Source organism: Anoplopoma fimbria, chromosome 11, assembly GCF_027596085.1.
Source record: "Anoplopoma fimbria isolate UVic2021 breed Golden Eagle Sablefish chromosome 11, Afim_UVic_2022, whole genome shotgun sequence".
Taxonomy (NCBI): domain Eukaryota; kingdom Metazoa; phylum Chordata; class Actinopteri; order Perciformes; family Anoplopomatidae; genus Anoplopoma; species Anoplopoma fimbria.
The window spans coordinates 5,027,651-5,098,938 of record NC_072459.1 but is presented as its reverse complement, the minus strand read 5'-3'; the positions used below and the strand labels follow the sequence as shown (position 1 = coordinate 5,098,938).

The 71,288-nt window shown below is 40.6% G+C and overlaps 5 protein-coding genes across 5 annotated transcripts; 3 read left to right on the top strand and 2 right to left on the bottom strand.

Moving 5' to 3' along the window:
- The first annotated feature begins 1,294 nt into the window (after positions 1-1,294).
- On the top strand, positions 1,295-8,508 carry lfng (LFNG O-fucosylpeptide 3-beta-N-acetylglucosaminyltransferase). The gene is made up of 8 exons (XM_054607332.1): positions 1,295-1,867; positions 5,581-5,629; positions 5,814-5,916; positions 6,008-6,161; positions 6,269-6,354; positions 6,478-6,643; positions 6,743-6,828; positions 6,923-8,508. The coding sequence occupies exons 1-8, from the start codon at positions 1,439-1,441 to the stop codon at positions 6,987-6,989; spliced, it is 1,140 nt and encodes a 379-aa protein (XP_054463307.1). The 5' UTR covers positions 1,295-1,438; the 3' UTR covers positions 6,990-8,508.
- A 9,333-nt stretch (positions 8,509-17,841) lies between these two features.
- On the bottom strand, positions 17,842-40,660 carry ttyh3a (tweety family member 3a). The gene is made up of 15 exons (XM_054607132.1): positions 40,364-40,660; positions 39,708-39,891; positions 34,975-35,144; positions 32,889-33,000; positions 32,500-32,720; positions 31,696-31,791; positions 30,672-30,744; positions 29,832-29,907; positions 26,610-26,665; positions 25,543-25,635; positions 24,647-24,739; positions 23,737-23,873; positions 22,215-22,388; positions 21,695-21,770; positions 17,842-18,911 (listed from the first exon to the last, which is right to left on the bottom strand). The coding sequence occupies exons 2-15, from the start codon at positions 39,831-39,833 to the stop codon at positions 18,804-18,806; spliced, it is 1,611 nt and encodes a 536-aa protein (XP_054463107.1). The 5' UTR covers positions 39,834-39,891; positions 40,364-40,660; the 3' UTR covers positions 17,842-18,803.
- Positions 40,661-41,889: 1,229 nt separating this feature from the next.
- Positions 41,890-52,083, top strand: snx8a (sorting nexin 8a). The gene is made up of 12 exons (XM_054607081.1): positions 41,890-41,941; positions 43,449-43,578; positions 44,414-44,604; positions 44,836-44,956; positions 46,125-46,261; positions 46,406-46,486; positions 46,579-46,739; positions 46,950-47,079; positions 47,174-47,242; positions 47,782-47,931; positions 49,986-50,135; positions 50,603-52,083. Exons 1-12 carry the CDS (start codon positions 41,936-41,938, stop codon positions 50,681-50,683), a joined length of 1,407 nt encoding a protein of 468 aa, XP_054463056.1. The 5' UTR covers positions 41,890-41,935; the 3' UTR covers positions 50,684-52,083.
- Positions 52,084-52,110: 27 nt separating this feature from the next.
- On the bottom strand, positions 52,111-55,896 carry nudt1 (nudix (nucleoside diphosphate linked moiety X)-type motif 1). Its single transcript, XM_054607080.1, has 4 exons — positions 55,797-55,896; positions 55,235-55,394; positions 53,802-53,947; positions 52,111-52,445 (listed from the first exon to the last, which is right to left on the bottom strand). The coding sequence occupies exons 2-4, from the start codon at positions 55,384-55,386 to the stop codon at positions 52,273-52,275; spliced, it is 471 nt and encodes a 156-aa protein (XP_054463055.1). The 5' UTR covers positions 55,387-55,394; positions 55,797-55,896; the 3' UTR covers positions 52,111-52,272.
- Positions 55,897-56,829: 933 nt separating this feature from the next.
- mrm2 (mitochondrial rRNA methyltransferase 2) lies at positions 56,830-60,494 on the top strand. Its single transcript, XM_054607932.1, has 2 exons — positions 56,830-57,177; positions 58,923-60,494. The coding sequence occupies exons 1-2, from the start codon at positions 56,889-56,891 to the stop codon at positions 59,351-59,353; spliced, it is 720 nt and encodes a 239-aa protein (XP_054463907.1). The 5' UTR covers positions 56,830-56,888; the 3' UTR covers positions 59,354-60,494.
- The last annotated feature ends 10,794 nt before the right edge of the window (positions 60,495-71,288 follow it).

Below are 71,288 nucleotides of genomic sequence, written 5' to 3'. Positions count from 1 at the left end.
GAGGTGGGGTGATTTAAAAAAAGGGACAAGAAAGAGTTTTTCTGTTGGTTTCGGTGAAAGAAGAAAAAAGTCTGAAATAAACTGAACGGAGAGGGAGGTTGGAGCTGACACAACTGACCGTTTTAACAACTGACATTGTCTCCACGGGTCCAAAGGACCAAAAAGAGTTTTCTGAGGTGCGACGGATGCCCTGCAAGCCCTGCAAGAAAGAGGCTGTTGATGGAAGAAGAATGAAGGCCTCAGAGACAACCCCCTCTGCCTGGTTTCTTATACTTGCCTTTAGACGCCTTTCTGTGCACACTTTTAAAAGGGACACAAAAGAGCCTGTCAGCAGCAACAAAGCACAGAGGTAACTTATGTCCTGCATGTCCCAGGACTTAAAAGAATGAAACACCTGCAGAGGAAAATAGATTTATTTCTCTTGCTAAAGATTTGCTTAATATTTCCGGTGCAGGCAAAGACAGAGGAGTTAAGCACGATGACTTGAAATAGACATGAAAGGAGTTTATTCCAATATCTGGATTGAAACTGGAATCATCTGTGTTTTCATCAGCATTTTTGCTTTTGTGCCAAAGTTAAAGACCTCCTTTTAACCAGACATGTGTTTGATACTAAACGGTCTAAATCTGGCGCTCAGTGAAGTTATTGAGGCTCCACCAGCTGCATGTTGGTCTAAATGGACTCTCATGTCTTTTGGTCGGCCTCCCAGCACCAGACGCCACTCGGTTGTGAGAGCCAGAATTTGAATAACAAGTGTTTTCAGGAATGGCCAACTGTTTAGAGTCCTCACAAGGTCAGTGAGGAACAATAGAGCCCCTTCTCTCTGGTGAACACCCGGCTCACATCCCGGCTCGATTCAAATAGCTCCACCTTGAGAAAAAAAAATACAGAATCTGTCCAAAGTCTGATTGCAAATTTAGATCTGGTGGATAAACTGCTGTGTGAAGTTTTCCCCCTCCAGGTGCATTTTGAAACACACCTTTCCTCTTGACCACCTGCAGCTGTGTTTCCTCTGAGTCAATCTTTTACTCCTATTATCTCTGGAAAAGATAATAGACACACACACACACACACACACACACACACACACACACACACACACACACACACACACACACACACACACACACACACACACACACACACACACACACACACACACACACACAACCACGCCCCATTGCTGCGTCACTTGCAAGCATGCTGCATTCAAGGACCTCCCATGGGGCGTGTCCAGCATGGAAGCTTATATATTTCCCCTTGTGACCAACTCTTGACTTGCGTTTCAGCTATGCGCACTGACGGGTCCATCATCATCATCATCATCATCATCCTTCTGTGTTTTATTGAGGAATAAAAGCACCACATGGACTTTGCATTGGGGATTTGTTGCTCCGCTTTATAGTTTTTTTTAATTTTCTAAAAAAAAAGTTGAATCATGTTGATAAATAATAACAAGAAGACAGCCATCTCTGTGGGCATCACAGCGTGCCTCTGCCTGCTGCTGCTGCTGCTGGTGGTGCAGCATCACCGCGTCCAGGTGGATGGAGACGCAGCTGGAGGAGGAGGAGGAGGAGGAGGAGGAGGAGGAGAGCCGGGGACGCGCTCTCTGCTCCAGGATGCCGCGCAGGAGGAGCAGAGGGACCCGCAAACCAAGAAGGGATTCTCTGCGTACTTCACCAAACTGACCCGGGGACGCAGGGAGGTGGAGAAGCCTGCGAGCTCCTCCGGGTCCGCCGCCGACGCGCCTCCAGCCGAGGACATCGGAGCCAATGACATCTTCATCGCAGTGAAGACCACCAAGAAGTTCCATCAGTCCAGACTCAACCTGCTGCTGGACACGTGGATCTCAAGAAACATGCAACAGGTAAATTGAAAGTTGCAGAACTATATTCCTGTCAGCATATGCATAACTGAAAGTATTAGATTTATTTTTTTATTTTTTTTAGATATCATGATGCTTTTTGTTTGTTGGCTGGTGTCATTGTTGCCTTGGCTGCAGAGCTGAACAGTAAGAGATGCAGGTGATGGCTGTTTGATGGCCGCTTACAGGGCTGCATTGTTCCCAGTGAAGCAGCCACACAGCCTCTCTTCACCATGCTGGATCTCCTCAGCTCTGTCACTTTTTATTCTCCTCTGAATGATGTCCCTGAGAACGGAGGGAGCAGTTCCAGGACTCCCTCTCTCAGCCCCCCTCTCTCTCTCTCTCTCTCTCCCTATTATCCACCCCCCCCACCCTCTCTTTGGGTGTCCCTGTGAATGCCCCCGGTGCAATGGATGCCTCACAGCACCGACTCCATCGCTGTCCCCCTTCCAGCACTAACAAAGCGTCTTTCTGAAGGGGAAAGAAAAGCTTTTCCCCAGCCCCTTGTCTCCCCTCTCTCCATGGGAACGTGGGAGCCGAGTCTGGGTCAAGCTCACTGGAGGGATGGGGAAAAAAACGGGGGCTTCGTTAAGGGGATGCCAGGGACAAAGGGGTGCATCTATAGGGACGTTTATGCGGCAAACTGAGTGTGAAAATGTGGCCCTGAGAACCAAGCTCCTTCAGAGTGGGCACAAAGACAAGCATGGCCATAATGTGGAGGAAACAGTGGCTATCAAAGTGATTTTATCCTGCACCCAGATGTGCTTTTTCAAAAGTCTTTTTAATTTGCCTCGGGCGCTGTCACACACGCCTTCTCTTCCCCCAGTAAAGTTTGGGAAGAGCTTTCTTCTTTGTGTTGGATGTCAGTGAAATTGTAAAGATAACAGGCTGTCACAAGCACCTGCACAGCTCAAGTTAATGCCCCAAAACCATGCACCACAACATCTGCTCAGATGTGAGTTGACTGTGCTAATTGGTTGTAATCACTGCACTGGGTGATGTTAGTTAACCCACACAACAGAGTTAACAGCAGGGCTTGCGGGCAGGCAGCTGGTGGGTCGCTGCATGGACAAAAAAAAAGAAGAAGGACAGAGCGGTCCCACAATGCAAGAGGGAGTTCCTAGAGGAAGGGTGCCAGGTGGTCAGATGAGACGGAACAAAGGACGGCCCTAATGCCAGCCATATGATGCTCCGAGTTCCCACAATGTACATATGGCCGTCCTCAGGGCTCAGGGCTGATTCTCACGCTCAGCTGATGGACATCTGTGGAGTTTGGATCACTTTTGTAGCAGCAAACACACACAAGGGACAAAAGTTATATTCATGCAAAAGAGCAATTTTAAAACACTTCTTGTTCTGTTACTTTTCCGCTCAAAGTGAGATCTCTTCTTCTCTCGTACGCAGATGGAGTCGCTATCTGCTGCTGTTTACGTGAGAACAGAGAGGGAGGATTATCTCCAGATAGATGTGTTGACACAATAGGGCCTGTGGCCGTCTTAATCTTTGAGCCCATTCAGAGCATAAATAGCATTTTTTTTTGGTGTGTCTTTATGTAAAATGTTACCCTTTGAGGCTATTAAATGCCAGACCCAATTTATCTGTGAATTGGTGCTTTTGAAACAGAAAGCCTCTTTTTCCATCAAAAGTCATTATATAACTTTTGTTTTTTGTACAAAACCCCTTCATGTTTTTTATTAATCACACTTGAGCAATATATTTTTTTTTACTCAGAACAGGGTCATAAAAGAAAAGAAGAAAATGGATCCCAATATTTCCTGAAAATTGGCACGTACAGTAGTCGCTGCTTTAGATGAATTTAGCAGCTGGCAGCGGCGTCTTCATGGTGTGCCATGCATTCCTCTCCTGAGAGTATGATAATTAGCCAGCACTCCTAACAATGGGCGCTTTTTAAAAATGGCTTTGCTGTGAAGTACAAGTGATCAGAAAGTGGGTGGGTGTCACTGAAGAGGACAGATGGTGTTAAAAAATATGTGACTAATAAGTACATGACATTTACTCCATCCTGTACAGTGGTGCTACAGATCATTTGTCCTGATAAAATGGGCTACAAGGGTGGAAGTGGGTGCAGGAGGGGGGGGGCCCTGGTGCCCTTCCTTCCCGTGGAGCTGGAGACAGCCAGCCAGGCACCACGTTCAGTTCAAACAGGACCGTGCCAGACCTTCCTGTGGTCAGGAGTGCAGCTCTCATCTCCTCACCGCCGTGCCCCCCCCCCCTCGCCTCTTATCTCTGCTTCGCACACAGCCATCTGTGTTTTTTTTCGGTATGAATTAGTATTCTGTGAAAGTAACTGTTCTTTTTAAAGTTTCAGCTCAGAAACAAAGACAGAGGGGAGAAAGGTTTTCTCTCTAGTTAACTCCAGCAGCTGTATGCAAATGCAGGCAAACATATTGAGAATTTACCCAGTGGAGACTTTACCCAGCATGAAAACTCACAGCATTGTTCTATTCAAGAGGCTCTGGCCGTGTACGTGGCCCGGAGGAGGGGGGCAGGATGGGGGGGGGGGGCTGAATGGCCACACACGGTTTTCAATTTACTAATCAGCAGTGAGATTCCTCCCCCTCCCCCCCCCCCTCTCTCTCTGTCAGTGCCCTGGCAGCTCTGGCAGCTGCCTCAGTGATTAGGCTGTCTATTCAACGGGCTTTAAAGCAAACAGCGCCAGCCTCTGATCCCGTCTCCAGTGAAACCACCGCTCTTCCTAAAACAAATACCGGCTCATGACTTCAGCGTCGAGCAACATCTGCTTCCACAAACTGTTCAGGAAGCTTTTGTGCAAAAAAAAAAAAAAAAAAAAAAAAAAAAAAGAAAGAAAACCGCAGCAGAAAGATGAACCTTTTCATCCAAGTAAAGTTTCTGGATGCAGCTCAAACAGTTGCTTAGCAGCAGCAGGGCGGCGGACTTGCAGGAATGCGAGTCATAGTTGCTACAAAGCGCTCCGTCAGTGAGGGTTTAAGGGCCCACGACCCGGCCTGTAGAGACACGTGGCCCAGATAAGGTAGCGTCATGTTGGGCAGGTGCTGCCTCACCTGAGGTGAAGAGTAAACAGACCTCTGGCGGTTACGGAGCTCTGGGCCCCTTTCATCACCGCCATTCACCGTCTCGCACCTGCTCAGTGCGGGGCATCATAAAGAGGAGTCTAATCCTCCTTTGTTGTTACCCCCCTTTTTATGAGTAACTGCTACATTTAACAAGCGCCGGCAGTCTCGTGGTTTGATTCACGGGTCTGTCAGTCATGCAGCAGCGAGCACACAGAGGATTGTGTTGGGAGTTTATCTGCTGTTTGCTTGTTTTTAGATGCATTCAACACTTTGAAGCCCGGCAGCAGGTCCGGCAGAGCGGGGGGACTCTGATACATGAATGGGGTGTGTGTGTGTGCGGGCGGACAGTCTGCCTCCTGCTTTGTTCTATGTCTGGGATGCTTCGGGTCGGCAGCACAGTTGCCATGGAGAGAGTGAAACGCAGTACAAAAGGCCTTTATTAGAGCAGGGGGCTGTTTAACTCAATGTGTTTTCCACTGCATAAAAGGCATGTTGATTGATGCTAATCACACCGGGCTGGATGGATGTGAGGGAGAAGGACTTTGGACACACTGTTGAATTTGATTGCGTGACCGGCGCTTCGCATGATCATACAAAGCGGTTTTGATTATGTTTGATTTAAAGGCCACTCGTCTGAATTCTCCCCTTGTTTGTTTACAGACGTACATCTTCACAGACGGAGAGGATGAGGAGCTGAAAAAGAAAATTGGTAAGGATCTTGTTTCGGAACAGAGATGCTCTTTGTTTATTAGAAAGGTCATTCTGAATTAATGAGAAATCTTATTTTAAAGCTCGTATTTTTCTGTGAACGATGTTATTAATAAACATAAAGCCTCCATTCATGGTGTCATCTTTAATTAATAATCCTCTTATTTCTGCCATTGCTGCCACAGGGAGTCACGCAATCAACACAAACTGCTCTGCAGCTCACAGCAGACAAGCTCTTTCGTGCAAGATGGCGGTGGAATATGACAAGTTCATAGAGTCGGGGAAAAAGTAAGCACTTGATATTTATTTTTAATGTTCTTTTTTTATTTATTTTTATTAGTGTGACCACTAAAGATCTAACAATTCTTCTGTTTCTCAGGTGGTTCTGTCACGTAGATGACGACAACTACGTGAATGTTCGGACTCTGGTGAAGCACCTGTCCCAGTACTCCCACACCCAGGACATGTACATCGGTAAACCCAGTCTGGACCGGCCCATCGAGGCCACAGAGAGGCTGGGGGACAATAAGATGGTACATGGACGATTCTTGTATTTGTTGAATTGTATTTTCAAGATCATAAAGGCTATTTTGTCAGATGATTCTGTATATTGAAAAAAAACTTTTCTGTGTCCTTACAGAAACCAGTCAACTTCTGGTTTGCTACCGGAGGAGCAGGCTTCTGTGTGAGCCGAGGTCTGGCGCTGAAGATGAGCCCGTGGGCCAGGTAAGATACGGATACTCTGACACACACATCCTGTTTTACCTACGGGTCACTCAGTCTGGAGGGTGAAAATAGCAAGAAATGTAACATCAGCACTGACCAAGTGTGTGTTTTCTGTCCCTCCAGCGGCGGCCACTTCATGAACACAGCGGAGAAGATCCGTCTGCCCGACGACTGCACCGTCGGCTACATCATCGAGTCGGTTCTGGGGGTTCCTCTGACCCGCAGCAACCTGTTTCACTCCCACCTGGAGAACCTCCAACAAGTGTCCAGATCTGAGATACACAAGCAGGTACGAGGCTTAATAAACAGTTCTTCTACCTATATTCAGTATTCTTGATGTTTCTTTTTTTCTATGTTGCTCATGTTTCCCCTGTAATTATTCTTCCAGATCACCCTAAGTTATGGAATGTTTGAAAACAAGAGTAATATCATCAATTACAAAGGGGCTTTTCCTGTGGAGGAGGATCCATCAAGGTGAGAGATTGTTCTGTATTTAATGACCCAGGTTTAAACAGCTTCAATACTTTTCAACAGATCTAACTCCGACTTTCTTTTGGTTTTCTTCCAGGTTCAGGTCTGTGCACTGTCTCCTGTACCCAGACACCCCCTGGTGTCCCCCTCAGGTTGCCTTTTAGGGCGACCGCTCCTTTCTCATCCTCGTCCCCGTCGTGCCTCGGTATCTGAAAGGCTCGTGGGGACCAGTGTTTGGTATTAGACCGCACGGCTGCTGTATTGTTGCTGCAGTTTATGTGCGGTCTTTAATAGTTTTACTGGGCTGCTGTGCGGCCCGCCTCGGGACTATTCCTTCCTGTCCGGAGCCAGGACCTCGCCCCATTATGTTGTGGTCGAAGGACCCCAGCTCTCGGCAGGAAGTTGCTTTCAGCGTTAAGCTTTGCAGGCAATCAGTTGAGCTTTTGTGATGTATATGTTGCTTGTAAATGTATCTGCAATTCTCATAGAATGTATTGACATATATTCAAGCCTTTTTGCCAGCTTTTCATTAACATTTATTTGTTTTTCGCTTTTTAAAAATGCAAAGCCATACAGGTCTTTGTTTGTAGGCTTTCGTTGGCTTTTATGACGTATAATTGGCTATTTTGTTTAGATCTTTTTACTCCGATGACTCCGGACAAATGCTCTAATATGAAGATTTTGATGTGCTTTTAAGTTAACAGTGTTATTTCTCCCATGAACTGAGCTGGCAGGAGGCAGATTCCCAAATGCATCTTTTGGTGACCTAATCTGAGGTATATCAGGACAAAGCACTTTTCCCTTTGCAAAATTTTTTGGTCAACTGACTTAATTTACGTCCTTTTTAATGACATGCCTCAGATTTGTGTCCAGGAATAACAAAAAAAAAGAAGAATAATCCTTCAAAATCTCTTATCTACTCGTGTTTTTAATTACACTCCTTGCATTTGTTACAATCGAGGAAGAATAATGAGTGGAAGAGATTTTGGGTTACAATCAGCTTTTGAATTGTTTTGAAATGTTTTTTTTTTTTTTTTATTGTTATTGAAAAATTGCACAGCTGAGTTTCAAATGAACTGATGTTTGCTCCTGAAAAGACGCTCACCTCAAAAGGTCCAACAGTGAAGAATTAGTGAAAAGCAAATAAGAATCACATTGAAAAAAACAGCATTTAAAGAATAACCACATGTGTGATCTGAGCCACAGTCTATAATAGTTTGCACAAAAGACTGCTGAGCTTCTCTGTTGTCATCAACATTAATATTCTGTATTTACACATAATATTGGCTGGTTACCGCTGAGGCCTGTGAGGTGAGAACTTTACAAGAGCAACATGAGTATTTTCACATGGAGGGGTTTGCTCCCTCTGTGTCGTATTTAACCCATATTGGGTCGCACTGTACATTTTGATTGCAGTATTGTGTACTGTTCCCTGTTAAATGAGTAGTATAATGTTTAGAATATAATATCCCCTTTGTGGTTTACATACGCTTGTAATGACCCGGACATGATTTGTGTACTGCTTTGAACTGCGTTAAGTGACTTGGGTGTTTATTCTCCAGTATCTGGAGGGTTCGAGCGGTTCATTCCCAATACTGGCTTCTCAGGGATTATGAGCTGATCCTGGTATTAGCTACCATGGGACCCACGGTGGGACCTACAACTTTGAATAAAAGTGCATAACCACTGAGAAACATTACATATTTGGTCATGTTTTTATTTGTTCAAGATGAGACATTTAAATGTTCAAATAATGGATCTTATTGATTTATGAATGCAGTGGTGGAAAGTAACAGTAGCCTGCATTAAGTCAAGCACTGTTCTTACGTATTTGTACTTAAGTATTTCTATTTAATATTACTTTATATGTATACTCTACTACTTCAACGGGAAATATATTTATTTGACACCTGCAGACACTAGTTAGCTTAAAGATAATTTCACTTAAACAGCATATGATAACCTTGTAAAAAAAAAAATACTTTATTAAAGATTCAACAACCATCTTAAGTGATTTCACCTTTAAACCTTTTAGATAGTTTCATTTAAATTACAGTTTAAAATAAGTATAATTATGACTCCTGGTTGGGAACCACTGATATATAACGGTATATAAATCACTATTTACTTTATTTCATTCTTCTCCATAACTTGAGTATTATGATTTTATACTATTTTATGCTTTTACTCTGAGGGAAGTATTTTACTATTTACTCCACTACATCAATTGGAGTCCCTCGTTACTAATTTATTCACTGATTAAGAGTTGAAAAATCTGTATTGAACATATAAAATATGTTTTTTATTATTATACAGTAGAGTAAACTAGGCAATGATCAATAAAAATGGGTCAAATTTGCTTCACGGCAGCCCACTATAACAATACAACGCTGCTAACAAGTCAATGCATCAATCCTAGAACATAATATATGATAACGTAACACTGTAAGAAGTACTCTGACTTTTACTTGTGATGGAGTATTTTTCCACTTTATATACCATCTCTGAATGAACTTTAGGGTTGAAATTCTGGTCTAAATAACTGCCTCACAGGATGTTACACTCTGTCAAGAATACAATTCTGACTAAAAGACAGAATACTTGCAGTTTTACTAAATATCAGCATTAAAGTGCCGTTTAAAACATTTTTTTTTTTAAATGCACATGCTGGATGAACTCTGGCAGACACAGAGCAGTGGATCCATAACCAAAGCCTTGCATGGGAGACAAATTACTCAGAGCAAACATCCCCACCACAACCCATAATCACAGCTTTGCCTTCCAGAGACGTAAAGGAAAAAAACTGCAGTCTTTCATGTGTCTAAATCTCATGTTCAAACAGACATCAGTCATCTGCGCCCTCTCTCTTCTCTCTGTCGACTTGTAAAATGTTTCCAATAAATCTGTGCAGAAGTTTCCAATCATACGTTATATGAAATAGAACAATCAAAGCACTTTGAGCTATAATAACACAACTTATTCAGTGGCAAACACTTGATCAGCTTCACAGAGTAGGAAGAAAGAAAGATCCCTCCTCTGGCACTGCACCCATGGGAAAAAAGGGCATGTGGATTAAGTATAAAACTCTTGTATTATTAAACTGGCAAGCTGTGAATGTGCAAACAGTAATCAGATCTGCAGCACATTGATCTTTTCCTACAAAAGATAAAGGTGTTTACATACATAACAAATCATTAAAGTGTTGCTCTAATACCCCTCTAATCTTTTTAAGCTCAAACTCTCAAAACTGTCACTTGTATGTAACATTTAACTCACAACTGAAGAGCTGAGCACACTTCCACAAATAGTTTTTTGTTCACAGCTAAATCCTCAAAAGGGCAAGTCTGTTTGTGCACTTGAAACGAGAAACAAAGATGTTATGAGATTTAAATTAGCCCCAAAACATTTCCTCCCGCTCATTCATAATCCCTCCGCGTCAGTTATTTTACCAATCTGTCACATTTGCGAGTGAATGAAATATTACATGTGATTACTTTACATTTTTTGCTTTTCCACTCTTTATCTTTCCTAAACGTTTGCTATTGCAATTATGACTCTTCCCATACCAGAAGCCGCAGAATAATACATACAGTTGGACTGAGCTCTGAAGTGTACGCTATTAGCATTTCAATGTACACTCCTAACTGAGGCCAAGGTTTCAATGTCACACAGAAAGACAGAGAGGAGGAAACACTTGAGACACAAAATGTGGCTTTATGGTGATAGCATCAGTGTAACAGGTAGTGGTAGAGGGAATCAGTTGCTAGTATTGATACTTAAATAACAGTACACAATTGTGTTTAAACCGTACAAACTGAAATATGTGTAGGTCTGGGTCCTGTTTCCCATAAACCAGCCGTATTACCCTATGAAAAAACAGTGAATTGTCATTTTGCATTCATATTTTTATGCCAATTTAACAAGCAAGATACATTGTGTTATTTAGTGAGCTTTAATGGTGCTATTAGGCAGTTTTCTTACCTTTGGACCACACGCACCTGTCACTCAAAGAGGCCACGCCCCTAATTATGCCTAACTTTAAGCCTTATTTCCATTTAAACGGGTGAGTGATACGTACAGTTGAATGGGGGGATATTGTCTATAGAGACCGAAACGTTTTTTAACACCAGGCTGTTAACATGTTTATTTCACCTGTAGAGTTGGGCATTTTAACATGGGGGTCTACGGGGATTGATGCGCTTTTGGAGCCAGACCCAAGTGGCCATTTGAGGAACTGCAGTTTTTTGGCACTTCCGCGCTGTCTTTACTTTTCAGCAAGGGAGGCTGTAGCTTTGTAAGAAATAAGTATAAAGGTTAAAAGTATAACTCAGTTGTAACGTCTCCAACGAGCTGAATTGATTGATATCAGTATTTCCCGTTGTTTTGCATACGAGACAGGTGAGAGATAACAAGAACACAACTGCAGACACGGCTGACCGCCTAACTGCCAGCACGCCGTGGTGAAATATGACTGAAGGCTGTTGCTGATTATTTTCCAACGATAAAGGATCCAGTATCCAAAATGTCAATCGTGTTCTGTTTACAAAACATAAAAAGTCCTGCATGACTTGTGTCTGTTTCACTTTGAGTCATACTTGAGGAGAAATCTGTCCGCCTACAGCGTTTCACCTCAGGGAGAAACCACGTCTTTCACCCACGTAACAACCCAACAGCCTGAAAGCCGTTAAGACTTTTAGTGTGTGACTTGTTCTGACTGGTTCGCACTTCTGCATGAGCTAAAGTTTAACTTTTCAATTTAAAGCCGACAACAGGAAGTTAAATAACGCTGTCTCTTAAACTCAATGTTTTTTTGCATGGGCCTACCCTGGAATCTGATTGGCCGCCCCTAATGCCAGCTCTACCAGAGTCTGGTGATATTTGTTTGCTTGTTAATATCATTAATAGATTACTGAACAGGCTTACCAGACACTGGCCCCGTGGCCCTTGGACCAGAGTCTCCATATATGAGCTGCTTGTTAACGTTTGTTGCTGGAAAGTCAATCAAACAACCACAAAGTCATGCAAAACAAGAGGCAAAATGAATAAAAGTAAAGCAAAATAACTCAAAATTAACTCAAAATGACTATAAGGGATGCAAGGGCCCTAAAGAGACATTAAATGATTGAATGAAGGAACCCAAAACGACCACAAAGATACACAGACAACTAAAAATAAATATTAAAGGATTACAAAGAAATGCAAAATGACAAAAAAAGAAATGTAATACCACCACAAAATAACTAAAAACAGACATAAAAAGACTAAAAAAACATCTAGAAAGACAAAAAAAACTACTCTTTTTGCATCTCTTTCTGTCTGGTCTACAAAGCACCTTTTTCACAGCACTAAAAGGAAAAGCACAGATGTTACTAATAACATACTAAATTTACACCTGTGCTTTTCCTACCATGACAAACCAAATGTGTGCTATTAAAAAGGCCTTTTTCATATATTTTTTAATATTCTAAACGTATTAAAACACAGACACATCTTTGTGACACTCGATATCAAGTCTTCACAGGTCCTAACAGTGAGGCGGCCTGACAGGAAACACTTAAGTCTGTTAACGGTTCGTCCCCTGCTGATTAAAACACAAACACCCGGGTGTGCTTTCTTGCACCTCCTATCAGTGCTCTGAGTGCAACATGTGAAATTTCACAGCTCTGCAAAGTGTCTCTCTCTCTATGTGTTTGTTTGATGCAACAAAAAAAACTAAACAGCGTCTCCTAACCGTCAGTAAAAATGGAATAAACCCCCCCCCCCCCCCCCCCCCCTGAGTGGGAGGTGAGGAGCTGGGAGTGGATGTGGTGGAGTGTGGATGGCTGCCACAGAGGGACATTCCTCGGAGTGCAGGGGATTACGGAGACGCTGGCCACTCGCACATTGTCTTCATGACTTCCCTCTGCTATATCAGTCAGTCTCCAATTAACAGGCAGCATTGTCTGCAGGATTAGAGATCTCACAGCAACTGGTCCAGGACTTAATCCTGCTCAACATGTGCTTTAAAAAGAGGGAGTTTACCATAATCCAGGTATCACATATCCCTGATAGAGAAAGACTTGAACTTCATAGTAAGCAGCACTTGAGTGAAGGACTTGAGGAATTTGGAGGACGAGCTTTTTTTTTTTTCTCAGTTGGAACAGGCATTAGAGGAAATGATTGATTTTAAAACCAAAGTAAATGAATCCTGTTAGGGTCTGCACAGAATGTTTTCAAGATTCAAACATAAAGACTTTTAACAGACAATCAGAATTAATGCCAAATATGAAATATTATACACTGTTTACGGATGTTAAAAAAGTGCCATGGGGGTCAAAATATTTTTTTTAGGATTATAACCAATGCTAGGTTATATAAAGCAATCTTATTTTTCATGTCATCACCTTTCCACACAGTGTTTAAAGTGCATTAACAGTGATTCATCATCTACTATCTCTTGTCCTGCTGGTTTGTTTGCATAGCTAAAGGTCAAACTGTTATCCAAAAATAACATGACATATTATGATGCAATGTCACCCCTACATGAATGACAGTTTATATTATCTATAAAATGTGCTATATGATGGTATCATGGTGCTTTGCAAAAATGCAAATCAGAATGCAAATGATGTGGTAAGAGCCATGTTATTCATGGTTTACAGTTTGTTTTAACGTCTGTCATGCCCTTTAAAATGTTTAACATAAAATAAATTAAATTTTACCTTCCAACAGAAGGTCATTTTTTTTATATATTCCATTATTGTGTATGGATAGCCAACTTACTGAAAACCTTTACATCCTGCAAGAAGAGGCAAAGAATGTTTTAACAAGCTGCCAATACAGATGTTGTGCAACCTCAGGCAGAGATAACACATCAGTGTTATTATAAGAATATGGAAAAATACATGGAGTGTCTCTGAATCCACAAACCTTGACTCTGTCCTTGTGAAAAGTGTGTTTTTGGATGTTTTGTTGTAACCGTTGTAGCAATGAGACATTTACATCCTGGCTGTCAGCTTAGATAATGTGGTTAAACCTCTGATTTGGTTCACTTTTAAAGGTGGTGGTGAACCACTGGGATCAAGAGATGGATCACACGGATGACTTTAACAAAGAACAGGAGGGAGAGGGGAGAAGCTTTGAGAAAGTCCTGCAGCGTCGGAGCGGACGGGGATAACCAGACAGCTCCATAAATCCTGCGTTGGGTGCGTGCTCCCTCTGACTGGAGGAGGTGAGGCGTGAACGACGTGAGCGGTGACTCCCAGCACACAGCTGCCTCCACAAAGGGAGACAAACCAGGCGCACCGTCACCCCGACTCCCCCCTCTCCCCCGTATAAGCATGGCAGCCACAAAAGCAGCAGGACTCCCTCCAGAAACGGGACACGAACGTCCTGTGTTTGCATTCAGAGTTTCAGGGCCTCATCTGTCCTGTGGTGACACGGTGGACATGTTGAGAAATGGGAGCAGAAAGTGAACATTATGAGCAGTGAAAGGGAGGAAAGAAGAGGTACTTATGCTATATATCCAGAGAAATATGGTACTTTTGCCTTTTCTTGTACTTATGTGTCATCTGTAGTCACTAGAACCTATTAGTTACTTTTTAAATAGACATTTTGCATACTCAAATATATGATAAGATTATTATAATGGTTGAAGATTAAACCAGGGGTTCTGAATCTTTTTGGCTTGCGACCATAGTCACACACAAGCATTATCTAGTCAGGATCCCTTGTTACATTTCATATGTCTATTAATTGTTAGCATTTAGATTTCCCCTCAAATTTCTAAAAATATTTGAGGCCCAAAGAGGTAAAAAAATATCCAAGATTTCGCCCCGAAAAAAGCAAAGATTATTGAAAAGCCCAAAAAATAAATACTAATTGGTGTAGCAGAACTTTTCTTTTATTCCTTCACCTCTCGTTAATCATCACACGACCCTTGAGACTTATCTTGTGACCCTTTGGAGAGGCCCGACCTTTAGGTTGGGAAACACCTGAATAAACTACCGAACAGGATATACAGTAGTTCAAACCTTGAATGCATCAATGAGGAGGAATCACACCCTGCTATGTAACTATAAAAGAAAATGGGAGCTTAACTTTGCTACTATACTGACATGCATGGAATCTACTAGAAATCAGAAAGGTAGGACATCCATCTAAACATTTATGGGACATGATTTGTCTTTACATGCAAACCCACAGCTTTATGCTCCGACACATCATTTCTTTCACGATGCCGGCGGCTTAAACTGGTGATTTTTTGGCGTTGTGCAGCTTTAACTCCCTCGTTTGTCTGCTGGCCGCCGTGCAGCTGCCTGGCATCGAGGAGCAGGAGAGCCGAGGTCCGACCAGCTGGCAGAGCGCCCAGCCAGACTCAGGAAGTGTCTGAGGGCGAGGTGGGGGGGGGGCTCACAGGGAGCAAGCACCACCACCACCACCCTCCTCCTCCTCCTCCTCCTTCCCCATTCAGCTCCTCACCTCAAAGCATTAGTAATGCATTCCACCAGTCCGGCAACAAGCCGAGTAATTCAATTTCCTCGACAGTGAGACCGTGTGAATTTTCATTTGCATCTCCGGGTCTCCGTGTAAGACGGGTTGTAAAGAAACCCTCTGCCTCCATCATGCTTTGTTTGTTTACTGCTTTGTTTAGCTCGGCCCCTACAATAAACAGCAGGGAACCCAGGAGATGATGTAATCTAGATATGCATCTTTAGAGACAGCAAAGAGCATGAAAGATAACAGGAAGGCACTGGTGCGTTGAATCATTTTGTAGTTTTAGTAGTTACATTTTGTAGGAATAATGAAAGTTCAGTGAAAGATGTAGAGAGCAAATGACTAAACATAGTAAAGCCTGCTCCAGAAATGTGAAGATCGAGAAGATAAAAACAGTTTAAAATGAAGAAGGTCCACTTCCTGTGTGTTTCTATAATCCAGACTTCCTCATGAGACGTCATTATTTGGGGCGACAGCAGCTGGCCGGCGGTATGAAGGAAGTTGATGAAACCAGACTGGTGGCCCGGTGCTGACACTGACCTCCCGCCTGCTGTCGGCCCAGAAAGGTCAGGAAACACAAAACTGCCTTTCTGCTCCTCTCAAACTGATCTGCATGCAGCTTGTGGTCCGTCGCTGCACTGCAGAACTAAATACCAACACAAGTAGAACCTCTAGGAGGAATACTAGTGGTACACGCACTGCAAAGTAGTTCACATTAGTTAGTTTAAATGTTTATATTGTTTAGCTTCTGGAATCACTTTTTGCTGTCCCTTTAACTTAATTCAGGAAGCCAGACTGAGTTAAACCTGCTTCCTCTTACAGACCCCAGATCATCTTCAGTGTCTCTCGGGTCTGTAACACTTCAGTCAGGCGTCTCTTGCAAAATAGAAGATCTAATTTAAGAGACTTCCTGGTTAACTTCAGAATAAAAAACAAACAAGAAAGCACAATAAATGCAACAATGAAATCCTCTGTGCAGCATTAACTTCATAATTCTAGTACAGAAAATTGACTGTTTGTTATGGATGAAAACTCATTCTTAGATATAATTGCATTGATCACTGGCTATTAAAATGTTATATTTTGTATTATTTCACTCTTAAAGAGATGCTTTGTCTGTGTTCCATTTTAGTGAATGTGGGTGACATTAGAGCCGACGGTGCAGTTTTGCTGCTCCCTAGTGTCTGATCCCGGGTCAGCTTTTAAATCCACTAACATAAAGAAACCAACGAGCAGGACACTACAGTTAAAGTTTGTTTAATTTTAAAACACAGCATTCAAGCTCAATAGAACCACAGGTTTAACATGTACACATTTCAGAAATTGCAAAAATGATGTATAAAATAAAAAAAAACAAATCAAAATGACATCTAGTGATTATTTTTTTCCAGAAAAAAAAACTCAAAGAAAAAATATTTATTTACCGTATTCACATTAATGAAGCAACACATCGTGTTTGCTAGAGATTCTAAAATGAAATAAAAGCAAATCAAATAATTAAAAAAAAATGTTTAAAAATGTGGAATAACCTTTTTAAGAAACTGAAAATGAAATGTCAGTTTTAGCCACTTTTTCTTTTCTCCTTCATTTTGGAAATGTTTATAATCTGTACAACCGCCTTGCATTACAAACAACAAAGAGAATATGACTACTACCCAAAAAACACAAAGAATGCATCAGTGTAATAATGTTTTAAAAAGCATAAATGATGATTTGGGAAAAAGATCAGGCTCATTTTCTCATTAGAATACACAGGCAAACCGGGAGCTGTCAACTTTACAAAGTGGCCTGGAGTTAAGACATTTAAAAAGAGATTCATATAGTAAAAGAGTTGTGCTTTACTTGTTGGCAAAGTCTAAAAAAAAAATAATCTAAAAGTAATCGCCTCCTGTACTGGTCACAATGCACATCTAAAAGCAAGCAGAAGTACAAACATCTCGCTCCGCATTTGAAGGATCGTCACGTTTCAACAGGAAGTCAGCAGGTTTCCTTTGACATGTTCCAGATTACAGAGAGAGCAGAGTTATCGCAATCCCTTCACAGCATCCATCACTCATATCTACTCAGTATTAAATGCTAAAACACATTTGTGAGACACTGCATCGCCAACGCTTTAAGTTTCTCTCCGTATGCATACAGTCACGTAAACGTTGTGTTAAGATTCTTGTGAGACGAGTTTCTGACTCCAAGCTGCTGCATTTGTTGGCAAAGATCGTTGCCGGACAGAGTCGAGGATGTGTGTGTGTGTGTGTGTGTGTGTGTGTGTGTGTGTGTGTGTGTGTGTGTGTGTGTGTGTGTGTGTGTGTGTGAGGACAATTCCCAGTTCTGTTCAGGGAGATGAGGCTTTACAACCCAACAGGAGCGTGGAGAGAATAACAAGCAGTCTGGTGAAGAGGCAAATAATCGTTAAAATGTCTAATGTTGCAGAAGACATCACGCCTTCTGTCCTCTTCTTCACCATCATCTTCAAAGGGCTGCTTCCAGTAGTATAAAAACTTTTCATCTTTGTCAAACTCATTTTTTTTTTTTTTTTTTTGGGGGGGAATGGGGGATGTACATCGTCGTCCTGCTGAGACTCTTCTTGCCAAACAGCTGCATTTCCATCGTGCAGCTCTTCTTTGTCCGTTATCCAGTCCTCTGAGCGCCACAGCCAGGATAAAGTTCACAGCTTCACAAGTTACAGTCATTCTGCTGTAGAATAGTGGCTCATCAATGTTTATGAATAAAAAATGCCACAGGAAATAACAAGTGTCCAGAGAAGAAGAAGAAACAACTAAAACAATTGAATTCCTGCAAAACGTGCAACACTGCAGGAAAACTGGTCCCAGACGTCGGATTTAACACAAAATGCAAAAAACAAGCAGTGTACAGTACGGCAACTTTAGCTGGAGAATGATGCAAATCTTACTTGATGATTCAAACGCAGCAGACCTGCATTTTCAATTCCCACAGCAGAAAGACTAAACGTTGCACCGTGAAATTAATCTAGTCTACGTGGAGTGTGTTATGTGAGAAATAACTTCTACACTTCCGCTGGGAAAAACGGTCGATTCCTCCCGTATTTATGTGTAAGGCAGTTCTCTCTTTTTCTCCCACAGCAGTGAGAGAGGGCAGTACAGTACAGTACAAATAAGAAATAGACGACCAGTAGTAATCATGTTAGTCTATGAGCACCTCTACACTGCAATGTCTCGTTAGATGTCACACTGTACGTGTCACGGTGCGTTCACATGTAAAATAAATGATAAGTTGGAGTGTAAAAGTCAGTTCAGGCTCCATCACATCAGAGCTGCAGACGAGTTCCCAGCACCGACGGTGATTCCTGCAGTAGTAAACTATCATGTGCAGGATTGATCCAGTTTTGCTTTCACCAACCAGCGAATGAGCACATCTGGTTTTATGTTTTGAAGTCAAATGAGACGGTGGAGGAAAGCAGGTGGAGGAGTGACTGATGGGTGTGAGGAATAAGAACTGACTGAGTGGATGTGACGCTTCGGAGACGGTCAGTGCTGCAGACGGGACGAGTCCACGGGTGTCTGCTGAGCTGGAGGAGGGGGGGTGGGATCTGGTCGGCTGTTGGCCAGGTACTTCGCCCGCATGCTGGAGGTGTACTGTGGTTAAAAAAATAAATAAAAGGAAATGACACACAGAACACAACATGACTAATGCTTTCACTCTTTGTGGCGGGAATAGTTACTTACAAGTAGGACAAAAAAAGGATAAAAATCACTTCTTTCTAACACATTAAAACACAGATTTTTTCATTATTATATGACTGAAAATTGAAAGATTCTGGTTTTAAACCCTGAATTGTATCCGTTCCCAACAGATTCAAAGCCTCAGCGCTTGTTTTGGAGTGAGAAGAAACCCTTTTGATAAATAAAACATCAAAAGCAGCAGCGGAGGAAAACACAAACACACTGATCAGACATATCAAAGCTCTACAGAACACAATTCACTCATCAGATCAGAGACACAGTTTACCTTTCAAACTATCTACTGCAGACTGCTGGAATCTAAAGGGATGTTAAATGATTCACGTACAGAAAGAACATCACAGCGACAGCTACAGAGGACGACGACGACATCAGAGTACAAGGATGTTTTGTAAATATTCAACATTAATTCTGGTTTAAATAATTTCACTTTTTTATGCTTTTAACCTTCGTGCACATTCGTAAACATTTAGGATGCACCCATGCAGTTTACTTGAACTCAGGCGATACAAGCACAAAAAGGCTGCATTTCAAACTCAGGTGGAAACACTACGTTGACTTAGTTGTTTTTCAGCTGTAATATATTTTTCTAATGTTGCGATCGGCCTTCAGAGTCATTTGGACAGCCTGCTGAGGATGTCAAAGCAGAGTATTTGCACCAATATGGGCTAAAAACTTAACTTGGATGTTAAATAAAAAAAAAATGTCATTACCATTCATTTCTGTTTTGCCTATAACGTGTCGGAAAATTGTGAAAATGTCTGTTATTTCCCACAGCCTAAGGTCTTGTTTTGTCCATTTTCAGACTAGAGTTTTGAGACTAAATAACTTCTACTTTTACCCAAACAGACTACCTTCATCTACATCTGACTGATTCATCCAAATATCCGTCAGTCTAAATATGTTCAGTTCAAATCCGTAGTGGCAGCAGCGCTCAGCAGCAGAGCGCGTGAATCAGCTGACAGATTTGTCTTTGCCACAAAATGCAGCAGCTTTGGGTAAAATACCATAAATTGAAAAGACACCAGCTAAAAACATACAAGGTCGTTATAAAAGGGGCACCTTTAAGCGGTGTTTTCTCTGTCACACACCCAATAACTGAATCGATAATGTGTTTAAGATACAGGTGCTAAATATTTGACTCTTAACCCCCCCCATGAGCTCAAGGTCAAACCCAAGGATCAAGTCAAAGCAGGTGATCAGCGAAACAGTTTAACGGCTTCATGACTTGACATTGACTCATAGTTTACAGTGAGCCTCAGGGGAGAGGGCTACAGCTTCACATGTTCCTCCCAGTATACAGCTGTGGTGCGGGGGGGGGGGGGGACTACGACATGCAGCCCAGGGCCACAGGAAACAAAAAGTCAGGTGAGACACCAGGTGGGACACTCAGCAAGAGTCAGGACATGGGGGGGGAGAAGAGGAGTGGGGAGGGGAGGTGGGACCTGAATAGAGGGTGAGCAGAGCTGGGAGTCTGGGAGGTGTCACAGAGGAGGAACAGGCCAGCAGGTGGAGGAGGAACAGGCCAGCAGGTGGAGGAGGAACAGGCCAGCAGGTGGAGGAGGAACAGGCCAGCAGGTGGAGGAGGCGGGCATGTTTTGTACCTGTTAGCAGATGAGGTTACCAAAACGATCTTGAACTGTCCGAAGGCTTTAACTGCCAGCTTTGACCGCTGTTACTGTCCGCGGCAGTCAAATACAACTGTATGGGTTCGCAGGGGAAAAAAACGAAAAAAAAAAAAAGAGAAAAAGAGAGTATAGAGAAGATACACAAAGCAGCGTCTAGGTCCAAGGGGGAAGGGGGGGCAGGATCTCTGGTAGAGGTTCAGGTCAGGTCGGGGGTGGGGGGGGGGGAGGGAATGACTGAGGTTTGTTCCTGTTACACGTCAAACTTGGTAACTTTTATCAAGTTGCAATTTCAGTCTCGTAGAGGAACAAAAACTGTTGATTTGAAAGTTTCAAAAAGAATCCTGCAGGCAAAGTCCAAACTGACAAGCTGCACCAAACGTGTGTGTAAAAGGCCATAAACTCTCATCAGGGAATAACACTTCCCTGTAAGAATTAAAATGAGCTCTTCAAATACAAAATCAAACGTAACTGAAGCCTGTCTACATACGTATGGTTCGGTTTGTCTATGATGTAGCTGATGAAGGTCTGAGGACCAAGACGTTCACCATAAATGAGTGAAAATGATGGATTCTTTATTCTCTTTCCAACTTGGATCAAATTTAAGACCAAAAAAATGAAATGAAAACACTGCTATGTAAGATATATATACATTATGTCAGGTTTGACACTTCACATCACGTACTGATCCATTTGTGTTTAGCCTCCCTAGTACAGAGCTGGATGAGATTCACTGTTGCTTTTCAAAGAAAATACTAATTATGTTTATGCGTCTGCTTTTCTTATGTGGTGCAGTGATATACCATAGTTTTTACTTCTTCATTGGTCTAACTTTCCTAATCTTCACGGTTCTTCATAAGAGCTTGAAACGCAAACAGAAACGTGCAAAGATCCTAATTCAGTCCCTGATCTGAGTTCCTCTGGTTGCATAGTTCCTGGATCATTTTTGAAGAGGGCTTATGGTCAGACCCTTTCAAATGATCCAGAGGTGTTCCTACAGTTCTCATGTTTTTGGTTTTGGTGTTTTTTTTTTACAGGGAAGGCGACACTTACCGTGGGCGGAGGAGACTCTCGTCCTATCAGAGGCGTGTTTTCACAGCGAGAGTTCTGAAAGTTGGCGTTCTGAGCCCTGTTGAATTAAACACACAACCAGATCAAAAACACACAACCAGCTGAGAAGTGCATTAACCCCGACACACTGCTTTAAAAGATTATGAGACAATATGCCGCATACAAGAAACTCTCCACGTCAGTTTTCAGCATACTAAGGCATTACAAACACAGAGAGAGAAAATGGGAGATCCCCTCCCCCAAGTTCCCCCCCGACACTTGAGCTTGACTCATGAGGCCGACAGCTTTGAGTTTCACAGGCTTCACAGCTGGAGAGCAACAGCTGCATCTGCTGTTCACTGCAGGGCTTTCTACAGGAGAGCGGATCTCCTCTCTGGGGACAAACAAACTGGCTCCTGACTACATGAAGTATCTGACAGCAGCCACACAGCCCCAGTCTGGCTCTTCTGCCTTTAATGCAACTTTCTCTTCACATTCACAGTGGTTTGAATCTGTGACTTACATGTACTCGGTGACAGGTGCGTTGCTGACGGTGTGGGCGGCGGCGGGGATGGAGGTCTCGCTGCCGTAGCTGCTGCCACAGCTGTACAGGCTGGGCATGTGGACCCGGTACAGGTTGTCGTGGTTCGGCCTTCCCCCGTGGCTCAGAGACTCGTCCTCGCTGTCCTCCTCGTTCCTGCAAACATCACACAGCGCTGCAGTTACACCACCAGCACCACCACCACCAGCAGAGGGAGCCCCTGTCCTATCTGACTGATAACAAAGGAGCCACGTGGTCACGTTTTGATTCACTTTCATCGACCTGCCTGAGGGAGAAAAAACTACATGAAGTCTCTGCTGTGTGAAGCAAAGACGAAGCAGTTTTTCCGCTGACCTTAATAGGACTGAACAAAGATGGTAAAAATAGCCTCATGTAACTGGATCAGTTTTTGCAGAAAAATTAGACCTAATTTAGTGTAACAATAATAAATGCATTTGTTCACGTTGTCACATTAAAGCAGTCAAGCCTACTTACTCAGAGCAAATGAGATTCCACATTCAAACAATGAGGCCCGATGGTGAACGTGAGATACAACAACAATGCTCTCAACACGGTCTGTCACAACAGAGCAACAATGACACCGACATCACGGAGCCTGTCTCCCTCTAGTGTTCATCCCACAGGCTTTTTTTTCTCTGCATAGCTAATCCATGAGCTCATAAAGTGTCATTCGGTGCAATGAATGTCCAACAATACATTTATTATCCAAGTGTGCATATCAGAGAAAACAGTGATTAATCAATTCTTATTAATAAGAATAATCCGACCTTAGAAATGCTTAGCCTGAATAACAAATATAAATCTTCATTTAATTCCAGATGGGATAAAATTAATTAGTTTGCTTGCATCATTAGAAAAGTAAAGCAGAACAAGCTTAGCAGGGACCAGTGAGAACACAGACTGGTAGCGTGTGAGCCTTTGTTTTCTAACAGGAAGCACCAGCTGAGATCCAACTGATGAACATGGCCCCCAGTTGTGAGCAGGGATCAGTTAATTATGTGCTGCAGCTGAGCCGACGGCTGTGTCAGGGAGAACTCTTTCCTCTTAGCCATGCTTGCAAACGTTATCTGCTGCTGATGGGACAAAGACATCAGAATGATCTCGCCCCTCTCTGCTGCAGATAAAGACACCAGCCCAGGCGTGGGTTATGATAGATTCAGGCTAAACTCGGCACAATTAGAGGGTGATAACCGGAAGCAATCTATCTGAGGACGCAGCTGTAGCCTTCTGGACACGTCGCGGTGATAAACACAGCCTTATTTATCCTAAATATATTTGTGTGTGTCGTTCTCATGCTGCACAAGTGCTGAAGAGGAATAGTAGGAATACCACAAAACCATAATTAATTGATAGGCTTACGTTCTTAAATTATTTCTCACTGTATACGCAGTCCTGCACACAAACTCTGACTAAAAGCTTTTTGCACTGCTTCCTATGCAGCTTTGAGTTGAAGGGGTGAGTAGGAGGCCGGCGGATGTCTCACCTCTTGCTGTTCCAGGTGTGAGGCACGCTGCAGACGATGGAGCTGAACATGAGGGCAGTGATGAAGGAGAAGAGCACGAGGTAGATGAGGCCCTCCAGTCCGTCGTAACACAGTCCCGTCATGGCCTGGACAAAGTCCTGCAAAGACGGGGTGGGACATCACTTTTATTATGGCACGTGTGACCAGATCAGGGTCTGCATTCAAACCCAAGAAAGTAGTAAAAAGGCTGGCGCTTTTATGTTTTCCGTAGCATGTGAATTTTAAAAGGTCTTTAAAATGCATCTGCTGTGGTTTTCTGATCTAAACTGGGTCAAACCAATGAGCTCATGTTTGGCAAACTAGAAGGAAGTCAATGCATTTTTATGTAGATTTGAAGAGAAGCACTACACCCACTACACCCACTACACCCATCAGTATCATGAGTGAGTATCTCCGTTCTGTATGCACGGCACAGCGGAAACGCATCCAGCATTCTCCTGCAGATGCTCTTATTTTCATGAAGTAATGGGCTTTAGCGTCTGGATGTTTAAGAGAGACGCCAGAGCGGAAAGCCCTAAAAAAAAAAAAAGTGCTACAGTTGCACGTGTGCACTTGGAATTTGGAAGCCACTGAGGGCCAATCCGCCTAAGCTTTGCAAGAAGCCAAGTACTTGTCATTCAGCCAGCTCCAGAAATGGTAGAAAGCCTGCATCAACTGGACGAGAGCTCGCATACAGGAAGGCAAAATGTTATTGATGGTGACAGGTGTGGTCGGCTGCACGAGCATGAAGAGAAAGGTTGGATTTATACAACCGAGCTGCCCCACGAAGACGTCGCAACAAATCAATCGTCCAGGTCCCTTTTTCTTTTTCATCAGACATAAAGCAACTCTGCAATCAGAACGGTTTGTGAGTCTTCTCCTCCACGCTCACCATGTGCAGGCTGCGACAGTCCACCAGGGCAGTGAGCTGATGCAGACTGATCTCTGTGGTGTTCAGTATCCCCTGGATCTCCTCTAAACTTCTCTGGAATAAAAAAAAATAAACAAAAACAACAGAATTAGACATGTTGAAACAGGCTTAACTTGAAATCCAACTTTGGCATCTGGGTTTGCTTGGATGCTAAGACTAAGCACAAAAAAAAAAATATATAATCAATATCTGCATTATAAATATGCAACAAAATGGTAGTTTTCCTGCTTGTCAATAGTGTAAAAGTCAAGAATAGAAAGTGCAAACATTTGCAAAAAGAGGGAAGTAGGTGACAAGTGAATCAAATTCTTTATCAGTGTCTTTCATAAATATACAACAGCACACAGCAGCTCCGGCTGAAAAAGCTGATTTTAATGTACGATACATTTGAATAGCTCGTTTCCTCTCTTCCTCCAGCGGGGAAAAAAAAAAATACGTCTGATAGCCTGATATAAACATTTCCACAACGTCAGCACATTTCTCTGTGTGGGCATGTGAAGTGAAATATGCCCCTCTCTATTCCCAATGTCAGCTCCCATTTGTGCCTCTGTCAACACAGTGTAAGGACCAGCGCTGGGACAATACCGCAGTGTTGTATTGACAAGGGCCAGTGAAAAGCCTAATGCGGCTGAACGGACATAATGCGGGTCCCAGGTGGGCCGTCAGCAGACCTTTATGGGGACAGGTGCACTTCACTTCCCCCGCAGGTCAGTCGTTTGGTCCCATTCATGTCAACACAAACAGGACAATAGTACAGGACAGCTTGTGACCTGGTGGGGGTGGGGGTGGAGGGTAACAGCTACCCTGTTAATGTGTCGTGTCTGGTAAAGGGCGTAGTGACGGCGCTGCATACATACCTGAGTTTGTTTGTACTCTCTGGTGGCGGATCGCAGCAGTTCAGACACGTCGTCCTGCATCTCCACTAACGCTTTGTGGCTCCCGGAGAGTTTCTGAAATGAAGCATTTCCATTATTTTAATAATGAAGGGCCCGCGGTTGTCTCCCTTCGTAGTCGCGTGGACGTCTAGTAAAAGCGTGCTGACAGCTTATAGATGGGAGCTGAAAGGCTTCTTTATATTTTGTACCCATAGCTTCCTTTTCTTTACAGTCACACTAACAATAGATGCCTGGACTTCAACAGCACTCAGCAGGAGTTGTGATTTATTCATGTGGTTTGCTGAAGGTAGTCCATTAAAGCAAACTAAAGATTCAAAGTAAAAGTGCCATTCCTCTTCTCTAGCTTCGAACACACATTTTCTTATGCAAGCGCATGCTATCAGTACACACACACACACACACACACACACACGCACACGCAGCAGGAAAAGCTTCTCTGCACCAGTGTTCCTGCTGGCAGGATGGGAAGTATTGTGCTATTGCATGGAAAAACAGAGTGAGTGACTCATTGTGCCCACTTGAAATCCCACCCATTACAGGCTCATTTGCATTATACAGACAATATGTCTATAGTGTTGTTACTGCTGAGATTTGAGTATAATCATCTTCACGTTAAAGTTTTTTCTCACTGTGCAGAGTGGCAAACAGAGCGACTAAAAGCAGCTACATGACGCATCGTGTGGCTGGAGAATATAGCGGCCAGGTTGGTCGAGTTTATGGCGCCAGCACATGTGCCTCTTATACGTTTTCCTCCTCTTATCATGATCAATATGAACAAGAGGAACGGTGGCAGGCGTCATCTTGTTATTGAACGATACAGAGCATATAAATCGTTAGCTTTTGGCTTTACATCGAAGACATAGAATGTATGACAATAATATAAAAGAACATTATATCCTACAGTGCGTGTCCAGCTGAATGTTGACCGAGTAAACAACAAGGCTTAAAGCATAATCTGGGTATTCATCTGAAGGGAAAATGCTTTGCTCAAACATGCAGAAATAATTGTAGCGATATAAACAACAAACCTGCTGGAAGGGGTTCGTTCGTTCCAAACTGCAACTAAGGTAGTGCTGCAGGATATCTGTGAACAAAGAGGACAGTAGGAACACGATATGTTAGAAGAGACACGTAAGTAACGATTATTCTCATCCGTCAACAGTCTGACCAGATAAATCGGCCCACAGATAAAACTGCTGATATTAGCTTATTACAGAAATATCAGTATCTAAGTATATGTTGGCCGATAAGTAACAAGAAACTGCTGCAAGTAAGACAGATTTGGTCGAGCTGTAATCATTTTGGGCTTTGGACTGTTAGTTGGACGAAACACACACACAAGTTTTTTTATTTTTATTTTTAAAGATGTGTGATAGTCCATTTCATTGCCCAAACAAATATTCGTTTAATGGGAAAATAATTGGCAGATTAAACGCTAATAAAAACAATCTTTAGTTCCAGCCTTAAACTATTTGACTATTCAGAGCAGCTGACATGGAGGCTTGTTAAGAGATTTGTACATTCTATTTCAGGACTAGAACAAGCACAGTGCACTAATAGTGTTTATTATAAACTGCAATCAAAGCTGCATTTGATTCACTTAGTTACATTTAAATCAAAGCTGCTCATTCCTATAGCACTAATGGAAACTCCGCTTTGTCTCTCGCTTTCTCCATCTCTTATTTCAAGTTGCATTGAGCCTTCTCTTCCTGGAGTCACTGCTCCATCCATCACCTTTTTGTTTTGATGAAAGACTCCAATAGTCAGGTAACAATGCAGAGACATTGCATTTTGTTTTCCAGCTCTGCCTCGTCGTGTTCCCTGCTCGCCTTGTTAGAGCTTGACTGCTTCTGTAACTGTTCTCCCGCTGAGCTAATCCTGAGCTCTGAGGTGAAATGTTCTAAAAGAAGAAAGTTCACGCGTGCTGTAATAGTATAAATGAATGTGTTTTTTCCCATGATGCAGCAACAACAGAGCACAAAGCCAGCGAGAGGCTCAGGCACAACATTTCAAACTGCACAGAGGCTCCAGATAAACATCCCTGAAGAGCGGTTTAATCATCTCTGGGGTTATTGTTAAAAAGTGCAACAGGACCAAACTTGTATTCTAGTCACAGAACACCAGGAAGCCAAAACAGACTATAATTGAGGATTTCGACTTTCACATGTTTTTTTTTTCAGCCCACTCCGGCTACTAACCCACAGCAGTGAGTAGGATCGGATGAGAAATCCTCGCCGAGTGACTCAAAGGCAACAGAAACGTCCACAAATACAAGCTGTGAGAACACCGCGGCCGACCTGGCTCAGTGAGAGAGTGACGTCCACGCTCTCTGCTGAGTCGGGAGCTCGTTTCCCACGCAGCTGAGCGAACTCGGGAGGATTTCCGGTGAAGAGAAGTACATATCTGGCCAGCTTGGTTCACACATACACCCACACACATACATATCGGGAGGAGCAGATTTCTTTGGAGTCAGACTTTTGGTACTAGATGGAGCTGCTGACGTTGTTGTTGTTGTATCACTGACATACAGAATGGACTGTGGTTGCTAATAAACAGTGGGCTGAGAGAAGACTCAATCATGGCTTATAATGATCAAACTAATGTATGTTTAAGGAAGCATCTTTACATAATTCTCTTATTACATGTAGCAAAAAAAGTGTTTCTTTTTGCTACATGGTAATAAGAGAAATATGTGAAAATGACCATAACTCATTTATGAAAAAAGCTTCAGTAACAATGACTTGAACACCAGTCTGTTTTACAATCAGATTGATTATCGCTGATCTGTGGCTTCAGGCTACAGTCACAAGAATAGTTATTGGACAGATATTTGGCTGCACTTTATCCCTCCGGTAATAGGATATTTTGTTATCAAAAAAATGTTTTCGACAGAGACTAACCTTCTCAAAACAAGCTGAGAATGAAATATTTAAATAAAGTTGTTTTGAGTATTCAGAGAGTTGTTCGGATTTACTAATTCTGATTTTGTGTCCTTGTCTTGGAAAACTGCTGCAGAATTGTTGATAAGACGCAGCTCATTTTTAATCACTGCTGCTCTGATTTGTAAAGTGTTTTTAACAAATGAAACCATCAGACTAACAGAGAAATACTGGCCGCTACATGACAAATCACACAGATTGACTCTCACTCTCTGTTTGGATTGAGACCATGTGTTTGACACAAGAGGAGAAAGCAGAGGGACGAGAAAATAACAACGAGGGTTTTGGGAATGATGCATGTTCAAGAAAATATACAAGTTATTCAGGGGAAGAAAGCAATAAATCCGTTGTAATAATAACACAATTTGCGCTATCCACAGATTTGTCTGGTGTTATTTCAGGAAGGCATGAGCTGTAAAGGGAAAATATACAAAAACTGAGCAAGATGTTGCCTTTGAAAAGCCGGTAAAGTGATCTACATGTACAGGCAAATAATATATTGGGGGTTTGTAATCGTAGCTATTTTCTTTGAGTGCATTATTTCCATAATACAATGAACTCTATGACTTAACGGCTGACTAGTTAACATGTGTTGCGGCGGTAAAAATAGAACAGAAAACCCCCATTCTGCACAAATCAGCCCCGGAGCAAAACACAGCTTCACATCTGCAGCAACAATACGGTTTAGTGCAAACAACATCTACAGCGACTGCTCTGGTTTTCTGGCCTGATTAACCAAAAGCTTGGTTTTAGTTTTTCAGCAATCGCCATATTTCAGAGAGGAGAGCAGAAAAAGACAAAAAGTGAAGGCAGGAAGTCTTTTATATCTAAGCAGCATCTTCACATTTTTATTTTTTTTAAAGACTGATGAGGGATGCAGGAAACATATTGTGTCTCTGATCCTCTTCTCCGCTGCTCTCATCTTCCCCACACCCCACCCCACCCCACACACACACCACACCCACACACACACACACGTCACTTTTTCCCTTACACACATCCCATCATGGGACAGATTGGGCAATCACTAAGTGGAGATGTGTTAGAGAGGCTTCTGTACTGCTTATGAAAGGAAGCTCATCGCCCTCTTGACCCTGCCGCAGATGTGGCAGTCATTTTTAGAGTCTTTTTATGGGCCATGGACAAGACTTCAGAACAATGCCGCCTCGCTGCTGCACAATAATCGGAGCATTGAGACCAGGAAGGGGGAGGGGATTAAACAACTCACGCTAAAGTGTCCTCTTCAGTGTGATATGACTAATGTTCCCCCATCCCAGTCCCATATGGGTGAAACTCGTATGTGACTCATACCTTGATTGATGATTCCATACTGGTCTGCCACTTTGGTGACATACGTGTCAGGAGCAACACAGAAGTCACTGGAGGTCTAGAAAAAAGAAAACACTGTCATGTTGGATGGAACATGGGAGTGATTGATTGCAGCTCTTAAAACAACATGTTAGCAACGAGACAGCTGACGACTCCTTCCCAGCTGAGGTTCAAGCGTCAATAAAGTCGTTTTTGTCCTCCATACAGCAGCCTAATTAGCTGCTTTGGTCTTCTGGGAACAATGGCTGCAATAGTATGCCTACAATGCTATTCACAATCATATTTTTCTCTGGAAAACTGTGGAGTGACGAGAAAAAATGTAAAAAAAAAAAAATGGAATTGTGATATAACCAAATACAACAATTCTGTAGTTATTTTAAATGAATCCCTCCTCCATGTGTAATAAGAAAAACAGGAAACCTTCATTACACATCAACTGAAAACATACTTTTAAGAGAAGTTGAAATAAACAAGATCTGCATATTCATAGATTCTGGGTTTTACAATGAGGGAGAAGGAGTGTTGGAAAAATGATGATTATTATATGTTTTTAAACATGTCTGGAGGGGATCTTTAGGATTGTATTTATTGTGAGATTACATCACACAGGTGTTTCTGTTTTTCTTGTCACTTCTTGCCACATTTCATCAACTTCTCCCACCCTTCAACTCTCCAGATTAAGCAAAAATAAAAACATCCCTCCAAGGCCAGATTCTGCAGTCCTTGGCTGAACACACACAAAATCGTGTTTACCAATTATACGTAATGACCTGAGCAGCTCTACCCCGAAAAACAGCATCACGCTCCGATGGAGACACTTACCGCTGAGACGGCCAACTCCAGCCCCAGGGAGGCCCAGCTGATCACCAGAGCAACTACACCAAACAAGCACACCCTGGGGAGAGAGAGGGGGGGGGGAGGAGTTTAAGAGCCTTTAACCTGCAGTGTTACAGCAATACTGTTCATCTGTACAGTAGAGAAGGAGATGTTTTTAAAGCTAATTACGTTGGTCCTTTAGTATGTGTCGAGAGCTCTCATGCTAAACATTGGACCAGCTTTCTATCGTCAGTGAAACACTCGTCTCATCTCCAAACACTGTGAGGAATTGTGAGTGTTTAGGTTGAACTATGTTAAAGAACAAAAAGGAGAAAGTTGAGGTCTTACAAAATGAGTCTGGTAGGAGGTTCAACAGATTATATGTATATAATGATGTGCTGGAAACTCTATGGCAAAAGTGTGGAATGGGTAAAAAAAAAACTAAAAACTACTAGTTTAACTACCTTAAAAGATCTTAAATTAACTAAAGTCTTTAAAAACAATACAAGGCAATAACCAAACGTACTTAACGACTTATTTAACATACTATATGCAAATAAACTGTTTGATTCCCTATCTGCTTTTTAGCCCTGATCCACCATTAAAAAAGAAAAACGGAGCGGTGTGAGTGGTCCCATTTACTTTGGCAGACTTTATTGCATTTTCAGTTTTATTTTCAGTGCCTATAAAATGCAAATGGCCCTTTTAAAGCTGCCTTATTGAATATACAACAGTTAGCGACAAATATAAAAGGGCAAAGCTGCAGATTTAAGTGCGTCATTAACAATCACCTCAATACTGAGGATATCAGGGTCATGATGCTAAATGAATTGTGACTGGGCTGATATTTTATAGGGCATAAATTCATACCGACTAAATTAAAATGACAAGATGGCCTTGATGGGTTGAAGGCTTTATGTATCATCTATTACCGCTCATTAAACAGTGACAACAGCTAGAATCATCCCCCAGGGGGAGAATGATTCCCCCTCTGGCGCTCTCGTGTCCGTGCCCTCGTGATGAGACTCACCCTATGAGCGTTCCCTTGGAGTTGCGTATGAGGCCCAACAGCACCAGGAGGCAGATGAGGACGTCGAACAGTAGCAGGCTTATGTAGCCCAGCCACCTGTGAGGACAAATGTCATGAGCAACAAATGGCCAAGAGCAGCACAGCATAGCATCTCCTAATAGACCTGACATGACAGAGCTCAATCTTCAGAGCAAGCACATGAATTCAATCTCTCAGCTTATAAAAGAAAATTCTTATTTAATGAACAATTAATTATACAAATATGTTCAAAACCAGGGATAATTTATTCTAAGAATGCCAAAAGGATACAAAAGAGATTACTACAAAAGACCCTTTTCACATTGTATTTCAATATTGTTATTATGAAAATATAAATAAATTCTTGTCGCTTGAAGATGAAGTTAGACAATATAATTGCAGCCCCTCATTTATCTCGTATATTTCTGCTTTGATTCATGTTTTGACACATAAAAAACACAGTAAACCTTTTGATAAGCCACTTGCATATTTATAATTTAAGGTATAGAAAACTCAACATAGCCCTGAGGGATTACAACTCCTCTTTATATTCTAACAAACTCAATGCAGGTTTGTGGTTCTTGGTAAGTCAGATAATTATATGCTTAACATCTACGACGCAATCCTTGTTGTCTTTGTGAGCCTTGGTCTGTTGTTGTCTGCGTTGCTCACTGCTGCTGCCACTCCTTCCTCTGCAGCATCAGACAGGAGCTGAATATGTAATGTGTTGCATTATGGCCCTCTTTGTTTGAATGAGTGCTCTGACTGCGCCATCACAGCCCTTACCTGTACCAGTCATACAGCTCGATCTGGACGGCCAGCTCCTCCAGGGAGATGTCGGCGTTTTCCCAGAAGGGGATCTCCACCATCTGTCTGAAGAGCTCGTCCAGCTGGCCCTGCAGCTTGTGGATGATGGACAGGTAGTCGGCGTGCTGAGCATACTGGCCCTCAAGCTGCTGCAGATTGTCTTCTACCGTCTGGTTCAATGAGGATGTGCTGTCAAACACCTAGAGCCGGCACGGGGACAAACAAGGTCATGGTGGAGTTGAGGATAAATGGGATTCACTCCACAGATCTGTTGGTCTGGGGGGAGGGGGGGGGGACCAGTGATGCTCATGGCAGACGGGCGATGAATTATTAAACACGTTGGTATAACTTGCGCCCTCAAGTCTTACCAGCTTCTCCACTCCAGTGATTGTGCGGTTAGCATGGCGCAGGGAATATGTCAGCCGATTCACTCCATCACAGGTCTCGCCGTTCCCATAGAAACCGACAGCAATGCCAGCGCTGAAGGGGAGACAAAAGGGAGGGCGGGGAGACAGGGGGGTTAGTGAGGAGGAGGAGGGGGATTAGCCAAAAAAGACACAGAGAGGAGACAGAGAGGAGAGCGAGGCGGGTAGAGAGAGAGGCGTGTGAACTCCACGTTAACCCTGTCGGTCCAGAGCCCCAGTCAACGGGCTCCTTTCAGCTCCAGCAGAAAGACTCCATACAGAACCATGGAAACACACAGGAATGGACCAGCTATGCCCCCCAAAACCCCACACTACGGCTCACAAAGACTGTACTGAGGCAGGAGATCAGCTCTCGTTCGCACAGACCGGCCTCAGGTCGCAGAAAAACAGTTCCGGTGGCTGCATGGGAAACAGTTTCTATAGGGATCAAGAAAAACAAATAAAGTATTCCGACATCTTATTTGTGTGCAATTTGCGATCCCGTGTCTTGATGTACAGTAGAGAGGAGAAGCTTTTCAGCCTGATATTGGTTTGCATAGTTCAGTGGCAAAAAATAAACTCCCTTTCTGGGGCGATATCTCGTCCTGGTTTGCAGCCGTTGGACTTTTTGCTAACCCCCATGCTATGCCAGACAGGATTGTATCAAGTGATATGATGATGATGATAAAAGAATCACTGCAAGCTAAGTCGGACCAAGTCGAAGCCATCAGCACTCAGTGAATCAATGGGTTTTCCCGGCTTCCTGGAGGGCTGCTAATCTCTTCCTCTCACACTCTGCAGTGTGGAAACGGTGATCAGGAGCGGGTTGTCACAGCAAAACAATAAAACTAACCTCCCTGCTTTGATGATCTGAACGTTGTTTGTATCGGTGCAACGCTTTGTGCTCAGACGCAAAGCGTGGACTCCCTCAAAGAACAAAAGAAAAACAAAGAAATGTATGATCTCCCCGAAACGGTGTTTCCTAGTTTCACTGACACACATTTGTGTGTGGGCACAAACACAAACACAAACACACACACACAGCGATACAGTGATTGTAATGCAGTTCTTGTACTCATCAGGTCCCCGAGCTCTTTGTGCTACTCTGAATCAACTGTGATGGCTCTCCAGTCGCACATCAACAGGAGTAGGAAAACAGGAAACAAATGCAGTGTTCAGGGACAGAAAGCATGTCCAGGTGGTACAGCTCTCACACCCTCTGCTTCAAAGATAAATATAACAAAACGTCAAAATGAAGCCAATGTACGTATATAGTAGTCCTGTAGCCATTGTGCTTTAGCGCACATACAAATATAATTTCCCACAGCACTACTGTACAGTCCGAGCACGCCTGCAGAGTTTTTTGCGACTGCTATAACCCATAATGAACATCTATTCAGCAGTTTTCATTAAAAATTCCAAATAAATTGGCAAATAACTTGTTTATCAATGCAATTTCGTGGCCGTCAGTCTGGGTGTCGTGCTTTAGACGCTCAGTTTTTGGTAATTACGTCCTTTGGGTTTAAGCTGTTTTTTGGGGAAATGTGATTTAATTGGACCAAGGCATCGTTTTGTGTGGTGAATTAATATTTCCTATGGAAATGTAAAACCTCTGCTGTTGGTTTGGTGTCTTAACGATACAGAGGAGCAGGCTGCCTGTAGCTTTCGATCGCGTTTAGTGCTGACCTCATCATTTACATATGATTTACATATTGAGCTGAGATTGGCGAGTTGCTGACTGGTGCACTGCCTCTTCCTGTATCTTTGTCTCTCGGTTTGTGAATGTAAAGTGGCAAGCGTCAACGATACAACTGGTGGATGCCAGGCATGCATCTTAAAGATGATTCACTCCTGAGACAGAGAGGCCTTCTTCTCACGAGTCAGGTGACCCACAGCAAGATCATTGTGTCCCGCTCTCTAATCTGTCTAATGATATTCTGAAATGAGTTTCCAGGATAATAATGGAATAATCCCTTTTCTAGTTAAATATGCTTAGGGATCCGAAAACCTGAACTGAATCCTCCCGACCCTGATCCAGATGTTGACTCACCTGCAGACGAGTGTTGCGATGATGACGCACCACGCTGTGCAGCAGCAGTCGGCGTTGGGTCGATCCTCGTTTTTTTTCCGCCGGCAGCAGAGACAAATGGAGTAGAAGAGCAGGAACAGGAGGTCCAGGGCCAGACAGGCCAGCGCCACACCTCCCAGTAACAGGATGGACTGGTGGACAGAGGGACGGGGTTATGGGCACTTCATAGCTGATAACCACTTTCACGTCAATAACAGAGGGGATAATGGGCTTCCAAAGCGTCCCACAGAGAAACAACACAAAGTAGTATTGAGGAAGAGCACAGAGCTCCACATGAATTGCCTTCTTATCTGCAGGATATATTACATTATTAGCTTTAATGAACATATTAAACTATACGTCTTTCTCTTTGTCCTAAATTAAACTGAGGGCAAGTGTTGTGGAGTGGAGCATGCACTATAATCAGGAGAAAACATATTTAAAGTAAGATGTCTCAATCTTTTCTGTGATTTGAAAAGAAAAAGTTGCTTCATGTACTTGATGAAGTACAGAACATCCTGTTCATTTAGGCACACTAAATGTGGCACTAATTGTGCAAGAGAAAACCACAAAAACAATAGACCTCTATGAAGTAATAAGAAAACTGGTAATATCAGCTGTATATTACAACTATCAACACAGCACACTGGCAGAATATCAAAGCTACAGTAGAGCAATATACAGTAAATCACAGTGAAACGTCTCAGCCGACAGCAGCACTTCCTATGTAGGTCAGACAGAGGGCCTCTGTGTTCACTGTATACTCCTGAGGATTCACGGCCGGGGCAGATTGGCAGGGTGGATCTGTTAGTTCAGTTTTCTCAACGATGCATCCCAGAGACCGACACGCCCTGATGCTGCGGCTGGAGACCTGTTTCATGGCAGTGGGTGAGCTCGGTCTTGGAACAATTGCAGGCTCAAAGCACAGTCTTGACAACATAATATGTGGTGAGGCTATTCCTCTGAGCCGATACTGTTCAGTGGTGACTGTGATACTGTGAGTAAATGACAGACTGGACGATCAGATACACAAATTCCACTGAACGAATGGGCTCCTGTGTGTTGCTCTGCACGGTTCAACCAAACAAAGCTCACTGAGAGCAACAGCAGCACAGCAGCAGGGCTGGGCAAAACAGAAATATTATATTGACGTCATGATATGAGACTATTTAATGTCTGAGATTTTGGATATTGTAATATGGCATAAATGTTCTCTTTTCCTGGTTTTAAAGGCTGCATTAGAGTTCAGTGATGTTGTTTTCTGGATTTACCAGACTGTTTGAGCTGTTCTATGATTTGCCTTTACCCACTTAGTTATTACAGTATATCCACATTACTGATGATTGTTTATCAAAAATCTCATTGTTTAAATATATTGTGAAAGCATCAATTATCAACCCGACAATATTGTTGCAATATCGAGGTTTTTGGACTAAGATATTGTGATATTTGATTTTCTGCATATCGTCACGCCCTATCCAGGACTGAAAACTATCTTGTAAGTAACATAACATTTCTTTCTACAATCAACACTTGAAATGATGAAGGCACTTGCAAATGACAAGGTAGTACAAAATGTAAACCATACTTTGGTGTTTCATTTTTTTACCTCTTTACTTAAGATTTCATTAAACGTTTTTTTTTTGTTTTTTTTACAAAAAGTACCAAAACACTGGCAACAAGGAAGATCTTGGGTAGATAATAATGAGAATAAATATGAAACAAAATTGAAATCATACCCCCTAAACTAAAAAGAAATCTGGTTTGAATTGAAATCAAACACTTTTACAAAGCTTGTTTACAAGACGTTTTCAGTCCTGGAAAACTATAAATGTTACTTTTGTGCTTCAACATCATCTCTGCAAAGGCACCCAAGGTTGCATATTCACAAAGAAGTCCTATAGAGAGCACCACTGACAGCTGCAAAGACTTCTGCTGAAACCTTGGTAAGAGCATTGCATTGACAATAATAAGCATCCTGCCACCACAGCGCTGTAATAACGGTGGTTAAGTAAGCTGGTTTAATGATGACCTCTTAATGTTGTGTTCTTGTTGAAATAACTGTATGAAGAGAGTGACCAAAATGTGCTCAATCAACTGTATAACCTGCCTTTTATTCAAATATGCCATATTGTTTCCTCTGAATGTCCTTATCCTTTAAATAGTGATGTTGTTTACATTGAACTTCTAGCTGCACACACTGAGCCGCCAAACAGCTGCAGCCATTATCCAGCCGATGAATCCTTCCTGTATCCTACCCGGAAAAAGGCTCCCGATATACTCTGAAGAGCTGAACAAATACGTACAATGATGTCGTTAAATTATGAGCATTTTTCAGTTAATGCACTCCGGGGACAACTCTGGTGAACAATGCATTACTTAAAATACTCATTTTGTCTAAACTAGTTCAACTAGACACCTACACAAGTTAGTCAAAGTGAAAAAAGGATGTATAGAGTTTCACTGCTTAGATTACTTTCATTTTTCAAACATGAATGCGTGTACAAGCGTCAACACATCATCGCCGCTGAATATGATGCATGTCTGGAACTTGTCTTCTTCTTTCTCAGGAACGATGATTCACTTCTAGATTTTATGAATCATATCTGAACGGTAAAATGGACAGAGCGAGTCTCACTCGTGTTGAAAATGACCCTCTGTCGTTTATTATTCCCTCTGTCCTCAGTAGTCTCTCAAACTATAATGCTAACCACTAAATAACCAGCCTCTCAGAGCCTTTTAAAAACCACAGCCCCACGGGAGAGTTTGTGATGATGCATTTTGGAAAAAGGTTTAGCTTTAACAAAGTCCATTAATAAACAAATCAAAGACAACTGTAATTATTTTAGGGTCAAATGAATGAATGAAACTCTTTATCACGCCCATGCCAATTAAAAAACCTCCCATTTTAAAAGACAGCAGATTAACTTCGTTAAAGAGTTTAATGAGCAGTTTCCACAGCATTTCTTAGGAGGATTTGCAGGATTTGTAGGACGTCTTTGTTATATGTTAAACCAAGATTAAAGGGTTAATCTAAAATGAATGCTGTGCCATCTGACGCAATCAGTGATTCTGATTTCCTCATTTTCAAACAGAATATATATGCAGAGTAATTCCACTGGATGCAGTGGGTCAAAGCTAATATGTGTCTGTGTCAATCACCGTTCTGAGAGGCATAACCTGAACACCAACTGGGGCGTAACAGAAACCAATGACATGATAAATGAGAATATGCTGTACCGCTGCCAAAACTACGTCTGCAATTTTAAAAAAGCGCATCCCTTGACCTAAATTGAGAGAGTCTCTTTAATACTAAACTTGTGAACAAACGCCATGCTGCTCTCCCCTCCCCTCCCCCAGTCTGAGCTGATCAGGCTCTAACGTCTACTTATGGACCTTTCTTTCCACGAACCTCTATAATCCAGACATCTTGAGTAGTTAAGGTTTTCTACTAAAGGTACTCCAGAGTCCGTATGCCTCTTATATGATATAACAAATACAGGCTATAATTATATATTGATTAAATACAAAGTAAATGGCTGTTAAGGTCAACTTAGGAGGCTTAGATCACCCTATACAATGCCAGCTGGTTGATGTCTGGCAAAGGTCAAGACATGTATAGAACAGCTACATACTACCCTGAGCCTTCCACTTAGCACTAATTGTTTTCGTATTAGTCTGTTACACTTATTCTATTCGTATTAGTTTGTTTCACTTATTGTATTCGTATTAGTTTGTTTCACTTATTGTATTGCACGAGTGAGACTCGCTCTGTCCATTTTACCGTTCAGATATGATTCATAAAATCTAGAAGTGAATCATCGTTCCTGAGAAAGAAGAAGACAAGTTCCAGACATGCGTCATATTCAGCGGCGATGATGTGTTGCATTATTGACTGTAATGTAATGTAATGTAATGTATTGGTATTAGTTTGTTTCTGCACTGTACTTTTGCTCTGGTTTATGCTCTTAGATGCTTGTTTAAGAAAGGAGATGCACTAATGACTTCTGGTGACTAGTAGTTCTCTTGAATACCTATGTTGAATACACTTATTGTAAGTCGCTTTGGATAAAAGCGTCTGCTAAATGACTGTAATGTAATGTAATGTAATATATTTTAACTTCAATTTAAGGCTGCAAACTTGCTGAAAGTATTGAACACAATCATATTCTGCTTATTTTTCTGCTCCAGAATGTGGAGGAAATATTCTCCTTAAAACACTGAACACTGAAGTAAACATTTTGTTGTAAACATCTGAGTTTGATGAGAGGATAAGGGGTCAGTGATGTGTGTAGTGGAGAGCAAGGTAGTTCTCCACTCAGAGGGTCGGTGGTTCGATACCCGGCTTCGGCAGTCGATGTGTCCTTGGGCAAGACACTTAACCCCAAGTTGCTCCCGAAGGCTTGCCATCGGTGTGGACTGGATGTTGCATGAATGTTAGTTAGAGTCTGATGGTGGCACCTTGCATGGTAGCCTGTCATCAGTGTGTGAATGGGTGAATGATATGTAATATACTACTGATTGTAAGTCGCTTTGGATAAAAGCGTCTGCTAAATGACTGTAATGTAATGAACACAATCATATTCTGCTTATTTTTCTGCTCCAGAATGTGGAGGAAATATTCTCCTTAAACACTGAACACTGAAGTAAACATTTTGTTGTAAACATCTGAGTTTGATGAGAGGATAAGGGGTCAGTGATGTGTGTTATTATACCTGTTGATACGTCCAGTCCTCTGGTCTGAAGTCACTGCTTGTCTGCTCCAACATGAAGTTGAAATGTGGAAGTCTGTGCAGGACATTCACCCACCACGGTGGAGAGTAGCTCACCACCGCCGCCATGGCGAGGAAAGGTCAACGGGATCCCCTCACAGAGGCACAGGAGCAGGGAGGCTGGAGGCTGTAAACACAGAGAGGAGAATGTCTCTATCAAAGACGAAAGACGAACCCAAGAGCGGTGCTGCTCTCTGTAAACTCCGTCTGTATCAAAGACGAAAGACGAACCCAAGAGCGCTGCTGCTCATCTAGTTGGAAAAACGAAGTTAGTAAACTAGCTCCCTTTAAAACAGTTTAAATGACATTAACGACTGCCAATCACAACATTTTTCATCTAAATTAATATTTACATTAAAACAACACATTAAATCATATGCATTAGTAATAATAAGTACAACAACAACTAAATTCACACACAGTGACGTATGTAAGCTAACTAGTAGCTAGCTGTTAACCCGTCGCGACCCGAAGCTAGTTAGCTTGTTACCATGTCAACGTAAGTCAACGTTCTATCGCTAAATGTAAACTCCCGAGTGTCGTAATGCGTAATAAGTGTCGTAAATAAACACCCCGTTTTTATTTGAAGCTGGTTATACCTGTTGTGGAGCTAGCGTTAGCCCGGTTTAGCTGCTGGTTAGTTCGGTCCGCTGAGGCTTCGAACAACAACACGAAGTCTCTTTTGTTCCACTTCTCATTCTGCTCCAGGGTTGGTTACTTCCGGGTTCGTTCGGCTCGTGGTTGCTCGGTTCCTCAGTTTACGGTAGTGTGTTCCGCTCCCCAGCGACCGGACAAGCGCACCCAGAATGAAACCAGAGAGACTGGAGCCAACGAGGCGACTGTTCACGACATTCACCCAGCTGGCAGTTTACCCGGCCCGGCCCGCACACAGCCCACCTCACCGGCACAAATAAATGACCCAACAGCGCCATCCAGAGGGCGCCATTTTGTCGTGCTGATGAGAGATTCAAGTAGTGTCGGAAATATGACAACTACAGCCTGAGATTTGACAGTAGCTAAAGCATGCAGCCCCCATCTCAATAAAATATATTAAAGTGTGTGCATTACAAACCCTAATATATATATTTAAATGCCCAAATTAGTATTGTACATATGTGCCACCTGGAAATACTCTGGTATTTAGTTAACCAATTTTATTTCGACATAACAATATTTTTTTGACATAAGAACTACAGAAGCTGGAAAATACGAGGAGCATGTGAACGCAACATACAGCCCCCATCTCAATAAAATATATTAAATTGTGTGCATTACAAACCATAATATATATATTTAAATGCCCAAATTAGTATTGTACATATGTGCCACCTGGAAATACTCTGTGGCATTTAATTAACCATTAACCATTTTTTTGACATAAGAACTACAGAAGCTGGAAAATACGAGGAGCATTTAAACGCAACATACAGCCCCCTCTCAATAAAGTATATTAAAGTGTGTGCATTACCAACCATAATATATATATTTAAATGTCCAAATTAGTATTATATATATATGCCACCTGCAAATACTTTGTGGCATTTAATTAACGATTAACCATTTTTTTTGACACAAGAACTACAGAAGCTGGAAAATACGAGGAGCATGTGAACGCAACATACAGTGTGCATTACAAACCATAATATATATATTTAAATGCCCAAATTAGTATTGTACATATGTGCCACCTGCAAATACTCTGGCATTTAATTAACCATTCGACATAAGAAATACAGAAGCTGAAAAATACGAGGAGCATGTGAACGCAACACCAGTTGTTGGAGAATACAACATGTAACCATATTAATTTGCAAAAGTGAAACAATGAAACAAAAAGGTTTTAATAATAGAATATTTCTCAGATTATTTGGTGCATTTTAGACTGCATGCACAGAGCAGCTGGTTTAGCAGCGTTGGTATAAAGTCATGCACCAGGGCTTCTCCACTCCTTATAATAACCTAAATATGTATATTACTGCAGGACATGATGTACTCATTATCTACCAGGGCGTGCAAGTTTCAGTTTATATTGCTCTACTTGACACTTGGACTTTAACCAGCACCCACTACAACTTTAAGAAATAAATGACTTGTTTTTCCTTTTCTGCAGGAAATCACATGGAGGTGCTCTTGCGCTCACATGACACTCTGAGCCATGGCAGGAGAGATCAATGAAGGTACAGTGAGAACTTCTTTCACTCTTCATAACACAATGTTCCCTTTGCATTTATCTAATCACGTCGGTGTTTTGCGGTGTCAAGATTGGTCAAAAATATAGTATTATGTGTTTGTTTTTACAACGTGGATTATTCTGTTCGGTGAAATCTCGATGTGAGCGAACCAGTGAGAACTTTTGGGAACATAAAGATCTGAAAATGAAGTTGCTCCATCTTAAAAACCCTCCATAAGTGATTTACGTTATGTCCATTCGGCTGTTTATGTTTTCTTAAACCTCGATGATCTATAGTAACACTTTCTATGACTGTTAAAGATAATGCCAGGGTTTGAAAAGGGTTTTGATGCGGTTTTTCCTGCCACGTGAAAAAAGCATTGCAGTACTTTAGCAGTATAATAGTCAGAACTCAGATTTTATATCTTCATTTTATCTTCTTTCTGCTGTAAAGCTATGATAAGTGTTTATCTCTAAGGTTGTCTGTTTTGTTCAACTTTAACCTATCAGCACAACACTGTACAATCTGTTTTGGGACAAGTCATATGATGGGAAGTAAAACGAGTTGTCCTATAAAAGGTGATAAGATAACTATAACCTCAGTATTGAGTACCGCTGATGTGAAGTTAGACCCTACATTAGAGTTAAAGGGGTCTTATTAGAGGCATGCTGCAGGTCAAACATGTCTCACACTTGGGAGGTGTTGATGCTATGTAGGTGTTGTTCCCCCTTTTAGGCTCAGTTCCTGCCTATTACAGGGAGGTATATGAGGCCATCCGCTGTAGGACGGATGAGAGAGTGCAGGTTGAAGTTTTTCAGCGGTTGCTCCAAAGGACCAATATCTCCAAGACGGTTGTAGGCCAGGTGAGGGGTTCACACGTAAATCAAGTAGCTGCAGCAAGCAAAAAAAGTCAGGTGATATACAACTGTAATTGTAAAGAGGCAACACCCGCAATAAACAATTCACATTCACTTTCTGATTTGTGTCTTTTACCTGGCATGTGCCCTGATACAGCTTGCTATGATATCTAATACACCTTGAGTATCCAGCCATCCATCCACACACACCGTTGTTTCTACTCAAAAGGAATGAATAACGAAGTTAACACTTATATTTGCATGATTCTGATTAGACATTGTGTTTTGTGAATTTGTATTAGGAGACACAGATAATGTAGATACAGGTGTTAACGTCTTATCAACAGGAGATTTGTGAAAGCTTAGCGTAGGCCAGCAGACTGTTAAAGAAACGGGCGTTTACATTATTCACAGTTTGTTAGATTTGGTTCCTTTCATGCTGAGATGTAAGCTAATGTTTCAACATATCTGAGTGTGGTATGTCTGTCATGGTTCAGTAGAATTTCCCTTTTTTTTATCAGCACATTTGTGTCTAGCAAGCAGGGTGTTTTTTTTTTTTTTTATTTTGCATAGAGGAACGCAAACCACAGTTTAAATTTGGATCTCAGACTGAGGAACAGCGACCTTCACGTTACAATGTCTTTGTCCTCCTTCAGATTGCTGAGCACGTTGACTCCTCCGATGGATTCCTGAGCAAGTTGTCCCTCTACAAAGCGCTCGCTCTGATTGCCCTCGCTCAGCAAGGAAAGCCCCCCAGTCCCAAACTCCTGGAGAACTTCATACAAGGTAGGTGACGGCGACAGCAGAGCAGCAAAGCTTTTGCTTAATGAGTAGCTTGATGATTCCTCTGTTTGTCTGAGAGCAACCTCAGCTCACCCCCCCCACTGTTGAGATATGTCATAACTCTTTTATTGGCTCACATAGTCTCAAGGTTATATTCCTAACAGAAGTGACAGTTTAGCACTGGGATGCACCCTCTTATTACACTGCATACAATCATAATGATTATAAAGTAACAGAGGGACATATGGGAGTTTTAATATTTAATGTATTTGTAAAAATATATACACTTTCAACGCATACTTTAAGTTTCTTTTAAAACAAAAGAAAATGTGCTTTAAATTTGCTATTTGTTTTACTTTATTTTGAAAGAGAACCCTTAGCTGTGTTCAAGCGTTGCATTCTTTCACCCGTGCCACAGTGGGAAGATGATAGGGGGGAGTTTCATGGTTTTCTTAGAGGTAGCCATTATGCCGGCTTGAGATTCATTCCCGACCTTCTGTGATTATTTAAGGCTCTCTCTGTTATTTCAGGTGGGGCCAGTATGGCAGCCAGCTGCATGCCACTTCCTCATCTGCCCAAGAACAAGCTTTTCTGCATTTGTCATTACATTCAATCCATGACTCTCTTGGAATGCACAGAGAGGGACGAATAACAGACAGCAGGCGTAACACTGTGCTAAAGACAAACAGAGCGAGACACGTAGTAATCTGTTGATAAGAGAAAAGTGGTTTTAACGCCAGCATTCCTCACAGTTAGGAAATTAATTTCATTCTAGAGTTATTGAGTCAATCATAAAAAAACAAATATTAGAAGTTGGTGGTGTTTGTGTGCTTGGCAGAGTTACCGAAACCTCAGCTCGGGGAGCCCAGGGACCTGAACACGCTGAGGATGCAGCCGGCTCAGGACGACGTCCTGACGATGTCCCAGACGCTGGACCAGCTGCTGGGCAGAGACACGGTCCAGGTGGAGCTCATACCTGAGAAGAAGGGCTTGTTCCTCAAACATGTGGAGTACCAGGTCACCAGCCAGGTAAGGGGTCCCATAAAGTCCCACTGCATGTAAAGGATTGCGTTGGAATAAGCTCAACAACAAGGTTTTTATGTTTGTTTTACTTTGAATTGTTTATTTTCTTCTCACTTAAACTTCTCATTGCTCAATTATTCTCCTGTTCCAGCGGTTTTGCAGCCTTAAGATTCCCACACAAAACTTATTTTTCTGATTATCTGATTGTTTTCTTTCACTGCCTTTTTTTGTTTTTAGCGTTATAAGATCTCGGTCTACCGGCGCTACAGTGATTTTGATGTCTTCCATGAGGTTTTGCTGCAGAGATTTGCCTACAGAGTGGTGCCGGCACTGCCGCCTAAAAGAATGTTAAAGGGAGGTACGTAACTCCGTCTGACCTCTGCACATTCACCATTGTATTCCTTTTGTTTCTGTATTTCCTGCATCTTTCTTTCGGAAACCCATTATTTTCTTCAGAGCATTGTTTGGATTATTTGGGTTTGTGTGCTTTACTGAAAGGTCAGTTGTGAATAACCAGGTGCCTCTGGAGGGTTATTCTTGCTTAATAGAGATGTTAGATTTTAATACAAACTGTTCCAGCAGCATCTATTGTTCATCGCCATTCATCACAGTTATTGCCTGAAAGATACAAAGAAACTAGTGATGCATTAAATGATTCTTCTGACATAATTATGTCATCACACACACACACAAACAGACACACAAACACACACACACACACACACACACACACACACACACACACACACACACACACACACACACACACACACACACACACAGTAGACAATGTTTCAATTAGAGATCTTCATCAAGTACAGAAAATGTTGTAAAGACACAACACTTGAAGTATATATACATATATAATTATATACATACGTATACGTATAAACAGTCAAATTTATATGCATTACTTTGATTTAGCACTTTTAGCATTGCACCACTAACACTGTAGAACTTATGAGGGCCATTAGAAAACATATTAAAGATAGATGCAGCATAAAGAACAAGAGATAAGATATTTTTGTTTTGTTTTATTAATGCCATGAATTGTTTTTCCTTGTCAAAACCTGGTGCCTACAGTACCCATGATGCAACTTAACCACAAATAGTTCAGTTGGAGATTCAGGTGTTTCAACTAGTTTTGAGTGGCTAGCCTCAGGCAGAGAGGAAGAACAGCATTTTTTTCTAACGCAACAAACCCACAGACTATTTTCATTTTCAAACTCGTAGTACTCTATCTGATTTCAAACGGCTCCCTGTGTAGCCACAAAAAGATACATGCAACTTATTTTTCAAATATTCACAAGTACTCCCCAACACCTTCTCATTTGTTATTTCTATTTATTTATTATTATTTATATGACTATGTATTATTATTTTATTTATTTCAAATGGTAAATCAACTTTAAACATTGATTTGAGATTAGTTTATGCTGACTGTCTAATCCTTTTACGGTGTTTTGCCCCATCTCTACCATCATGTTCTCTTCTCACAGTGTCTTCTTTCTCCTCTCTGACCACAGTGCTGACCTCGGTCTCTGAGCGCGAGTTCATTGAAGGGAGGAGACGTGCTCTTGGCAGATTCATTAACCTGGTGGCCCGGCATCCCTTCTTCTCAGAGGACGAGCTGGTCAAGACCTTCCTCACCTTCAGCGGCTCCGTACGTAGAGTCATTGTGACCAGCCGCCTCGTGCTGTGGCTCCGGCTGTTGCACAATAAGCGTTATCATTATGATGACTGACAGTGAGGAGCATCCTGTTCCAGTTACTCACTGTTTTTTTTCCTCACCCATCCTCCCAAACAGGATGTTCAGACCAAGCTGCGTGACACTTACAAGAAAACGGGCGATGAGTTCATGACCAACAGAATCGCAACCCAGGCGAAGGTTGGTCACATGTGTACAGAGGAGAAAATCCTCATATATCCATTTTCCCTTAACAATCCTCTGCATTTACAATGATTTGATTTGTTTTGTAGGAATATCTCCCCGCTGACATCCAGGCTCAGTTCTCAACAAGCAGAGAGCTGATTAGAAACATTCACAACAGCTTCCAGAAGCTGCGGGACAGAGCTGAGAAAATGGCGGAGCGCTCCAAGGAGAATGCAACTGATCTTCTCATGTTTGGCAGAGAGCTAAGGTATTTCATTATTACGGGTATAAAGTCTTTCTCTAGCATCCAGAGGTTTTGGACTGAGAAAACAAACATTAATGAGATTCCAAATCCTCGGTGTTGTTGTGTCTCTTCATGGTAGTTAGTTTGAAATGAGTTTGGCAGCTAAGACACCACAATGTCACATTCTGGCCTTGTAATAATGCTTTATTTTTTTTAATTAATTTTTTTCTTCAGTACTCTGGGCTCAGATGCTTCGCCTCTTCCCTCCTTGGCCTCCTCACAGAGCACCTGGGGGAGGCTGCGTCAGTCTCTGAAGAGTCTGTCTGTGGAGTTCGCTGTGTTGTCTGACAAAGCCGCTCAGCAGGTACAGCCCTCGGTCCTTAGTCCCCGCCACCTGCTCGGCCGGGTTGTCCAAAACTGGCGCTGGGTAATAAATGTTGTTTTGCTTATGTCCTCAGGGCAGACGGGAAGAGGATGATGTTGTGGAAAAACTGAATATTTTCCTGGATTTGCTGCAGTCGTACAGAGTAAGTCAGTTTTATGTGGGGGGGTTTTCTTTTGTTGCCGTGCTCATTCCAACCTGAGCATGGTGATTTTTGTTATTGATGTTTGCACATTTCTAATCACAATCTAATGATGCTCACTTTATGAAGCACTGCAAAACTGTTTTAATCCCTCAAGGCCATGCAAAAATCAATCTCCTGTTGTCTAACAGAGATACACAAAAAGGAGCTGTATATTTGCAGTAAATCAAGGTTCAGTTAGTAACTAAACAGGATATTATGTAATGAGTCATTTTAACAACAATGCACAGTATTTTTTCATCTCACTTGGAGCCATAGTTCTTAGAAGTGGGTGGTTTGCAGAGATTAAACAAGGGGACTGGTGGGCAGATAAAGTGGCATTTTCCATAGCCTCTATTAACTGTAATATGTATGGTAATGTCATCATTTGTATAAACAGTTCTCCTATCATCCTCGTCTGTTGTGAATTACTGTTGTTTTTATATAACCGTGTCATTTTGAAGCACACAAGAGGAGCTTCACATGTTTTTTTCCCCCTCTAGGATCTCTGTGAAAGACACGAGAAAGGCGTTCTCCACGAGCACCAGAGAGCTCTGCACAAGTACGGCATGATGAAGAGGCAGATGATGAGCGCCACGGTTCAGCCCAAAGAGCAGGCGTCTGTGGAGCAGCTGGAGTCACGAATCGTTCAGGTGCTCAATCTCTTCCAACACTTTTACACCGTCAGGATGCTTTCTGATTGATAGCACACTGTTTTTTAGTTTAGTAGAAGATAAACAAGTTGCTACGTTGGCCCCAGTGAATCTAGTGCTACTACACTCCTTTTGAATATAGTCAGAACAAACCTCCTAATACTCCACTCGACAAAACTCAAATATAGTTATGTTTAAACCATGGATGTATAAAGAGAACTGGAAACAGCGTTCATTCCTAAGAAAGTGGCTCAGTGGCACATGAAGCAAAAAAAGTTAGACTTTCTAGTATAAAATTCTAATAAAATCAATAAAAGTTATATGATAAAATTACCTGGATCTTCTGTCGATCTTCCGCATCCATGCACCCATAGAGCAAACGACCTTGCGTTTCCTTTAACCCCGCCTCCAAGGCCCTCAGTCCAGCATGTTCTCGGGCTCATTCACACACACGGAGGAAGGAAAATAAGTCTAGATTGGGCTATTGGTGCATTTTACAGATTTTAGGACCTGATGATTTAAAAAAAGGCTATTCTAGGCTATTCTAGTATATATATATATATATATATATATATATATATATATATATATATACGTCAGAAAAATATCTTCTGATTTACAGACATCTCTTTCCCAATGTAATACTATGGGGAAAAAGTCATTTGGGCCCAATAGCATCACATCACGGACCATTTCAACTTTGCTCCACACTCCTGCCCTCTTCCTGGGGGCTTGGATTAAACAATATCCATTGGGTATAACTAAAGGAAAAAGGAAATTTCTTTAGAGATTTTCTATATAAAGTGTGAAATGCTCCCATTTTCCAGTTTTTAGAAATTAAATCTACATTAAAAATACTAATTCTATTGAAAAAGTCGTTGTAAGGATGCCGATGCAATGATATGTTTTCATGAATCAGTTCTTGGAGGAAACCAAATGACCATTTCAAACATTGACACAATACCAATCAACTTTATTTGTCACTTTATTTGTCACATTTGTCAACTTTATTTGTCACTGTGGGTTTTCATCTTGTGACTGTCGTTCCTCTTAGTCAGTGTGGTTTGTGTGTGTTTGGCGATTGTGGTCATGAGTTTCAAGAGTGGCAGTTGGCAGTTTTCTGGCCAATGAACCTTCAGTCTTGGCTCAGATGACTGTTCCATCAGTTATTAACTGTGATTCAGTTACTTAAGACCTGACGCAGTTCCAGAATATTTATTGAATTTAGGAGATTTGCACACTAACTCGTACATGTTTGTTGATTGATTCAGAAAAAAAACTATTACTCAACAACTATGGGATCCCTTAATATCCACTATGCTAACATACTCATAATGAAAAATGCTAACATGCTGATGCATATACTGTTTACCATGTTCACCATCTTAATTTAGCGTGTTAGCATGCTAACATCTGCTAACTAGCACTAAACACAAAGTACAGCTGAGGTTATTGGGGATGTCATACATTTTTGAGGTATGATATTTAGTTACACAGCTAATATTGGTCAAAAAGATCACCAAAGTAATTACAAATCATCCTGAGGGAAAATATGATTGTGTGTACCAAATGCCATGTAAATAAATCTACTAGTTATTGTGACATTTCACAAAAAACACAAATGTGCCACTAGAGAAACAGCCAGGGGATCACCAGAGGAAGTAGGAGTATTCATCTTCTCATGGATGTCTGAGGTTTCAGTCTGGACCGACCGTTTGCATTATTAATAGCAGAGTAATATGCAGACATTAATGCATCCTGGCTTTTAATTTTAAATATCTGCTAAGTAAATCATTTACAGACACCAGTGTCGGTGTCAGTAACAGAGAGTGAGTCGGTGATGAAGAGGATTAGGCAATAGTTCACATGTGAATCAAACGTAAAGGAATGATTTATGGGCATCTCCCTGTTTGAGCAGCGCTTTATCACTCTCGTCTCTGGTATCATCTGAGGAAAATGTCTCCACAGAAAAGCCACTTTTTTTTTATTACTCATCATTTGATAAGTGGTGCTAATATCACACTGTGTTTTTCTTTTTATCATTCTGCTAATAGCAAGAAAACGCCATCCAGACCATGGAGCTGCGTAACTACTTCTCCCTGTTCTGCCTCCACCAAGAGACACAGCTCATCTTCATCTACCTCCCGATCACATCACACATTCTGGGGGCTTTCGTCAACTCCCAGGTCCAAGGACACAGAGAGGTGAGGCCGCTTGTGTGGAAAATCATTTCTCCACAGACCCTTCAGGAGGGTCAAATCAGTTTTAAATTGGTTTTTAAAGTCCAACAAAAGAACTTATAATGGTGGATGGTATCACTGAAAAGAAACCCTCTCCTTATGTAGCATTTGAGCTGGCTTTCATTTCACAGGAACAAGTGAATCTCTCATATACCTTTTTCTTGTTTCAAAATCAAATAAAGCGCAAAGTATGTATTTCTTTGGTTAGATGCTTTTATCTGCACATAATCTTTTTTTTTACTTTAAATCCAATATGGCAACATTTTTGAGAGGGTCTCTGTAGATACTTAAAGGTAGTTTCACTCAGATGTTTCCTGAAAAGGATAACCTGAGAACCACGAGGCAATGTTTCCAATGTTTGATATTATACTAGTATGACGAGCTTCAGTGAAATGTAGTTAGAGAGAAGTGACTTTCTGCTTTCTGCCTAGATGGGAGCGGTGTGGAATGAACTCCAGCCAAAGCTCGGATGTCTCTTTGGTGGAAATAATGGATTGAAACCCCCGATCTGAAACCTTAAATACAGGAGGGTGCAGGAGAGAAACACTGCCGCTGATGAGGATAACTGGAAAATACCTTTCTCTGTGAGCTGAAGAAAACTCTTCTTTTACACTATATACATTCCATTCAACAATAGCTTTTTCTAATGTAAATGGATTCTCCAGCTTGTTTTGGGGGGTTTGATCATCAACCATGTAACTGGAATAGACAGTGGGTCCATTTAATGTCATGCTTGAGGAGGAAATATAAATGCTTTTTTACAAGGGACCAGTCAGACTGTCAGACAAGAGGGATGACAGAATATATATGCAGTCCAACTCATTTCCTAAATCACCTGTTTCTAACTTGGAAGAAGTTTTTATACACTAAGATAGTTGAGAAACATTGAGAGCGACAGCCAGTTTTAGTTTATTAAAGGATGGGATTCTTTTAAATCTCCAGTCATGAAGGTTTTACTTACAGAATAACTTTAGAACAATGTATTTTTTATACCGATTTGAGTTCATAAGGATGTGTAGCAGCCTACTTTATATTTTAAATCGACAAATGTGCCATTTCTTTTACTTATACAGTGTTTACTTTTATGTAGAGCAATATATTTGCTTTATCTGCTTAAATTGACTCCCAGTTTTATTTTATAAGCTACTTTGAAAAGCCTATAATACAAGTGTAAAATACGACAAAGGGCAGAGATTTGAGATTTATTGATTAAAAAATGACAACTTTTAGCCTTTGTGGCATAATGTCAACAATAACACTATAAGCTATTGCTTTACTACCAAAGAGAAATTATATTAATCCACACAGCGGTGCATTAAACCATGTAACGGGATTTCTGCACAGTTTGAATTTAAACATTTAATAATCACCACCTTTATTTCTTTAATTTCACTTGAAGATTTTTTGCCATGTCACTTTATAGATGGAGGCTATTTTCACAGTTGGAGAAATCCAAATTTAAACTGTTTTATAACGTGTGGTTACTTTTGAATTCCCTTTCTATTAGACTTTCTACTTTTCAGACATTTTGCATAAAAATAATCATGCACATTTATGTCTGTGCATATATAGTTTATCAGAACTTTGTTTTTTTTCTAAATAAGTAAATCAAAGGGACAAGTTGCCGTATATATGCGGGCCCACGTTACCTCACAAACTGATATCATCTCAAATACACCGAACTGACTGTGTTAAAATGAACAACGCCAACATGCAAATCAGGAAATGTGCACATAGATCAACTTTTTTATATCTGCAAACAAACTGTATCTGGAATCATATAACTAACCAGCACAGAATATGAAATCCAATAAAATTATTACTGTAGATATTGTAAATATTTTATTAAAAAAAAGTCATTACTGAAATTAAAATTACAGAATGGATATTTCTGACAGTATAATGCTGCTTTGATTGATTTTTGTTCATGTGATGTGAATTTTTACATGTAAACAGTTAAGGTGGCTCAAATGTAACCGTTTCCTCCCACAACAAAGTGGGATAACTTTTGCATTTAAAGGAAGAACTTTTTGTAGGCCAGTGTTTTTTCGTTTTTTTTTTGTCGCAGTCATAAATGTCCTCTGAAACGCAGCTCTTCAGCTCACAGTTCCTCCACCTCTTCCAGTTTCTGGCTGAGGATCACATCGTGACCCTGAAACTTAAAGTATCCCACAAATTTCTTCTTCTGGAGCATCAGCGGGAACCACAGGATGTCGTCCGCCCACATTTGACTGAAAGGAATTTGGTCACATTCGAACCACTGAGGTCGCATTTCTAGAAAACGAGAGAGGAAATAATAAGTAAACGTCCTAAGAATTAAACAAATTTCATCATCTCCCATGACCTTTTAAAGGAGGGTCAAGAAGTACTGTGATAATAACTTATCTGTTATTTTTGGGCCAAACTCCTTATCTGTTCTATACAAGGAAAAATTAGTTCCTTTTAAAATTAAAAATCAAGCAAAACACTTCCAATTGAGTATAAAGATGGGTTTGTGTTTTTTTAAGTCTGGTTTCAATACAATCGACAACAATACTTGCATGTCCATATGTACATTAAAAGAGTTATTGATCACTGGCCATGAAAAAACTCAAATTCAAGAGAGGGAGGTCAAATCAAAGTTGCTATCATATAAAGTTTAAGTCATTCTTTTTACAAAAATATACAAATTAAAATCCCTCCTTGTGTTTTTATGCTGAGCTGCTGTGAAGCAAAAGTAGAGACTTTTTCATTGCCAGTATTGAGAGGAGGAATGATTATAGTGACCTTTTACTCTTTCTAAGTAATGTAAGGTTCATGAGTACTGTTTTAAACAGAAAATCTGAAACTTCCCTTAAGTGCCAATGCTAACAAGTGTTCTTCTAAAAAATAAAAAAGAGAGAACTTTCTGTTTGACCTCTCTTGACCTCGGTCTCTTTGGTCGAGTGCTGCACTTTGCTGTGCGTCTCTAAACTTCACCATGCTGACCTCGACTAAACTCTCAGGAAACACAGCTCGCTGCAGGTCTCTGCTCTCCTTCTGTTGAGGGGCTCCACATTCCTTTGTGTATTTACAGACTTCTATACTTCACCTCTGAGAGTATATACTCATAGATACTTCCTCTTAACTAATGTGCTCTCGCTGCACGCTGTCATGTTTGTGAAAAAGTTCCCCGAAAAGTGTTTCACTCAATTTACTTAGAAGGATCCCTGTGGTCAAAATGTTGAACTGAAATTTCTTTTGGATTCTCAGAAGGCCTCAATATCTGAAATTTAAGGATAATATAAACAGGAAGACATGATTAAGGGGAACTAAAAGTGAGAAAATATTTTTTACAGGATCACATGTTTTTTTTACACATCAGTAACTTAAAATTATGAACAACAACAATGTGGAGTTCTTTTTCAAATCCAAAATGCATTATTTTTTGTTATCATGGTTATAAATGGCACTTCGTTTTTTTTTAAGTGTTTTAAAACTGTTGCTCTTTAAAATATTAGAGAGCTGTGTGTTTAGCTCAAGTGGGCTGTATTATTAATTATTATGATTTTTCTATGAATATAAAACCCTGAAAAAAATGATGATGCAATCATCCTTTACCACAACCCGCTTTCTTCACAGTTCAGTTAGAAGCAATAGAAATCACACAACCCTCTGACTCTGTTGGTTCTCCGTTATAAGCGTCGGCTCTGAAAACATGGACGTCGAGCAGCTGCGTTTCACCAACGAATTCAAACTTGATGTTTCCGACCTTCTCGAGAGCATCCACCGTGAGGCCGCTCTCCTCCAGCAGTTCTCTGAAAATGAAAAAACGTGAAATGAATATTTGATGAGGTGGATTTTAAAACATAAACTCACAGTTCACTTCACACAGACACTAAAAGCAAGTAAAGTGGAGATTCTATTTGTGTGGGGTCAACGCAAACAGACACCAAAGCATTTTTCTAATGCGTCAACTATATTCATATTCGGAAAAATATATATCTTTGGGTTTGTAGGATACCTTTGACACATTGTTTATTTATTTTTTATAAATAAATGTCAAAATCTCAAGACAAAATGTTGAAAAAATTAAAACTGCAGATTGATTTGAAAAGATCTGCTAGAATGGTGCATTCAAGAACAATAATTTGCAACACTAATTGACCAGCAAACAAACAGTATAATAAACTGTATCTGATCTGATGTTTATTATCATCTGCCTTTTTTGATTTCAGTGTTTCCTGCAAAGAAAGCAAAGCTAAATATAGTAAAACACTGAGATTCACATTTTCTTGTCTTGTCTTGAAATCCTATTCCAGAGACTTACTTAGATCAGAAAGCACACTCACACTCACACACACCACACACACACACACACACACACACACACACACACACACACACACACACACACACACACACACACACACACAATGTAATCTATTTCACTGATTCAAAGAACAAGGATTTGTCACTTGCTTGCTCCAATATTGATGGCTGTCCTGTTTTGTTTTGTTCAAAAGCAGAACTGTGACCGTCTTGAGATATTTATGATTTATTTAGCCTGCCTGTATTGTCTGTTTTTAATATTGGGGAGAAAACAGCTTTGGGCTGGGCCTGACTGCCTTCAGGGTTTCCTTCCTTTAGCTTAAGAGCAAACTTCCTGCTGATGATCCACAAACACCGTCCAGACTCAACATTCATTTATTTTGCCAAGCTTACAAATTGCACAATTTAACATCTTTAAATGATGTTTCTTTCCTCCCCTTAACACTTGGACTGTCACAGCATGTGCTGTTACATCAGAAACACACAGGTTTGTTGATTCTAAATGCAAAAACAGTGTTGTAATGATATTGACCATGGCATGATATAATGCAGTTAAAAAGTTGATTGTGAAATCAATTACATTTTAAGTAACTTTTTCTATAAGAAAACACAATTGAAAGATAAGTTTCTTTGTTTTTCAAACTTTGTTTTAAGGAGGAATTTTCTGCTTTTATTGATTGTTTTCATTCAGATATTTTGGTTGCTGACTTGTAAAATCTGTGAACTGGATCTTAACACAACAACAACAACAACAACAGCTGAGAAGATTTTACCTTCTTGCACCCTCTTCAATGGTTTCTCCAGGCTGAACTTTGCCCCCGAACCCGTTCCACTTTCCAGCCCCAAATCCTCTCTTCTTCATGCCGAGCAGCACTCTGCCCGGCTGGAGCACCAGGACCAGAGTGAGCAGCTTATGGGAGCTCATCCTCTCACCTGTCCAGGGAAGTCAACACAATGTAAACACAGACTGAAGCAACATGATTATTATTATTATTATATTCCTTTATTGATCCCCATGGGGGAAATTCAAGTGTTGCAGCAGCTCAACTACACAGACAATAAATACACATACTATACAACTACACAGACAATAAATACACATACTATACAACTACACAGACAATAAATACACATACTATACAACTACACAGACAATAAATACACATACTATACAACTACACAGACAATAAATACACATACTATACAACTACACAGACACAGACAATAAATACACATACTATACAACTACACAGACACAGACAATAAATACACATACTATACAACAAAATAAAGATGATCTCATGTGTTTTACTGTGTGAGCTCTGAGATCCTCACCTGCTCAGATTCTGCTCTGTGATCCAAAAAAAGAAGAAAAGTTATTATATATATATAAAAAAAAAAAAAAAAAAAGACTACACGTGGAATGATTCCCGCGTACAGCGCTTCAGACGCGGTCACATGACATGAGCACTGATTGGTCTCATCCAATCATTGGAATGAAAGATCAGTTCTAGTGTGTTACTGTAAAGGATGTTCGACTAGAAACTGTAACGGAGCATCATGTCCTCCAGTCAAACCCCTCACTTTCGATTTAAGAGGATGCACAGTGTAAAAAATAAACACATATTTAGATATATTGTATATGAATAATATGTTAAAAATATTAATAATATAGAAGGTAAAAAATAATGGAATTATAACTTTGTTTTCTTGGGATGATCATTGTGAGGTAATCACACATTTTAATAGGCTTATACTACTACTAGCATTAATGATAAAGATAATAATAACACATTATTATTATTATTATTATTATTATTATATTATTAATTTAATATTATTAGTATTATTTTATAGAACTAGGGACATTCGATAAATCAAGATAACATAGGATAATATATATAAAATAAGACTTTATTGCTTTCCACAGAGGAAATTAAAGTTACAGAAGTATAAAATAAACAGACATAGAAAACAGATAAACAACGACAATATTATATTAGACATATGACATAAACACACAACATTTTAAACTTACTATATATTCATATTTTAAGAAAAGTTTACATATTACACATAAAAGGCATTGAAATAATACATTAAATGTTAAGAAATGCCTGATTTCTTTAGGTGGCCTATATGTTTTTCTAGGACCCACAATAGAAAATTGTTTTGTTACAGTAGTCTAGGTGGGATGTGATAAATGCGAGCAAATAAAAAAAATGTTTATTAAAATGTAGTTTCACTTTTAAAAAAGAAGCGTGGAATATGATTATCCCAGATAGGAACTATTATTGTTAATGTTTTGCAGTAAGGGGACACATAAGAATGACGCACAGTGTTTGTCATTGACCAATGGCGAGTTGTTTTTCCGCGCAGGCGCAGTTTCACCACACGTTGCACCTGAGCCCCGCTGTAAACACAGCGATGTGGTGCTTCCCCTCTCAGAGCAGATCCCTCCACTCCTCCCTGACTTTAATGAAGAAGTTAAAAGGTAAATCTGCCGCCGAGCAGCGCTGGCTGCAGCGGCAGCTCAAGGACCCGTATGTCAAAGCTTCCCACGCACAGAACTTCCGGTGCAGAAGCGCCTTCAAGCTGCTGGAGATAGATGACAAGTTCAGGCTCCTGCGCCCGGGGAGCAGTGTGGTGGACTGCGGAACTGCACCCGGAGCCTGGAGCCAGGTGGCCGTGCAGAGGGTCAACTCAGCGGGGACAGGTGAGGGGGATGAGACAGATACACACACACTGATATTTAAAATACATTTAAATGACATTAAAAATATCCTGCTGACTGCAGCCATCTGGGGATGAAAAGTCCCAAATAAAGCAGTTTGACTGACACTAATACACTGTGCAATGCAATAGTATTGCACAGTACATTTTTATATATACTGTACATTTTTATATATACTGTACATTTTTATTCCTGTTCTATCTTTATTTTGTTGTATAGTATGTGTATTTATTGTCTGTGTCTGTGTAGTTGTATAGTATGTGTATTTATTGTCTGTGTAGTTGTATAGTATGTGTATTTATTGTATAGTTGTATAGTGTGTCTGTGTAGTTGTATAGTATGTGTATTTATTGTCTGTGTAGTTGTATAGTATGTGTATTTATTGTCTGTGTAGTTGTATAGTATGTGTATTTATGTCTGTGTAGTTGTATAGTATGTGTATTTATTGTCTGTGTAGTTGTATAGTATGTGTATTTATTGTCTGTGTAGTTGTATAGTATGTGTATTTATTGTCTGTGTAGTTGTATAGTATGTGTATTTATTGTCTGTGTCTGTGTAGTTGAGCTGCTGCAACACTTGAATTTCCCCCATGGGGATCAATAAAGGAATATAATAGTTATAATAGTTTATGTCTGTTTCTGTTAGTTTCTGTCTGTGTATATATAATATTTCAGTTACTGTGAATTCTTTACTGTTTATTTTTTTACAGTTTTTTTATTGCTCAATTGCTTATTTATAATACTTATTATTTTTTATTTTTTTTACTATGTCTCAATTCATCTCAAAACCATCATGTCTGCATTTATTCTGATTCAAGTTTTATTATTGTTGCTTGATAATAGAGTTTTAGGTGCAGATTGTTTAGAAAAATCTGGAAAAGTCTGATTTTAAATTAGATGGATTTCCAGATAACTAGGCTGTTACATCAGCAAACCCTAAATTCAACCAACCGAAGCTAAACAACATTCTTTTATAACTTAAATAACAACTTTAAATGTAAGGGAATACTATCCGACCATGACTAGTGCAGTATAGGAGGTTTTAATGCATTTGTTTTAGAAGACTCATTTATTTGTTTGGACAGGGAAACAAGTAAAAGCTAGCTGCTAGGTTATACTTTATTATTAGTTGCCCTTATTTGCAGTTCATCACTTGTTGATTGCTGTTACATAACCATATTGCTTTGTCAGCCTGGAATACATCAAATCTGATGGAAGAAAGAGGAAATTAAAGTTACAGAAGTATAAAATAAGATAAGATAAGATAATGTCTTAAGACATAGAAAACAGATAAACAACTACAATATTATATTAGACATATGACATAAACACACAACATTTTAAACTTACTATATTCATATTTTAAGAAAAGTTTACATATTACACATAAAAGGCATTGAAATAATACATTAAATGTTAAAAAATGCCTGATTTCTTTAGGTAGCCTATAGACTATAGTGTTTTTCTAGGACCCACAATAGAAAATTGTTTTGTTACAGTAGTCTAGGTGGGATGTGATAAATGCCTGCAAATAAAAAAAAATGTTTATTAAAATGTAGTTTCACTTTTAAAAAAGAAGCGTGGAATATGATTATCCCACATAGGAACTATTATTGTTAATGTTTTGCAGTAAGGGGACACATAAGAATGACGCACACATTAACACTCTCACTCACACAGAAACATCTCCTGTTAAATGACGGCTGACAGGGTTTTCTTCCGTCCTAGATCCAGCGTTACCACACGGCTCAGTTGTCGGCATTGACCTGCTGAACATCCCACCTCTGGACGGTGCCCACTTCCTGTCCAGCCACGATGTCACCGACCCCGTCACTCAGGCTAAGCTGCTGGAGCTGCTCCCCGGCGGCCGGGCTGACGTCATCCTGAGCGACATGGCGCCCAACGCCAGCGGTTTCCGGGAGATGGACCACGAGAAACTCATCACCATGTGTTTGTCTCTGACGGATCTGGCTGAGAGGATTCTACAGCCGGGGGGGTCGCTGGTTTGTAAATACTGGGACGGGATCCTCGCTCACAAGCTCCAGCAGAAACTCTCCAGTGTGTTCAGTAGCGTTCAGACTTTAAAGCCAAACGCCAGCAGGAAGGACTCAGCTGAGAGGTATTTCCTCGCCCGAATGTACAGAAAGCCTTTAAAATGATCATCAGGAGTATTCTAATATTCATCCTGCAATGAACAATTTGTTCAACTTAGATGTTTCCTGGAGAGTTTTTTTGATGAGTGAACATGAAGAAGAGGCTTCCTTCATAACTCTGATCAAAAGGTGGCACTGTTGAGGCACCAGTGAGGCTCACAGCTGCAGGCGCAGACACATCCCACACTGCTGGGTGCTGATTTCTATCCCTGCAAAAACGTAACACAGCGGCGGCAGTGAATCGGTAATATGTTAAAACTTATGCAAGAATCATCAGTGTGATATTCCTCAAGAGCCACAGTTCCTCTGAAGTTATTGTTTGCCCCTCGGTGTTTGTTCTACACAGTCAGTTTGGTATTTGCTTTGTTACAGAAAGTCATTTACCAGTTCTGCCTATGCTAATAATTTGCACTGCCAGCCATGTAGAAATATGTAATCATTCTCTCATTGAGAGCTTATGAAGGGACGCGCTAATACAGAGTCACATACAGCATGACTAATGGGAAGTGGGATGATACTGAAGCTTGGCACGCCGCGAGTGTTTGTCGGGCTCGGCTCTCTGACAGTGCAGAGATGTCCATTTCCTGTGAGGAGTATTTTCAGCCCAGCAGACAGATTTCCTCTTAAGAGTAGTCTTTAAATCACTGTGTTGGACACTTTTTTTTTTTTTTTTTTTTTTGTTGATTTGATTCTGGTGAAGCCAGAGTTCAGAACCAACAGTAATGGAATAAAAGGATGTTATTCTATCAAAGCTCCATTATCAAAGATACAACTCATGTATTTGATGTCCCAGAGATCTATAGAGGGATTCACAGTGTGGCCTCGCAAATATAACATAGTGTGCAAATAACAACTAAAACACACGTGCTCTTCTTCTGTTTTGTACCACTTTTAAGCGAATATTACTCAAAGAGATACTTTTACTATGAAGTTTGCTTTGGGTTATAACGGATAATAATGGAACATCATCTCCTTCATGGTTGTTTAAATCTCTGATATACCTTTGGCATCAGAAAATATGTTTTTTTTTCGACACTGAGAAGGATTACTGTATTTCAAAATAAAAGACAAAGTGAAGATTTTGCAACAGCCATGTTTTACAGTGTTCAATATTCAGCTAGTGTTCACTGTTGATGTTTAATGCAAGTTTCCTGCTGAAAATGGCGGCTTGATAACTCTATTAAGAGCCACTTTATGAGCTCATCTTGTCATGCTCAGTCATTTTGGAATATGGTGGGATTAGAAATACTGCTTATTTTATAAGAAAGCTTAACCAGCTAGTCCAAGTTTGGGCTAGGATAAAATCTTGATATAGTTGAGTATCGCAATATTTTGTTTCGTGACACTGTAGTGATTCTAAAAAAACACTTTTTCTTTTTTTTAAATGAATAGTTTACATGCAAAGATTTGTGGCAGACGGCGGCTCAGACTGCACAACACATTATGAATGCATAGAAAAAGTAAACTCAGATTTGATGCATATGGCAGTGTGTTCTTTCTACTATGTTATCACAATATATTGATAGGAAGCCCGTCATGTTTCCGTAGCTGCAGAGCAGAGTTAAACTCTAAAGCAGGTGTTTGCAAGTTGTGTTCACTCATTTGTCTTTTGAAAGGATTTTTGTCAACAGCTGTTTTCCCTCAAATTATTATTATGAATGTCTTGCTTTTCCCTTTAGACATGATTGCCTGGAAGTCTTTGAATCCCCTGCAAAAGCCTGCAATTACTGTGGTTTAACCTTTTTTTTTTGCCAGTGGATTAAACCATCCGCAGCTCGTAGAGGTGGGAGAGACCAAGAGAGGCTGCAACATTGTGTTAAATACAAAGAATAACCTCATCAAACTTGTTTTTTTTTTTTTTTTTTGCCTAAGATTATAATTTACTAATGTGACTGACAATGTAGAATTAAAAATAGCAGATAGGAACTTTAAATTGCAGGCTTCGTGAGTGCTCGCCCTATGTTTGGGCCCCCAGTGGTTCGTTCCACCTTTCCCCTCACGATGTGGCTCCTCATTCACAGATTAATATCAGGCCTGATAAGCAACAGTAAGAGGATGTTATAAGTTATGGATGCTGCATAATGTTTGGAGATAACCTTTTGAGAAGAGGTGATTACACATATGCATTTTTATTGTTTAAGATGAAGTACATTTAGATAAAAAAAAAAACAACAACAATTAAACGTTGATCTTCGTGGAAGTCATAAGGAATTTATATTAAATTGCCTTTTCCATCTGAATTCACGTTTCTAATAACGTAACTGTAAAATCATATTACTTATGAAGACAAACTCCTTCAAATTACTGATAAGTCATTGTCGTTGAAATCATATTAGTCATTAATAGATTTTTTAAAGTCTGATCTTTCCACAAAATGAAAATTAGAAGCTTAATCAAGACCGAATTAGCATTTATGGCAGCAAAAGGAAGAGCCGGCTCACATGAATAAATTAATAAGGCTGCTATTTAGCCTTTCTGTCTCGGGAGTGATGAGTAATACAGTATGAAGTGAAACATCCATGCCTCTCGGTTAAATAAACCGCAGAGTCTGACCTCTAAATATGATTGTTTGGAATGAATGGGAGCAGCCATGGCCGTTGAAGCCGAGAGTGAACGATGCGAACAGATGACCAATTTTACTTCCCCATTACTTGTTGATTATTTTGCCTTTTGCTATTTAGATTCAAATTATTCCCAAATTACTGTGGGATTTATGTTAATTCCACCAGGCTCCGGATGAATGATGATTCAGTCACAGGTTAATTCATTCTTCTCCGGCCAGCTGCAGGTTCAGATGTAAATATTAGTAAATTAAAAAGAGAAAAACAGCCCCAGAGATGAACATATTGAATTCAGATTTGATGCTGAGATGCTCAATGATTGTTTGAATTATGAAAACAAATCTGCGGCACAAAATAACTCTTTAAAGTGCTTTGATTCTTTTATTTTTGAATATATTTGTTGTGTACTTTAACAGCTGTTGATGATGTCAAAGGTGACATAATATCCCCCAGACAACAGCTTATATATTGATTTTAACAATATGTATCACACACATAGTAGCTGGTAAATATCTCTAAATTCCTTATTCTGTCAGTTTCAGTGTACGAGGAGATTTCTGATCCAATCACGAGGATGAAGATGAGTTTAAACAGCTGCCTCTTAGTGTCACCTTAATCAAGTATAAGCTGGGGATTCCTGTGCATGAACACACCGTGTTTGGGAGCGAGGTGTTTCTTTTTACAGGTTATTATGAATAAAATTGTGTTCACTCCAGTGAGCTCTTAATAGATTCATCTGCCTCGTCCCGCGTGCTCTGACGCTATTTGCTCTGCTGTCAGAGAGCTGCAGAAAACATAAAATTAAAACAAAAAAAGCTCAGAATTGATTTGTTCCCTTTTAAAAAAAAAAGAAGTAATGTTTCCTTTTTCAAATGTTGCTCCGTCTCTATAAATGAAAACAAACATTCTCTCTGATATTTACACAGTAGGAGTCTGAAATTGACAGGAAATTAAAGAAACGGTAATATAATTTCTAACCACCATTCGTTCCCTGGGCTGACCTGAGCTGCCAAGATGAAACTGCTCGTCTGACAACATTCATCACTCCCCGAGTCCCGTCCCCGAATGTTAGCAGACTGAGCCAAGCAGGCATTCAGTGACACAACGTAATGACTACTATTATGATGCTAATTTCATACCATCTTCACGGCTGAATGAATCTGAAATCTCAGGACGGTATGACGATTGCAACTCTTTTTTTTTATTTTTTTTTTGGTTTGTTTGTTTGTTGGTGCCACTTTCAGTTCATGATGTCGATGTTTTGGAAAGCCATTTGACTAAGATGACACTGGGAAGTTTCCCCCGTAAGCAACTGAGATTCTCAGAAAACGTGGGAGTTTTTTCAAAATGAAGCGTGCAGTTTGAAATATTCATGCCCCGTTCTAACATGACGACTGGAGCCGCAGCGCTCCAGTGCATCTCTCGCCCTGCCGTTTTAAAGTTTGCCAAACACTTCCAGGTATTTTTTGTTTATGCCTCTCACGTGCTATCACGCTAAAGGGCCCATGTTAGTTAATAATCAAGCAATCTCCCTTGATCTTTGCCTTTTTTTCCCTTTTTTTTTGCTGTGCATCTTTTGTTGCGTCAGTCCTGCGGAAAAATGTCAGAAACATTATTGCAAACAGGGTGAAGGATTGTTGTGGGAGGAGGGTTAAAGGGACACCGCGGCAACAAAACACCGGCTACGGAGAACAAACAAAGCACAGGTTGCACTCGCTGGCACCATTTGCATCCTCGTATCAGCCGGGCCTGACATTTACCAACGAGCATGGAAAGTGACTGCAGAGGCAAAATGAAAAGCTAATGACCTTATGTTAACATTCTTACTGCCAATCTGGATTTCCTTCAGGTGATGTATCAGAGGATCGTCTGTCACGCATGGACGGAAAGAAGAAGAGGAGGAGGAGGAGGACAGGGATTACATATTGTCTTTTCTTTTCATCATTCATTTCTACTGTCCTCTTTCTATTTGCACTTAAACACACTTTTTCTTTTCTTTCCTCCATTGATAGACTAACTAGTCATAATTAGTACTTACTTGACCTAAAGTGGCAGCTCTTTTTTTCAATGCCTTTTAAAACAGAGTTTAGCTTTAAACCCTCTGGAGATTTAATGAATATTAACGCTTCATATCATCATCAGATATCCTTAGAAGAGCACAGAGAAAGTTCAGTTATCCGGCTCCGTAAACACTTCAAGCGTCTGTAATGGTTAGATCTTATTAATAAGTTTCCCATGAATCAGCTAATGAGTCGTTTGCCATGTTTTCTTGTGCAGACATTGTTTGTTTCTACAGTAATCTACTAAACCAAGATGATTTTTTCATCAAGATACTGATCGGTTTACATCATTTTCAACCTTTTGCAGTCTGTGAATGGAGAAGAACAAGGAAGTTCAAGCAGGAGTCTACTCCAAAGTAAAAAAAAAACTATTTAAAAACAATAAAGGCTCATCCAGTGAAAGGTTCAGCCCAGTTTTATGCATCAATCTGAAGCACGGACGTTTTTGATTATGTAACTTTATCCTGCTGTGAAGCTCTAAGCCCTTTTCTAAAGATTGGTCATTGGCTCATGGATAAAGTCAGTGGAGTCTGCAAAGAACTGAAGGGAGCCCTGATTTGAGTCATTCAAAACTATAATAATAATAATAATAATAAAAATGATAATTACAGCAACCTTTCATGGTACTAAGGTCAGCTTATATCACACAAGATCAGCAACAAAACATCCAATAAGCAACAGGGCACCAGTAATAAAACGTAAAAAAGAAGAAAAGTTATATCTGTATGAAATACTGTAAGATGCAGTTGTTGCAGCTTAACAAACTGTCAGTCTATTATATTACTGTCTCAAAAAGGAGACAGTGGAGATGTGCAAATCTGCACACTGATACAAAGAAAACAAGTATTTGTGTTGTTTCTTATAGAATAGTGTCTGTTTAGATTTGTAATTTCAAAATTACATCATAATGAAATAAATACTAAAGATCTGTGACAAAGAGGGTATTTATTCATATCTTTTTAAATGGAAATTTTCTTAAATGATCTTGTCTCTTAAGGATTATGTTTTAAATGGTTAAATTGAAATACCATTGAAATCCTCAACGACATGAATGACGTATCAGATGTTAGAAAATCATATTCATATGGGTAGTTTACGTAGACTTTGAGGAATCTTTCATTCTTCAGCTTGGGTAAAGAATCCACAGATGTTAAAAAATATAATTTTAGATAGTAGAGAGATGACAGACAGAAGGAATGTCATGCGGCAAAGATCCCCGGGCAGATTTGAGACGTGGATGTTGCGATCACATGATCAGTGTCATAAACCCCCCAAAGCTATCGCGACTCCCAAATGATGTTGGTGCGTTGAGACACTTGTTTGTGATTTTGGGCGATACAAATAAACTTAACTTGAGCCGACGTGGCTGCAACGTTCACAATTTCATCTTTATTTTACATCTCTGCTCTTCCACTGTGTTTAAAGGTTGTGGGGCATTTTTCTTACCTTGCCTATAAGAATTTTTTTTTGTTTGTGCTTGTTCTTAGTAAACAAAGCAAGAAAAAAGCCTTATCATCACTGGATGAATCATCGCTTATTCGGAAGAGGCAACAGCTGAGCAGCATGCGTGCAATATTTCCCAGTTTAAGTGCTCTGTGCAAAGAGCAGTAATATGGAAGTTTTAATTGGGTTTTTGTTTTCTTTTCCTTTTAATTATCTTGTCATGGGATGGGCGAGGAGCTGTCTTCTTGGCGTCGTGGGGCCGATCTGCTTGCTGGTGGGTTGAGAGAATGAGGAAATACTTCTGGGATTGACGACTGGGCACAAGACAGATGGTGCAAAGGCTAATTGTGTGACATCTCACTTCATGTAACTGATTACATATTTACATATTGGACAGAGGAGCTTACAGTATCTGTGTTCCCACTCAGGCAAAAGTCGCTGCTTTGCAATAAAAATAAAAACGCACAATGATTTTGATCACCGCTTTTTATTTACTTGCAAATGCATATTCTCTCTCAGCTGGCAAACATTTTCTGATTTCATTTGGAAAAGTGTTTGAGTTGTTTGGGGCAAAATGACACAACCGTTTGCATCTTATGGAAGTCTGCTGGGCTGCAATTATATAAATGAAGAAATGTTGATCAAATCCAAGACTTTGAAGTAAATTCCACCCACTTAACATCCCAGGTAATGACTGGGAACCCCCCCCTGGATTACTTAGAAAGTGAGAGAGGAAGCAGGGGAGTCTTTTGGAGTGTGCTTGCTCATTAATCTTTTCCAAAGATGCTGAAGGCAGGACTTGACATGGTTGTACAGCGGGCGCCCCTTGGGTTCATGGCAGCACTTTGTGGAGAGCCAACACAACCAGCGGCGTTCTGTGGGGCTTTTTTTTTGTTTTTTCTCATGCAGAATGGGAGAGAGATCGGTCTGCGTGCATCCATGGAGCTCTACTGGATGTTATGGTTGACTTGTCTCATTCCTGGAAGGTGTAAAACTTCACCTATTGGGGGAGTTGTCATTCTACCAGCAGGAAGGGAACACAGCACTTTTGGCAAAGCATCTAACGTTCTCTGAGAGTAGAGAGCAGCGGGAGGTTGATGAATGTGGAAGAAAAACATGTCCTCATTGTTATGAAAGAGGCTTGATTTATACTGTACCTTTTTTTCTCTTTAGAGCTCAAGCTGTGATTTGAAATATTCATATCATTTGTAAAGATCCTGTGTTAACGTGGAAGACTTTTCAATTGTAAGGGTGTAGATTATGAGTGTCAGTGTTGGCATACAGTAATCATCAAAACAAACAACATATCGCTCGTCCGTTTAACAATCCCCGTGTATCTTTATCTGCAGTGTAAAAGGAGAATAAATTCATAGTCTCCAGGGAAAATAGTCAACTAGTATTCATATATTCTCCATGGCTGCTCAGGGATGTTTTATGTTTCGCCTTATTGCCACAGGAACCCGTTAAAAAGTGTTTGAAGTGAACTCTAAATGCTGTGTAAAACAACAAAAGAAGGGCTTCAGATTAGTTTCCTTCCAGCTTCTACAGTTTTGAAACAAATCGACAGACACAATATTCAAACATGGCGGTAGGAGAGAGAATGAGAAAAAAGAAAAGTCCTCTAAAAGATGGATGAGTGTGGCAGAGCGGGGCCGAGCGGGGTTGTTGGTCAGGAGGCCTGATGAGACGGCCAGCAGCACCTGAGTCCCATTAAGTCTCTATATCTGTCCCCGTCCCTCCGCTCCGTCACAACCCGGATCGGCTGCCTCGCCATATGGTGGCCTCATCTTCTCCTGCCTGGGTTTTTATCTATGACAATAGTCTTTTTGCTGCTGTCCTTTTCATTTATTTTTTCAGTTACAGGAGAGCCTCGGCAGGAGACACTATTTTGAAAACTTCTCCTTTGTGACTCACCTCCCTATGCAGGATGAGCAGTTTCTTTGTTTCCACTTTTATTGTTCTGATTTTGTTTCAGAATCGCTCTGTCGTCCATTTTTATTTTTACTCAGCCGTCTGTTAAATGAAAGAACATCTCTTGCCACAGTCCTCTGGTTTTGTGAAATAAAAAAGGAAAGAAAGCAGAAAAAAGAAAACACGATACAAGGGAAAAAAAAAAAAATTGTTGTTCTGCACCTCTTATCCCAAGGGCATCATTTTAGATTTAGTCAAGGCTTAGTCAAGGTTTATGAGATGTTTGACGAGGAAGAAACAGAAATTCCGGGCATTAGATGTTTACTGTCACATAATTAAATAACCGCCTTATTTTTGATTGTGATGAATTTAATGTACCAAACATAGATTTATAAATTTAAAAGTCTCCATCATTGGTAATAAGAGATCAAACCTGCTGTATTATTGCCTGTTTCATGCTTTACACCTGGAATCTCAGTGCAGCAGGACAACTCATCCACCAAAAACCCCATATAGTTGAAATGAATATGTTGATTATGTCATTATCATAATAATGTTTGTAGTTTTGCGTGGGTTTATGTGCCATAATCATTTCTTGGTGAACAACAGACAGGCGAAGGGATTTCCCAGAGTCTTGCCGTCACAATCAGGTTGTCAGGCAACCAGCGTAAAAGCTGCACAGAAGTGCTGGATGGTTGAATAAACTGTTGTTTGTCAAGAATAAGTAACAGCGTGTAACTCCTTCTAAAACCAAAAACTGTTGTTTCTGAACATGTTTTTCTGAAAACATTTGAGGCGAGAAATAGGCCATGTGTTAACAGAATATTGATTCATATTTGATCAACGCTGCCTTGTTCCCACCAGAGTTGATCGACAGCTGTGTTAGAGACTCGGCTCTGATTGGTTGTTTTCTTCAGGCGCGGTGGAATCTTGCAAATTCCTGATTTATTTTACAAATGATTCATACTACAATCAGAATATAGTGACAATTTGAGCAAATATTAATTTAGCTTAACTTAATACAGTATAGCTGGAGCTTTAATGCACACTATCTTTAACTCTCACACCACCAAATCACTAATCATACTGCTGCCTCGAGATGTTCAATGATGTGAAGCCTTGCATGTCATTAATATGGAAACTTTCCCGTCCATCCCATATGACCAGGATGCAGCATAAGCTAAGCTAATGACTTTCCAGCTTCAACTCCATGATTAACACACAGACACAGGAGGGCCAAGTCTCATCTCATCTAACTCACAGAAATATAGTTGATAAACGAATCTCCTAAAATGTTGAACTATGCAAAATCAGAATTCGCTGACAGTTCTTCTTTGCTCAGCTGATCATGAACTTCAATGTCTACCTACACTTAGTGGAAAGTACATTCCCATATGTATGTATGAGTACATACATATGCATCAAATGGTCATATTAGTGGAATCAATTGGATGCAGGAAAGAGCAGGACAGTTAACCCTTCACTATCTGACTTGATAAATACATGGTTGATTAAATAGAGAATAGATTAGATCTCATTTCAACCAAAACAAAAGCATTTTTGCAAAATCTTGTTAAATTTTAAGTGGATTTTTGTTTTTGTAATGCTTTAAAAAGGATACTTTGTCCATTTATCAAATTTATTCTTAAGTATATTCTTCATTTTCACCATATTATGGTAATACAAAAGGCCATCAACCCTTATTGCGTCTTTCTTGGTTCTCCCACAGCGCGAGACAACCTCTGTAAGGAACCGCTGTGTAACCACCTCACCACCACTTTTCACATGCTGTGATAGAAAAATTATGCCAGATAATTTCCTTTATAAAGTCTTAAACTAAAGCTAATGGATCCTAATGGTGAAAAATCTCCATCGTCAAGGCAGCCAAAATGAAACGACCTCGCGGCACCACAATCTCTGAACAGGTCACCCCGTCCTTGTCTCTTCCTGCCTTCAGTTCCTGCAGACAAACTGAGACTCACACATGCACAGCAGAGAGACATCCTGTATATCCAAGGGCCTCATCTATTTGCATTATGTGATATGTGATTATGTTTCGGGATGCCGTGTGATTACATGCATGTATTTCATATTCAGTCGTTTTGATGTCTGAAATGAGCAAATGCAAATGTTCCGATGTATAGTTTCCCAGAAAACGGTTTATTTTGTTGTTTGGCCCTGATGGATTTTTTTTTCCTCTTCATCACCTGTCCGTTTGGTTGTGTTGATTCTTTTTTTGGTTTATGCAATTTTGCCCAGGACTATAAGAAACAAATCAAAAACAAATAATGGATAGACAACTAAAAAAACGATCAAAATGTTTTTGTTAGATTCAGGTCAAAATAAAAAGGGTCCATATAAACAGCACAGTTCTATCTCAGCATCCAGAGTTGGACCACATCAAGAGGTTTGTTTGCATACGTGCTCTTTTATCATCAATGTTTCTAACTTCCAGTGTGACCACAAATCATTATTTTCACTTACACTGGAATGTGGAGAAGGCGTTAACTAAGTGAAGTGTCTTATCTCCTGGTGAAAATGATCTCAGCTGGGCTCGAGACACGACGAATAACAAACTCATTCTGTGATAGAATCTCCCGCTCTTTTATTTAGTTGGCCTGTGCAGCAGGTGCAGGAACCTGGAGGCTCAAGGTTTGGTCTACATCCCGCTTATTTTATATTCATATGAGTTCTCTGCTGTGACACTGTAGCCTCTGCATGTGATGCATCAGAATACATGTATTATACTCATAATCCATTCTTATTTCACAGTCCAGCTCGTCTATGTGTGACACAATGCATATTAATACTTAAATCAAACTGTATGAGCTTGATGAAAACTTTATACCTGAAATATCAAGTGGACGGGTTGGATGGATTGACATGAAATTTGGTGCTCACAATCATGTCCACCTCAGGATGACCTGCATAACATTGTAGATCCCTTATGAATTCTAACAGCACCTCCATGAGTTAAACATTTTAATTTACATTCATTTGTTTTGTGACCCAAAGAAATCTGCAAAAATCCCACATTTCCATCATTTAAAGTCTGACTTTGTGTTCAGTGCTAATTAGCAGATGTTAGCATGCTTACATGCTAAACTAAGGTGGTGAACATTGTAAACATAATACTTGCTTAATGTTACTGTGAGTAACTGGTTATGAAACATTCTTAATTTGATATTGATGCCCCTATAGGACCTACATAACAAGACCATCAGCTATTTCTATATAGTTATTCTTAATGCTTGTCATCGGTGCCAACGGGTCGAATGCAGGTTCACCAGAAACTTCTTGGGCTCAGATTCCAGTGGGGCCCCGGCAGCAAGCAGACCACCGCGGACCGACCCAGATCCGACTTTACTGCCATCTTTGAATCGCAGTCGAAACTCCGCCGGTACCTGCTGGGGGCCAACGCCACGCTGCTGGAGACCCATGCCGTATTGCTGGGTCCTCTGGAGGCTCAGGAGAACCAGAACCTCTCTGGTGCTGCAGAAACATTAACATTTTTGTCAACAGGGACAGAATCGAAACAAAATGTAGTAGCTTTAACAACAGCATGTTAGCATTGTTGTTCTGATCACATTAGCATTTAGCTAATTATGAAGATGTTATAGATTCTTTGTCTTGATTTGGAACTAGAAGAAGCCAAACTGTTTGGTTTTTCCATTGTATGTTTCTTAATAAGCTAAATGATGAATCAATTAAGGTTTAACGAGGATGATTATTTATAACAGTATATCTTTGATCACTTTGTTGTTGTCGTAAAACAAGATAAAACATCATAAACATCAGTAGTCATAAACCTTTTATAGCTCTTCTGCTGGATTTCCTTTAAAACATTCTTGTGTTAAATGACTCTGAAAAAAAGTATTTGCTCCATTTTGATGGTGTTCATGTGGAACAATTGGCTGTTTTTCTCGATGGGAGATGTGATTTGAGTGTGTATCAATAAAGAAAAAA

Bases quoted from the DNA above. Each gene is read 5' to 3' on its own strand.
- nudt1 (XM_054607080.1), bottom strand. From the start codon at position 55,386: ATGAGCTCCCATAAGCTGCTCACTCTGGTCCTGGTGCTCCAGCCGGGC. The intron at 53,948-55,234 runs GTAAAATCTTCT...TTTCATTTTCAG, and splicing joins ATTGAAGAGGGTGCAAGAAG to AGAACTGCTGGAGGAGAGCG. The intron at 52,446-53,801 runs GTTGTGTGATTT...CTCGTTTTCTAG, and splicing joins AGAACCAACAGAGTCAGAGG to AAATGCGACCTCAGTGGTTC.
- snx8a (XM_054607081.1), top strand. The intron at 46,262-46,405 runs GTACGTAGAGTC...CCTCCCAAACAG, and splicing joins TCCTCACCTTCAGCGGCTCC to GATGTTCAGACCAAGCTGCG. The intron at 46,740-46,949 runs GTATTTCATTAT...TTTTTTCTTCAG, and splicing joins ATGTTTGGCAGAGAGCTAAG to TACTCTGGGCTCAGATGCTT.
- ttyh3a (XM_054607132.1), bottom strand. From the start codon at position 39,833: ATGGCGGCGGTGGTGAGCTACTCTCCACCGTGGTGGGTGAATGTCCTG. The intron at 35,145-39,707 runs GTATAATAACAC...TCTGTCCACCAG, and splicing joins AGGACTGGACGTATCAACAG to TCCATCCTGTTACTGGGAGG. The intron at 32,721-32,888 runs GTAAGACTTGAG...TGCCGGCTCTAG, and splicing joins TCACTGGAGTGGAGAAGCTG to GTGTTTGACAGCACATCCTC.
- mrm2 (XM_054607932.1), top strand. From the start codon at position 56,889: ATGTGGTGCTTCCCCTCTCAGAGCAGATCCCTCCACTCCTCCCTGACT. The intron at 57,178-58,922 runs GTGAGGGGGATG...CTTCCGTCCTAG, and splicing joins GGTCAACTCAGCGGGGACAG to ATCCAGCGTTACCACACGGC.
- lfng (XM_054607332.1), top strand. From the start codon at position 1,439: ATGTTGATAAATAATAACAAGAAGACAGCCATCTCTGTGGGCATCACA. The intron at 6,162-6,268 runs GTACATGGACGA...GTGTCCTTACAG, and splicing joins GGCTGGGGGACAATAAGATG to AAACCAGTCAACTTCTGGTT. The intron at 6,355-6,477 runs GTAAGATACGGA...CTGTCCCTCCAG, and splicing joins AAGATGAGCCCGTGGGCCAG to CGGCGGCCACTTCATGAACA.